The sequence below is a fragment of the Molossus molossus genome, unplaced genomic scaffold, assembly GCF_014108415.1.
Source record: "Molossus molossus isolate mMolMol1 unplaced genomic scaffold, mMolMol1.p scaffold_m16_p_16, whole genome shotgun sequence".
NCBI classification, from domain to species: domain Eukaryota; kingdom Metazoa; phylum Chordata; class Mammalia; order Chiroptera; family Molossidae; genus Molossus; species Molossus molossus.
This window is the reverse complement of record NW_023425351.1, coordinates 29,827,853-29,899,941: the sequence shown is the minus strand read 5'-3', so window position 1 is coordinate 29,899,941 and position 72,089 is coordinate 29,827,853. Positions and strand designations below refer to the sequence as shown.

At 42.1% G+C, this 72,089-nt stretch overlaps 2 protein-coding genes across 5 annotated transcripts; both read right to left on the bottom strand.

Moving 5' to 3' along the window:
* Positions 1–34,699: 34,699 nt before the first annotated feature.
* Positions 34,700–61,587, bottom strand: LY96 (lymphocyte antigen 96). 3 transcript variants are annotated; one of them, XM_036263822.1, is made up of 7 exons: positions 61,455–61,587; positions 61,115–61,352; positions 59,466–59,769; positions 45,786–45,875; positions 40,890–41,018; positions 35,654–35,706; positions 34,700–34,969 (listed from the first exon to the last, which is right to left on the bottom strand). In XM_036263822.1, the coding sequence occupies exons 3-7, from the start codon at positions 59,575–59,577 to the stop codon at positions 34,871–34,873; spliced, it is 483 nt and encodes a 160-aa protein (XP_036119715.1). In that variant the 5' UTR covers positions 59,578–59,769; positions 61,115–61,352; positions 61,455–61,587; the 3' UTR covers positions 34,700–34,870. The 3 variants fall into 3 exon arrangements, with proteins under 3 accessions (XP_036119715.1, XP_036119713.1, XP_036119716.1); XM_036263820.1 differs by having other exon boundaries at positions 61,115–61,587; XM_036263823.1 differs by lacking the exon at positions 61,115–61,352.
* Positions 61,588–64,744: 3,157 nt separating this feature from the next.
* On the bottom strand, positions 64,745–70,743 carry TMEM70 (transmembrane protein 70). 2 transcript variants are annotated; one of them, XM_036263810.1, is made up of 3 exons: positions 70,463–70,743; positions 68,204–68,309; positions 64,745–66,126 (listed from the first exon to the last, which is right to left on the bottom strand). In XM_036263810.1, exons 1-3 carry the CDS (start codon positions 70,670–70,672, stop codon positions 65,669–65,671), a joined length of 774 nt encoding a protein of 257 aa, XP_036119703.1. In that variant the 5' UTR covers positions 70,673–70,743; the 3' UTR covers positions 64,745–65,668. The 2 variants fall into 2 exon arrangements, with proteins under 2 accessions (XP_036119703.1, XP_036119704.1); XM_036263811.1 differs by lacking the exon at positions 70,463–70,743 and adding an exon at positions 69,723–70,360.
* Between the last annotated feature and the right edge of the window lie 1,346 nt (positions 70,744–72,089).

Here is a 72,089-nt window from a genome sequence, read left to right as displayed (position 1 = left end):
AAATATAAAAAACAGTTTTATAAATACAGAATGGCATTGCCTCGCTTCAAAACTTGAGGAAATACAGCGTAAAGATTTATGTTGCTAGGACAATTTATGTATTTGAATATCGGGTAGACTAACAAGGCTACACCTCCCATCAACAGTAGAAATAGACGCTAGAACCCTTGTAGAGCCTTGGAACTCCCTTTGAGCTGTAGAGATTGTATTCATCTGGGTCCATCTCAAGTCTTCTGCTGGGTTCACCCAACAATCCCATCAATTATCAATCATTTGAACTTGTCAAGTCCCCACCAGGTCCTCAGCAAAAGTAGCGGTCAGGCTCTTTGTCTTCAAACTTACACCACAGCGAGAACACGAGTACCAAACAATATGGTACAACTGCTTTCGGAATTCGTACTAAACAATATGGTACAACTGCTTTCGGAATTCGGGGAGGGAATGCCTGAGGTCGGCGGGAGGTTAGTGGACAAAGGCAGCCTTGGATTCCTTCTCGAAGGATAGAGTGGATTCAGATGAGCGTGGGGGAGTGGGAAGCAATTGGTAGTGGGGGAAAGTTTTCAGAGAAAGACCCACAGGACAAGAACAGACAACAGAGACAGATGTTTGAAGCCTACTAACACTTTGAATATTAAACACTGTTACATCAAGGTGAAGACAAACCGTGCCCTCCCTGGGGGAAAATTAAAAGCAACATCGAAGAGAGCCAACGCAGTTCTTGTGACAGGAGAGGCCTCTAGAAAGTTTGGAGCTATCTTTCGTTAGACTTGTCAGGAAGTCTTGCTTCTTCACACCCTGTGAAAGGGAAAGCAAGCCAGACTCAAAGAATCCTGAGAGAAACGGGGATACGGTTATCATCCTTTAAAACACTTGTTAACCTTGGGCACTCACGTTTGTAACTCCCTGTCCAGACCACACAGGGATCATGACATCAGACCTCTGCAGTGGGACCCAGGAGAGTCCCAAACTGAAGGCTATATTTGTGTGATTTACCTGGCAGGCCTTAGGATAAGTAGGTGTGATAAAGGACAATCTCCTGTCTTTTTTTTTTTTATCCTCACCCCAGGACATTTTTCCATTTTTGTTCAGATAGAAAGGGAGGGAGGGGGAGAGAGAGAAACATCGAGTGGCTCCCTCCCGCACAACCCTAACCTGGGCTGGGGACAAACTGCAACCAAGGTACATGCCCTTAGTAGGAACTGAACCCAGGTCTCTCTGGACCACGGGCCAATGCTCTAACCATTGAGCAAAACTGGCCAGGGCCAGTCTTCTGCCTTAATGACAGTGGTTCTCTAACTTTAGGGAGCATAAGATACACCTGGGTACTTGTCAAACTGTGGACAGGCAGGTCCCATTCCCCAGTATGTTCATTCAGCAGGTGGGACTGAGGTTTAGTAATCTGCATTTTAACAGCCCCCGCCCCCAGGAGGTTCTCCTCCGGGGAGTCCAGTCTGGGACTATCTTTTGTGCGGCCTCCCAGCCCCTGGTCAGCTCTAATGCAAGTCCGTAAACTCCAGGCCATCAGAAGCTTCTGCTGTCCAACTTTGGAAGACTGTCTGAGATGCTGCCACTTTTGCCAACATTCCCTTTCACCCAGAAGCATTCACTGTTCACGCCCAGAAGGGAGCTTAGGAGAGACCCTATTATTCACGGGATGTTTGTGCCCCCACCTCACATCCATATGGTGAAGCCCTCACCCCCAATGTGATGGTGTTTGGAGGTGATTAGGTTACAATGAGGTCAGGAGGTGGGTTCTCCATGATGGGAGTCCTTACCTTATAAAAGGAGAAAATGGTCCAGAGCTCTCTCTCTCTCTGCCACGTGAGGACACAGCAAGGTCATCCGCAAGATGACCTCACTCCAGGAACCAAATCTGCCAGCACCTTGATCTTGGCCATCTCAGCCTTCTGAGCGCCGCCCGTCTGGGGCATTCTGTGACAGCAGCCCACGCTGGCGGACACAGGTGCTGCGTTTCCAACCTGAGGCCGCTGCGAAAGCAGCCTGAACACGGGCTCCCCCCGCCGACCCTTCCTTTCCCATCACAGTACATCTTACATCACGGGAAACACACTGAGCTCGAGCAAACAGGTTTTCGTTAAAACATGACTCATCTCGGCCCTCGGCCTCATTGGTAACTGGAACTAAGTCGGACCGATTTTGTTCGGCTTTGCTTTAGTACAAACAAAACAGGCTGCAACCGTCAGCTTTAAGAGACGGAAGAGCCGATTGCATCCAGCTTGGTCGTGGGTCACTGGCACCAGCAGTGATGGATATTTGGGGTGGCAACAGGCCCCCATGAAGGGGACAGTGAGCAAAAGATGCCTGAACTGCTGCATTCATCCAACAAAGCCTCCTGCCACGTGCCGGGCCCCAGGGACCCAGCACTGGCCACGTTCTCCCCACAGTCCGGCAGGGAGAGATGGCAGGTTCTTCAGGACGGTAACAGGAGCTAGAAAAGAAAGAGAAATGGAAAAGCGTGTGACAGGAAGCTAGGGAGTGGCTGTTCGAGGTGGCTGCACAAAGCCTCTCTGGGAGGGTGACATTTGAGCAGAGACCTGCATGTCCAGAGGGAGCCAGGCATGGAAGGTCCGGGGGAAGAGCGGTAGATGCGAATCCCTGAGACGGAAGGAGCCTGGCACCTCTGAGGAACAGGAAAAGGCCGACCTGGCTGTGACTGCTGAACAAGAGGGAGGAGGAGTTGGAAAAGTAAACAGGATCCTGACCCGCAAAGGCATCACTATGGCTACAGTGGCCGAGAACAGTTCAACAATTCACGCTCCTGGTGACAGAGCGTGAATCTGTGGGCCATCACCAGGCTCTGCCTTCTACACTGATAATGAGTAAACAGCGTCTTCGGGCAGATGATTTCAAGCTTGGGAAGCCAGCCCCTCCCCAGCCTCTCCCCTCCTGCTCAGGAGGCCTGATTATAGCAGAAAGGCGGGCTCTGTGTTCTAGCTTTGCAGCCAGACAACCCAGGTTTGTATCGCCTCTGCCATTTTTTAGCTGGCTAGTTATTTATACAACCAGAACCTCATTTTCCACAGCTGTTAAGTGGGGATGATGTGAATACCTTACTCATAGGGCTGTTGTGGGCATTAGATAAGAGGGTAAACCATTTATCACAGCTGCTGGCACATTATAGTACATGCATATAAATGCTATTCTGATCCAAGAAGCTTCATTTCATTTCTCTTAAGACATTGATACAGCCCTGGCCGGTTTGGTTCAGCGGTTAGAGCATCGGCCTGCGGTCCTGAGAGACCCGGGTTCGGTTCCCGCTAAGGGCGCATACCTCGGATGCAGTTTGTCCCCGGCCCTGGTCGGTTGTGTGGGTGGCAGCCACTCAATGTGTTCCTTTCACATCAATGTTTCTCTCTCTCTATCTGTTCCTCTCTCTCCCTCCCACTCTACCTGAACAAAAAATGGAAAAATGTCCTCGGGTGAGGATTAAAAAAAAAGCCATTGATACAAGTTAAATAGGAAATCTCTCTGAAGTAGTCACACTGTAAGTTATCGGTAATTTGTACTCTAGTGTGAATGAGTCTACAACTGTGTTCTCTAAAGCCCTACAAAATTGGATGAGAGAGACGGAGAAATTCTAGATTTCAGAAAAACCAAAGGGAAGAGGAGAAAACTAGATGGAAGAAGGAGGATGTAGCCTCTCAAATCTTCACAGGGTTTCAAGTCCTTAAAAACTATTAATACAGGGGGGGAAATGCAGCCTTTATTCTGCCTTTCCTATACGAACTGCACTTCAGGGTATCCAAATGTTGATGAGAAGTGTTTCTTTTTATAAAAAGCATTCTAGCTAAGCCACAAGAAGCAATGATAGAATTGAAATATAACCACTTAGCAACCACTAAGCTAATAAAGGTCAAGGTTGCTCACTGAGAACCCAGTGTTTTGTGTCTCTTGGTAGAAGTATACACACCACCACCTAGGAGGTTATTTCCACTCTAAACTCAAACCTACATCTTTTTTTTTTTTATTACAAAAGCCTCGCCTGAGGCTATTTTTTCCACTGATTTTTAGAGAGAGTGGAGGAGGGGGAGACACACATACATCAATGGGTTGCCTCCCGTGAGGGCCCCAACTTGGGTCAGGGACATGCCCTTGACTGAGAATGGAACCCGCAACCTTTCGGTGCTCAGCCAAAACTCCAACCACTGAGCACACTGGCCAGGGCTCAAGCTTACATCTTTAAAGCTAATGATTTTATGAAAATACAGAGAACAGAGGAACATATTAAACATCACAGGGAAATGATGGGCAAAATGCAGACCGTGAGAAACTCTCTGGATAAATCACCCAGGTTCTTCCAGAAATGCTCAGGGAAAAAAAGAGCATGAGGAGAAATCTGTAGATTAAAAAAAGACTTAAGAGGCACCACGGCCCTGGCCAGTTTGGCTCAGCGGTTAGAGCGTCGGCCTGCGGTCCGGAGAGACCCGGGTTCGGTTCCCGCTAAGGGCACGTACCTCGGTTGCAGTTTGTCCCCGGCCCTGGTTGGGTCGTGTGGGTGGCAGCCACTCGATGTGTCCCTTTCACGTCGATGTTTCTCTCTCTCTCTCTCCCTCCCACTCTATCTGAACAAAATATAAAAAAAAAAAAAAAAAAATGTCCTCGGGTGAGGATTAAAAAAAAAAAAAAAAAAAAAAGAGGCACCACGACCAATTCAATAGGTGGACCTATCAAAAGATCCTGATCCAGCCCTGGCCGGTTTGGCTCAACGGTTAGAGCATCTGTCTGGGATCCAGAGAGACCTGGGTTCGGTTCCTGTTAAGGGCACATATCTCGGTTGCAGTTTGTGCCTGGCCCTGGTTGGGTCATGTGGGTGGCAGCCACTTGATGTATCCCTTTCATGTCGATGTCTGTCTGTCTCTCCCCCCCCCCCTCTATCTGAACAAAAAATGGAAAAATGTCCTCGGGTGAGGATTAAAAATAAAAGATCCTGATCCAAGCAAACCAGCGATAAAATTAAAAGCTTACAATAAAATCAGTGAAACTTGACTGGATATTTGATAATATTAAGGAAATACTGCTAAATTTTTAGGTGTGATAAAAGCATTCTTATCTTTAATAACTACATATGTAATATCTATATATATATATGTTTGTAGATATTTATAAATACATATTTACATGTACAATATACAATACCTGGAATTTGCTTCAAATTAATCCAGTAGGGAGATGGGGTGTTTGTTTTCAATATTAACACAGTAACAAAAACTAAAATGAAGTCAGAAATATTTCAGAATAACTTTATAGTTTTCTTTAAGGTTGGTCTTCCCACACATATGCCACTGATAACCAAGGGCTGTGTGAGTCGGAGGCATTTGAAAAGCCTTGGATGACCAGGTGATTTCACTCATGTGGGATATAAACCTGAAACCACAGACACAGGCAGCAGCATGGTGGTTACCAGAGGGAAGGGGGTGGTATAGGGCAAAGGGAGGTCAGATGTAGGGTGACGGAAGGAGATTTGACTTTGGGTGGTGAGCACACAATGCAATATACAGATGACGTATCAAAGAAACCTATACTTGAAACCTATATAATCTTATTAACCAATGTCACCCCCAATAAATTTATGAAGAAAATTTAATTTAAAAAGATAAAAACAAAAAGCCTTTGACATAAGGCATAATAACAATAATAATAATGACGACTAACATTGGTCGATAACTTATACATTTGACTAAAGCCAGTCCAGGAACATGCTCAGCCGGAAAACTACAGCCAATGTATTGGAAAAAGAAAAGAAACACAGAGGAGGAGGGAGTCACTCACCCCGCTCCTTGCTCTCTGCCTCCCCCATCGCCCAGCTAGCTGTTGAAGGCCAGGACATCACATTTACCCATCATCCCACTCCCAGGTCCTAGCATGGGCCCCTGTGGGCCTCCCAAATGACTCAGAGAGGAGAAGGAGAAAACATGGAAATGCAGCCATAGGAAGGGGTTCCAATACCTAAAGCAGGGAGAAGGAGCCGGGGCCCACCTGCTTGGACGTGTCAGGGAACCGTGAAGGTACATGCCAGCTGCCTGAAGCCAAAATGATACCCAACACAAGAAAACCAACCCAGTAACAAAGTCAGCAACGTGGAGTGTGCTTTGACCTTAAACTGGGGTGGTCTCTCTTCTGCTCGGGGAGTTGAGCATCCCCAGGTGAGCCTGGGAGCTGAAGGGCCTTGAGGGAAAGCAAGCCGAAGCCACAGGGGCCAGCGAAGAGCTCCTCCCAAGGGCGGCTGGAGCCACATCCACAGGAGGGAGCCTCTGCGCTTTGCTGGAGCTTTCATCCCTGCAGAGTCTACCTCTCAAGAGAAGTGTGTAAGGAGCTTTTGGGGGGAATGAAGGGAAGCAGGAATTGGTAGCTGTGTGGCAAGAATAAACATCCCTGTGAAAAAGTGATAGTGGAGAAAGTAGAATATACCACATGGAAAGTTTTTCATGTGAACATCCTGAAAACCTACCCTTAGCTAAACCTGTTACAAATCATCCTGCGAATGCTCCCTCTCCGTGCTGCACAGGCCCTGGCATTCCACTGCAAAGCCGAACTCCTTGCATGTCCATAACTCAGCCCGAAGCAAAATCCTCGGGGAGCACTGTGTCGTTATTACTGGCATTCTCCTCCCCGCGGTCCTTGGTTCTCCAACCAAGGCCGCGAGCAGCAACAAGAGCTTCTGATGAGACACTGAATGAACCAACGTCAATCAGGATAAACACGGAGCCACTTGTGCACAGACCTTGCTGCTTGCTTCCAGGCTGCTCCTGGCGCCCCGGGCAGACCCACAGCCCGCACCGGCTGGGAGGGGCTTGGCTGCCTTCCAAAGGTCTCCTGTTCACACAGGCAAAGGGGTGTTGACCCTCACATCACATCACGTTTGGTTTTGTTTTTTCTCTTTCCCAGTCTTTTATTTTTGCATTCAACATTATTTTGTATTAGTTTCAGGTGTGCAGCATAGACACTCACATACTTTACAAAGTGTTCCCCGATATTTCCAGTACCCACCTGGCACCGTACATAGTTATTACGTTGACTGTATTCCCTCTGCTGTGTTTTACTCCCTGTGACTATTTTGTAACCACCAATGAGTGCTTCTTAATCCCTTCACCTTTTCTCCCAGTCCCCAACCACACCCCCGGACCCCAATCGTCAGTCTGTCCTCTGTATCTAGGAGTTTGTTTTGGTTTTGTTTGTTTATTGAACGACACGGCTAACGTCATCTTCAGAAATGCGCTTTCCTCTCTGTTCAGTAGCACGGCCTCCACCCCGTCTCCCCCTCACTGCAGCTGGTGTCCGATGTGAACCTGAGTCTCTACTCGCCCTCCCTGCCTGTGCGATTTCCCTCTGTCCTCACAGCCTTGTCCCACAGCCCGGAAGTAGGGATCAGTCAGCTCCCCCCCTTCCCCACAACACACACAGTCTTTAGGCTTTACTGCTCTCTTGTGACAAAACTCCCCCAGGACCTCCTCCCATGTTGGTTGTCTTTATTGGAGACTCTCAGCTTCTTGGAGATCACCGTCAGCTGCTGAGAGCTGCTTCACCTGTGGTCACACACGTCCCTGAGCCGCCCACATTCAGGGACTGAGCAAGGCCGGGGGCAAAGTCCAGCTTTTTGGCCTGAGACAGGACAGACAATTCTGATGGAAAATATTTGCTCCTGGGTTGGCCAAGTCTTTGCCAGACCGGCGTCACAGTGGGTCTTTCCCTCTGCCTTCTGCTGGCCAGCACCTTCCTCTCCAGTCATTGATCCTCATTCATCACCTTGCATCCAACTGTTCTCAGCATCTGCTGCCAGAGGATGTAACTTACAAGAGCTCTTTTCCTCTCTTATCATACCGTCTACGAAATACGTGAAGAACGTAGGACTGACCGGATATTTTAAAGTACTCTTTCAGCGTCCCCACATTTATTTCTCAAGAGCAGAAATTATAAGCCAAACATCTCATATTCAGTAAAAGAAATTGCTGATAAACTGAAATAAAAAGAAATCAAAATTGAATACATCTTAACACTGCCACCTTATAGTCTAAAAAAGCTAAGCTATTTCATATACATTTCTATTAAATTGCTGACATCACCAAAAAAGGGTCTACATTTCTAAAAAGACTATAGTCATATAAATTATTATAAATCCATCTATCTCTTTCTTTACCACTAATGCAGCCAGGACCAACTTGAAAAACCACAGGTTGTAGGAAAATGAATGGATTCGAACCCAAACCCCATCCTAGAATATATGGGCATGGAAATAAAAAGTTAGCTCAACTCCATCTCCCGGAATCTCATTTCTCACCTGTAAATTAGAAATGATTACACTTCCAACAAATGAGATGTTGGAGGAGAAAGCACCTGGGTTGCTGCTCTATGCCCACAGCTGCAAATCCATGCCTGCTCTCCCCCACACCTGTCGCTCATCTGCTGACTCACCCTGTTGGTGGGAAGCAGCAGCTAGACCTGACCTGGTCCACCTTTCCCTCCTTGCTGTCCACCTCTCTGAGTCCCTAGGCAGGTTGGTGTGTTTAGGTTACACTGAGGTCAGAGGCAAGAAGAACCAACGCGGTTTCAGTCTGGCCTGTGGGGTCCAGCCAGACCTTGTTGTCCCAAGCGTCCATCCAGCTTCCATTCCTGACCACCTGCCCCGTGGACTGCAAGCTCCAGCATCAGAGAGACACTTAACCAGCTGCCTGAGGCCAAATCCCTTTGATCACATTTGCTGGTGGTTCTGCCCCTCGGCTGGACCCTGACTGATACACCCACACTCACCTCCAAACGCTCGCTCGCTCCCACCTTCCTCAGAAGCGCTGTCCGAAGCATGACCTCATCTTCCCACTTCTCCCAGCACCTCCCTGCGTCTCTGAGCGTTTCTTCTTCTACAGCAACGCTGTCAACGGCCACAAAGCTGCGTAGACGCTTCATAGGTTGAAAGGAAAGCCCCTCCGTGTATCGGCAGCGTTTCAGAAGGTCATTTGTCAGTGTGTACCAAACCCTTTCCCAAGAGAAGCGTAGGCGCCGCTTCGGCCTGCTTCACTTTTAGGATTTATTTGAAAGAAATCACCTTGGATGTCCCCAAAGGACTATCGTGGAAGCTTCATTTATAATAGCAGAGTATATGCATCACCACGGACACAGAGCAGTGAAGGCCTGGGAGGGGGCGGGTGGAGGGGGCCACTGGGGGGAAAGAGGGAGAACATCTGCAGTATTTTGAACAGTAAAGATAAATGTTGTAGCCCTGGCCGGTTTGGCTCAGCGGTTAGAGCGTCCACCTGCGGTCCGGAGAGACCCGGGTTCGGTTCCCGCTAAGGGCACGTACCTCGGTTGCAGTTTGTCCCCGGCCCTGGTTGGTCGTGCGGGTGGCAGCCACTCGATGTGTCCCTTTCACGTCGATGTTTCCCTCTCTCTCTCTTTTTCCTCTCTCTCCCTCCCACTCTGTCTGTACAAAAAATGGAAAAATGTCCTCGGATGAGGATAAAAAAAAAAAAAAAGATAAATGTTATAAAAAGAAAGTTTAGCCCAGCCGGTGTGGCTCAGTGATTGAGTGTTGACCCATGCACCAAGAGGTCACTGGTTCGATTCCTGGTCAGGGCACATGCCCAGGTTGTGGGCCAGATCCCCAACAGGGGACGTGCAGGAGGCGGCCAATCGATGATGTTTCTCTCTTTCTCCCTCTCCCTTCTCTCTCTAAAAGCAATAACAAAATAAAATAAAATAAAATAAAATAATACAAAGTTTAATTTATGATAGCAGAAGAGTGGGAAAATAGTCATCAGTGGGGGCTGATTAAATTACATCTTAACCATATGGTGGATTATTATGCATCCATTAGAAGGGGTAAAGGAGCAAATAAATTGCCAAGAGCAGACTTTTCGCAGAGGAGGAAATATCCATGGCCCATAAAAATATTAAAAAATGCTCACTGGCCAGTTTGGCTCAGCAGTTAGAGCGTCGGCCCGCAGACCAGAAAGGCCCAGGTTCAGTTCCCACTAAGGACAGTTACCTCGGTTGCAGTTTTTCCCCAGCCCCAGTTAGGGTCGTGTTGGTGGCAACCACTCGATGTATCTCTCACATCGATGTTTCTCTCTCTCTCTTCCTTCCTCTCTCCCTCCCACTCTATCTCAAGATAAATTCAAAAATGTCCTCGCGTGAGGATAAAAAATATATATATATTAAAAATATATATATATATATTTAAAAATGCTAACTTCATTAACACTTACAGAAATGCAAACTGAGACTGCAACAAGATATGACTTTATACCCACTGGTTTGGCAAAATTAAGAAGTTTGCCAAGATCACCTATTAGAGACAGTGGTAGAGAGTAAACTGGTAGAATCCTTTGGAAAATTACCCGGCATTATCTGGCAAAACTGACTTTTCACAAGCCCTCCAACCCAGCAGTCCCATTTCTGGGTAAACATCCCAAAGACACATCTGCGCTTGGCGCTTGTGTACGGGAGACATATAGAAGACCACTTAGCAATTGGTCTGCAATAGCAAAAAAGTGGCAGCAACCCAGGTGGCCACCAACAGGTAAATGGTTAAATAAACCGTGATATATCCACACAACGCAGCATGGCTGTCGCAGAGAAAATTAACTTCCTCTGCACGTAGTATGGATAATTCTTAGAAACACGATGTTGAAGAGAGAAAGGTAAGTGACAGAGATTCCATATCATTTGCATAGCGCTCAAAACAAGTAAAGATCAACAATATAGTCTTGAACAGACATACATTAGAGCTAAAACCATATTTCCACGTACAATGTAAGTGGGGTGGGAGGGTAGGAGATTAGGGTAGGGAAAGGTCGATAGAAGTTTTTGGTAACATTCTAGTTCTTGGATTGGGTTGTAGGTACACAGTATTCATTATAATACTATATTTGATAACTATTATTGATGGTTTATGTAATCTTTTGTATATAGAGAAAAAAAAATTTTTAATCCTCACCCGAGGACATTTTTGCATTTATCTTCAGATAGAGGAGGAGGGAGAGAGGGATGAAGAGAGAGAGAGAAACATCAACGTGAGAGAGACACATTGACTGGCTGCCACCCACATGACCCCAACTGGGGCCAGGGACAAACTGCAACCGAGATACATACCCTTTGCAGGAACCGAACCCAGGACTCTCTGGTCTGCGTGCCGACACTCTAACCGCTGAGCCAAACGGGCCAGGGCTGTATATAGAAAAATGTTTTAGTTACAAAAGACATTCTGGAGGCAGGTGGATCCAATTCTGGGGTATTGGTTGTAGTGTCACCTCCTCAAGGGTTAACTCTGCTTGTAGTATAAATACTGACAGGAGAAAGACTAGTTAGGGACTATTTTCTGATTCCAGGAAAACACCTTTGTGTTTCTTCTAATCCTGTTTCTGCATATTTCGTAAGCTTTACTTCTCAAAAACAGAAAAACTCCTTGCAAGGCAGATGCTGCCGCGTGAGTTACTTCCTGCCGAGCCTCCCGTGAGTAATGCTTCTGAGCAGCTGACTAGCGTCAGAGCCCACGTCCAGGGTCCCGGGCCTGGCTCCTAAGCCCACCACCAGGTGTGAGCTGCGCCACCAGAGCCAGTGTCTCCGCCTCATTTTTGTCATCTTTCTAATGGGTATGCTAAGAAGAGTCCTACCACGCTTCACTGATGTGAGAATTAAATGCTTTAATTGTGTAGAGAAATGCTTAACCCTGGATGTTCAGTGCAGACGTTTTCATCCCGGTCAGTGTGGTGCACTGGGTACCCAGAACACTCCTGCTGAAAGCAGACCCAAAAGCAGGCTGTATAAAATATTTTTATTTTTTTTTAACTGTATCTATACACCAGCCAGATAAGAAACTACTTGTATCCTGACTTTGGTCTCTACTCCCAGTTCCCACAGAAAGAAAGCAGGGCTCCTTGGAGAGAACCGGTCCGGAGCGGACAGCAAGGGCTCGAGGCGAGCCTGGGACAGTCTGTAGTGCTCAAAAATAAGGACGCTCCACGATGAACAAAATCATAACAAAAGGACGCAAGAGTGTGTGGAAGGCCATCTTAGTGGCCTAAGAGTGATAATATAAGCATCAAAAAGAATAATGATTATGGTTGAATAAATGCATTGAATTCAGGGGTGGGCATAAGTAGGTTTGTAGTTATGAATACACAAAGCAAAGTTTATTTGTGTATTATTATTTATTTATTATTTATTGTATTTATTATTATTATCGTTAACCTACTTTTGCCCACCCCTGTATATAAAAAAAACAAAATTCCACTATATTTGTTCTCCATATGATTGGCAAAAAGCATCAGCTCTTAGCTTGAGTGATGCTAACATGGGCATGCTCACTGTGTGAGAATTCACCAAGACGTGTATGTCTGATGTGAGCGTGTGTGTGTGTGTGCGTGTGTGTGTGAGTTATACTTCTATTCAAAAGTTTAAAAATAAATAAATAACATAATACACACAAAATGCCAGTCCCCTCCCTCACTGTACCCTTACCCCAGAAAATGCTCGGTCAATAGCAAATGTGAGAAGGGACAGAGAAGACACAAGCTCTCATGGCTTGCTGGTGGGTGTATAAATTGGCACAGCTATTTTGGAGAGCACTTTGACAATACGAGCAAAGTTGAAAATGCACGAGCTTTTACCTGAATAAAAAGACACAGACTTGCACTACCCATTTTTCTATACTCTCCTTAAACTCTCATTTCTGTTAAGATGTCGAGGTGGGGGAGAGCAGAAGCACTCAACAGCTGGAAAACTCTGTGACGCTGGACGCATTTATATTCTTGAAAAGTGTAACAAATGATCCTTTTGCTTCTAGCCTCAGAGACGGCATGTAAAGCATGCTGGGCATGCTGAGCACTCTGTCTGTTTCTCTGAAAAGGAGAACTAGATAAAACGGTAGTTAAGACTTGAAAAACAGCCGAAGGGCTCAAAACCTGACAAGGAATTAAGAGTGAGTTATATGAGGGGCAGCAAAAAGAATGAGAGAGGGGATTCTCTTATAATTAACCCAGTACTTTTTAAAAATATATATTTTTTATGTTTCTATTAATTTTTTTGAGAGAGAGAGAGAGAGAGAGATAGAAACATGGATGTGAGAGAGATACTGTAAAGGACAAACACATGACCTTGCCCCCTGGATTTTAAGGGAATGGCAAGAACTATCTGCTAATAGATAACCACTGCATTGTGTAGATAACCATTGCTTTGTGTACACAGAAACTGATTGTTCCCTCAGGCATAACAGCTAACTGCAAATATCTGCTTCTGTACGTGCTTGCTTGCTCACATACCCTTAACCCAAATTCCTTAACAGAGGCTAAGACAACTATATAAGCAACCCACCCCCTGAGCTCGGGGCTGCTCTCTCCTCTGTGTAGGATGGGACAGTCGCCGCAAGGCTAATAAAGCTCTCTTAATTTGAACCCAGTTCGGAGTCTGAGTCTGGTCTGTCTCGTTGGTCTACAATAATACATCAATCGGCTGCCTCCTGCATGTCCCCGTCTGAGGATCGAACCCACAACCTGGACATATGCCCTGAGTGGGAATGGAACTTGGACCTCTCAGTCCATGGGCCAACGCTCAATCCACTGAGCCACACTGGCCGGACTAAAAATATTTGTAATGTGGTAAAATATACATAACATAAAATTTGCCATTTTAACCATTTTTAAGTGTACAGTTCAGTGGTATTAATTACATTTACAGTGTTGTGCAATCAGCACCACTATCTATTTCCGAAACATTTTTATCATCCCTAACAGAAATTCTTTTTTATTTTTTAATTTTTTTTTTTTTAATTTTATTTTTGTTACAGATGTTTCTCCTTTTTTACCCCCTTGACACCCTCCTCCCTATCCCTGCCCCTCGTCCCCGGCTTTGTTGTCCATGTCCATTGGTTATGCGTACATGCATATAAGTTCTGTGGTTTATCTCTTTCCACCCCCCACCACCCCCTCTTCTGAGGGTTGTCAGTCTGTACCCTACTTCCATGTTTCTGAGTCTACCCTATTCCTCAGACTGTTATGTTCATTATATTCCACAAATAAGTGAGATCATGTGGTATTTGTCTTTTTCTGCTTGGTTTGTTTCACTTAGGATAATACTTTCCAGGACCCTCCATGTCGTCTCAAAGGATAAGAGATCTTTCTTTCTTACAGCTGCATAGTAATCCATTGTGTATATGTACCACTGCTTTTTTATCCACTCATCTATTGATGGACACTAGGGCTGTTTCTTAGCTATTGTAAATAGTGCTGCTAAAAACATGGGGGAACATATATTCTTTCTGATGGGTGTTTCAGGCTTCTTAGGGTATACTCCTAGAAGTGGGATCACTGGGTCAAATGGAAGTTCAATTTTAACACCATATTGTTCTCCATAGTGGCTGCACCAGTCTGCATTCCCACCAACAGTGTACTAGAGTCCCCTTTTCTCCACACCCTCGCCAACACTTGTTGTTTGATGATTTGTTGATAGCGGTCATTCTGACAGGTGTGAGGTGATACCTCATTGTTGTTTTAATTTGCGTCTCTGATGATTAGTGATGTTGGGCATTTCTTCATATGTCTCTTGGTTACCTAACGAAAATTCTTAAACAACAACCATTAAACAATGATTCTCCCCACTCTGCCAACCTCTAGTAACCTCTGTTTTATTTTCTGTCTGTATAAATTTGACAACTCTGGGTACCTCATGTAAGTGATATCATGTAATGTTTGTCTTTTTTGTGTCTGACTTATTTCACTTAGCACAATATTTTTAAGGTTCATTTATGCCATATCACGTATTGGAACTTAATTCCTCTTTATGGTTGGATAACATTTTACTGTATGTGTATACCACATTTGGCTTATTCACTCATCTGTTGTAATTTTTGCTATTTATCAAAAAGAACCTCATTGACCCAGGTGAGTTCCCATCTGGTAAATGGAGAAAACAAGTCAAAATCATGTCCATCTGACATCAAAGTCTATGCTCCTTCCTCTGCTTTACAATGGCCTCTCAGAATTATTGTTTTTAGTCATTTTTTTTTTATCATTCTCACCCGAGGACATTTTTTTTTTTTCATTTTTTGTTCAGATAGAGCGGGAGGGAGAGAGAGGAAGAGAGAGAGACATAAACATCGATGTGAAAGGGACACATCGAGTGGTCGCCACCCGCACAACCAACCAGGGCCGGGGACAAACTGCAACCGAGGTACATGCCCCTAGCGGGAACCGAACCCGGGTCCCTCCGGACCGCAGGTCGATGCTCTAACCGCTGAGCCAAACCGGCCAGGGCTGTTTTTAGTCATTTTTATTACTGCTATTAACTTTTATTAGCTATTATTAGTGAATATTTTAGATCACATGATTTTTCATTTTGCGCAAGCTCAATATATGAAAATCCTGGGTTTTGTTGTTGTTGTTGTTTTGTTTTGATTAATTTATTTTTGTTACAGATGTTTCTCCCTCCCCCCCCCCCCCCCCCCCCGCACAGACACCCTCTTCCCCATCCCACCCCCTGCCAAGCATTGTTGTCTATGTCCACTGGTTACTCATACATGCATATAAGTTCATCTCATCCTGCCCCCTCCTCTGAGGTTTGTCAGTCTGAACCATACTCCTTTCTATGTCTCTGGGTCTATTTTGTTCATCAGCTTTTTTTGTTCATTATATTTCACAAATACGTAAGATCATGTGATATTTGTCTTTCCCTGATTGGCTTATTTCGCTTAGCATAATACTCTCCAGGTCCCTCCATGTCATTTCAAAGGATAAGAGATCTTTCTTTCTTACAGCTGCATAATGTTCCATTGTGTAAATGTACCACAGCTTTTTTATCCACTCATCTATTGATGGTCACTTGGGCTATTTCCAGATCTTAGCAATTTTAAAGTATTGCTATGAACACAGGGATACATATATTCTTTCTGATTGGTGTTTCGGGCTTCTTAGGATATATTCCTAGAAGTGGGATCACTGGGTCAAATGGCAATTCAATTTTTAATTTTTTGAGGAAACACCATATTGTTTTCCATAGCGCCTGCACCAGTCTGCATTCCCACCAGCAGTGTACTAGAGTCCCCTTTTCTCCACACCCTCACCAGCACTTGTTTGATGATTTGTTGATGGCGGCCATTTTGGTAGGTGTGAGCTAATACCTCATAGTCATTTTAATTTGCATCTCTCTGATGGTTAGTGATGCTAAGCATTTTTTCATATGTCTCTTGGCCATTTGTATGTCCTGTTTGGAGAGGTATCTCTTTAGGTCCTCAACCCATTTTAATTGGATTATTTGTCTTCCTTCTGTTGAGTTGTGTGAGTACTCTGTATATTTTGGAAATTAACCCCTTATCTGATGTACTGTTGGCAATGATGTTCTCCCATAGAGTGGGTTCCCTTTCCATTTTGATGGTTGTTTCTTTCACTGTGCAGAAGATTTTTAATTTCATGTAGTCCTGTGTATTAATTTTTTCCTTTGTTTCTCTTGCCTTAGGTATTGTGTCAGTAAAAATTCTCCTGCATATATGTCTGAAATTTTGTTGCCTACATTTTCTTCTAGGATTTTTATGGATCCATGAGTCACATTTAAGTCTTTTATCCATTTTGAGTTTATTCTTGTGTTTGGTGTAAGTTGGTGGTCTAGCTTCATTTTTTTGCATGTAGCTGGCCAATTTTCCCAACACCATTTATTAAAGAGGCTGTCTTTACTCCATTGTATGCTCTTGCCGCCTTTGTCAAATACTAATAAAGCATAATGTCTTGGGTCGATTTCCGGGTTCTCTGTTCTGTTCCATTGATCTAAATGCCTGTTCTAGTGCCAGTACCAGGCTGTTTTGTTTTGTTTGAACTCAAAGGTCTTGAGTTCAATTCCGGTCAAGAGCATGTACCTGGGTTGTAGGTTTGATTCCCCAGCCCCATCAGGGTTGTGTGTGTTTTATAGTATACCCTGATATCTGGTATTGTGATCCCTCCTACTTTGTTCTTCTTTTTCAAGATTGCTGTGGCTACTTAGGGTCTTTTTTGGTTCTATATGAACTTTTGAAGTATTTGTTGTAGTGAAATATGTTGTTGGCATTTTAATGCGGATTGCATTGAAACTATAGATTGCTTTGAGTTGTATGGATATTTTAATGATGTTAATTCTTCAGATCCATGAACAAGATATATGCTTCCGCTCTTTTATATCTTCCTCTATTTCTTTTGAAAATCCTGTTTTTACCAAAAATAAATGATATAGTAAGATTTTGAGATTCTTCATTTTGCAAAAATTCAAACAAGATTTTATTTCTTTCAAAAGAAAGCTCTTTGTGTCTATCTAAAATGTGATTTAACTTGCCCTGGCCAGTTTGGCTCAGCATTTGGAGCATCGGCCCATAGACTGAAAGTCTTGAGTTCAATTCCAGTCAAGGGCACATACCTGGGTTGTAGGTTTGATTCCCCAGTCCCGTCAGGGTTATGTGGGAGGCAGCCAATCAATGTGTCTCTCTCACATCGATGTTTCTCTCTCTCTCTTTCCCCCTCCCTCCCTTCTACTCTCTCTAAAAATTAATGGAAAAATATTCTTGGGTGAGGATTAACAAAATAAATAAATAAATAAAATGTGATTTAATGTATGAAAAATAAATATTCAGAGCACATGAGCAAGGACAAAGAAGTGAGAAGGATAGGGTATTCAAGGAATAATGAGTAATCCGATTTGGCAGGAATGTACAGTGGATGCTGGGAAGCTGGAGATAAGCCTGGAAAGGTAATTTTATTATAATTATTTATACATAAACCTACGTGTGGCTGTGCCTATTAGGCTGCATCTGCTCAATCTCAGAAGAACCTAATCAAAAACACAGACACAAGTTCAATTAAGAATGCACTGATGAATAATGTAGTTTTTTTTATGCTTTATTGTTCTAACCTAGATGTTGCAAAGGGCTCATATCTTCATTGTACAGCTCAAAAGATTTTTAAATGTTTACCCTTTTATAGCTACTACCCAGATCAAAATATAGAACATTTCCAGCACCCAAAAAGCTTCTTCAGACACTTCAGTTAATACCCTCCCCCAAAACCCCACTATTCTGCCATCAACAAAGATTAGATTTTCCATTTGTTCTGGAACTATATAAATGGAATCACACAGTTGCACTGTTTGGTAAGTTACTTCTTTCACTCACTTTTATGCCTGTGCGATTTGTCTGTGTTGTTGCAAGTAGCGGTAGTTTGTTTTTTATTGTTGTATAGTACTCCATTGTATAGATATGTATATGGAAGAATAGAAAAATAAATTATACATATAAATATACTTCATAATTTATTCTTTTTTCAGCTGTTGATGAATATTTGGATTATTTCCAGTTTGCAAGTATTATAAAGCTGCCATGCACATGTCATTTGGTGAACCGAACATTCACTCCTGTTGGGCACACAGGATGCACAACTGATGGGTTATAAATTACACGTGGTGGTTTGACTATGTCCTGATGATCTGCACTCCCACCAGCAATGTAGGAGACTGCCAGTCACGCCAGTCCTGCCCCCAACACTGGTCATTGCCAGTCCTTTTCATTGTAACCATGGGGGATTGGTATAGTGGTATCTCATCCTGGTTTTGATTTGCATTTTCCTAAAGATACCAAGCATTCTTTCGTGTGCTTATCTGCCACAGAGTTATTCTCTTTTGTGAAGTGCCTGCTCGTGGAATGTAGATTTTACCTAAGATGTCCTAAAGAAATAATGGTGTGGCCCTGGCCGGTTTGGCTCAGCGGTTAGAGCGTCAGCCTGTGGTCCACAGAGACCCAGGTTCGGTTCCCGCTAAGGGCATGTACCTTAGCTGCAGTTTGTCCCCAGCCCTGGTTGGGTCATGCGGATGGCAACCGCTTGATGTGTCCCTTTCACATCAATGTTTCTCTCTCTTCCTCTCTCTCCTTCCCGTTCTATCTAAATAAAAAATGGAAAAAATGTCCTCAGGTGAGGATAAAAAAAAAAAGAAATAAAGGTGTGGGTTATAGTAAATAACATAAAGTCAACCCTCCCCCCAGAAAATTCCTCTAAAATATCTTAGTTCTTCGTTCTCATGGCAGTGGCTTCATTTTCTTCCTCTCTCATATCTTCTCATACAGATAAAAGAAAATATAAAATATCCCCCATTTCTCCTCCCCACACTCTCGCTGAAACCCCTCACTCCTGCTCCAAAAGGCAACAGCTCATCAAACCTTAGTAAAAGAAAAACTGGTCCGCATCTGCTGAGTCATAAGCTCGTGCCCAGAGAACCTCAGCACGTCATTCAGACCAGGTCCTAAATCTACCAGACTATAAACTCCTCCCTCCAAACTTAAATTATCTTGATTATGCGTTAATTACTTGTTTAATTTCTACGTGTCCTCAGTGGAAGGAAGTTCCTGGTCAGTTTTGTTCACTGTTGAATCTTGAAGAGCGCCTGGCACATAGTAGGTGCTCCATAACAGTTGTTGAATGAATGAAGGAAAGAGTTAAAAGAAAGTATAGCGTATACTGTAATTGCCTGCTCAACATCCAAGGCCCTCTGTTGGAAACCACCTCAGTTTCAGACCCAGGATCCACATCTATGCAGGGAGCCCATGTCCTTCCTGCCTGCCAACCCAGCTCTAACCCTGAGCTCAGGGCCAAGCAGGTGGCCATGCTACTAATCTAAACCTCATGCTCCTATTTCCTGGCCATAGTTACTGTAACCCGATGTCTGCCAAAGAGGCTGAGGGCAACACTTACTAAAGAATTCTAGAAGAGCCCTGACCGGTTTGGCTCAGTGGACAGAGCGTCAGCCTGCGGTCCAGAGAGACCCAGGTTCAGTTCCCGCTAAGGGCACGTACCTCGGTTGCAGTTTGTCTCTGGCCCTGGTTGGTCATGCAGGTGGCAGCCACTCGATGTGTCCCTTTCACGTCAATGTTTCTCTCTCTCTTCCTCTCTCTTCCTCCCACTCTGTCTGAACAAAAATTGGAAAAATGTCCTCAGGTGAGGGTAAAAAAAAAGAATTCTAGAAGAAAGGTTTCCTTACTCTTCTGAGGGAACTTCTGGAAACCATCTTCTCCTCCCCCCACGGCACACTACCCACCCCAGATGCAGACAGGGAGGCAGGGAGCCAGGGTTGTCAGCAGCTATCTTGTATGCCAGCCTTCGGATGAAGAGGACACAATAGAAGACAGAAAAGGAGGAATCTGAGTCCTTGGTGACATCACTGAGCCTCTAGATCAGACCAACCCTGAAGCCTGCCCTACTGTTTACATAAATCAATTAATGTGTTTTATTATTTAAGCCAGTGTGAGCAGGGTTTTGCATTACTTAGAACTGATACAGCAAGGCAAGTTCATTCATCCCAGGTAAGAGGAGCTGGGGGAGCAAAGCAGAGAGGACAGAAGCAGTGTGTCTCACCGGAACCCCAGGCAGGCCGGTGTCTGCGCGTGGACAAGGAGCAAGCCCCCCGGGCTGTGAGGCTGAGGATGCAGTCAGGAGGCAGAGTGCGGAGTTAAATGTGTGTGTGGTCAATAAAAAGGGAATATGACTGCATGGTGACAGATGGTCATTAGACTCAGTGTGGTGAGCATATTGTCAGGTTTATAAATGTTGAATCACTATATTGTACACCCGAAACTAGTATAATATTGCATTCCAACTATACTTAAATTTAAAAAGCATACTGATCGTGGAATTTGGGGGGCAAGGCAATATCTTGCTTCAATTTTAATTTTAGACAGGTCACTAGAGGATTAGACATGGGTGAGACTACAGACTGAGAAGTGGGTCAGGCCAGGAAAGGAACTCTGAACGCCTGAACAAAGACAGTGAGAATAGAGGTGTAATTACCTACGAAATGTAAGAGACAGAGATCTCGGAAGGCTGACCCCGTGGTTAAGTCACCTACTGGATGTGAGGAGAGGGAGGAGTCGGGGCTGATGCCCAGCTTCCTGGCTGACTTCCTGGAGGTAACTGGCATCTTTTGCTAAAATAGGGAATACAGACTGAGTCCCATTTTGACATGTTGAGTTTCAGGAGTGTGGATTGTGCAAGTGTTGTTTGGCAGGCACAATAATGTCCCGCGTGGTGCTTCTAAATTTTTTAAATCAATTGCCAACATTTTGTGATTAATTTTTTTTTTTTTTTTTTTGCATAAAATTCTGAATGTACCCTTTCTCTTGGAAAATCAGAAGATCTGACCACATTGAACCAGTATTCCCATATGGTACATTTAAATTCGCAAACGCCTTTTTATTCACCATAATCACATCCCTTCCTCTTAGTTTATACCCAGCCTGCTCTGTCTGATCCCTTAGGAATCTGACTTTGCAGCTCCTCATATTGATGCAAGTGAAGTCCTGGGAGTAAGTACCACTCCCTGAATCAAGTTCCCATGTACCTGCATTTCTGGTGGCATCTAGAGCCCCTGCCACCACCGAACTCTCTGGTCGCCATGCTCCACCGCCCACCTGGCCACCTTCCCTCTGCTCAACTCTGTCCCCGAAGGGTGCCCACTTTCCAGGTAGATACACCGTCTACACACACTGAGCTCCCATCCAGCGCTTTTCCTTCCTTTTGTCTTTTTGGCCCTTCTTCCTTCCACTACCAGAGTGGTAGGTTTCTATCAGACCAGGAAAGGGTCAGAAACAGGTCAGCCCGGTCAGGGGCAAACCAGGCTACCCTGGGTGAGGCTGAAGGTTACAGCCTTCGGTACATCTGCTCACCAGGGCTGCCACCAGCTCCTGACCTGACATTGCCGTGGAGGCAGTCATGTCATACTTCCTTCTCTTTTCCTCGCCCATTGTCTGCCACCCCACCGCCCCAACCCCAGTGTTCTCACACAAGCACACGCGCGTGCACACGCACATGCACGTGGTACCCTCCCGCTGGCCAAAATGACCCATCCACCAAAATCTCCTCCTCTTCTCCAAATTCTCCTTGTCTCTCCTTTTTCTTTTTGGCCCAGTCAGCATCTCTAAGTGGTTGTATGAGTAAGCTTTACTCACACAGCACTTGAACTTGAAAACTCGGTAATGTGAGTTGTGAAGTGAGTCAGATCACTGCTAAGGACTTTGGCATTGTGAGAGAGAGGCTTCCCACACTCGATGATTGACGGGAACCAAGTGCGCATTGGGGCATCGACAGTCAAATGCTCTTCTGAGCAGCCCCTAAACAAGTTATCAGCAGGCTACTCCCTGCCATACCCAACTTACACCGAGAGCAAGACTACCGAGTCCCAGCTGCTGCTGTGTGCTGATCCTAGGCCACCTCCGCCTGGAAGCCTGGGCACCTTTGGTCTGAAAGCATGCTGTTCTCATTAGCACTGATGTCCGCGCCAGGCTGCTCCCGAGGCTCAGGAAAGAGAAGCTCTTCACTTCCTTTGCCTTGAATTATTGCTTCCTCTCTCGGCTTTCAGAATTATAATTTGGTCTTATACAGGAAGACGTGTCTTCTGCACATTGGCTACATACTTGCTTATATTTAGAACAGCCTCCTCTTCTCTATTACCAGTAATATCTTATAGGTCTTATGTTTTAGGTGATCATGGTTTGGTGAAAGTAACAGTAATATGAGTTGGCTGCATTTGCAACAATATGACTACAATATTTTTAAAATGTTAAAGCCCTGGCCAGTTTGGCTCAGCAGTTACAGCATTGGCCCACAGACCGAAGGGTCTTGGGTTTGATTCCAGTCAAGGGCATGTATCTGGGTTGCAGGTTCGATCCCTGGCCCTGGTTGGGGTTGTGCAGGAAGCAACCAATCAATGTGTCTCTTTCACATTGATGTTTCTCTCTCTCTCCCTCCCTCACTCCCTTCCACTCTATCTAAAAATTCAGTAGAAAAGTGTCCTCAGGTAAGAATTAACAAAAAACATAATTAATTAGCCCTGGCCTGTTTAGCTCAGACTTTGGAGTGTCAACCCATGGACCAAAGAGTTGAGGGTTCGATTCTGGTCACATACCTCAGTCACAGTTCAGTACCCAGCCCCTGGCTAGGGTCATGTGGGAAGCAACCAGTTGATGTGTCTCTCTAGCATCAATCTCTCTCTCTCTGACCCTCCCACTCTGTCTGAGGGTAAGTGGAAAAGTATCCTCAGATGAGGATTTAAAAATAAAAATTATTATTATTAATTAAAAATGTTAAAAATACTATATCTAAATCCCATCACCCTAGCATGACATGTTACTTTTTCCATATAGCTTCACTCAGTGCATCCTTATTAAATATATTTTATAATTTAATGTTCTTATTTTCACTTAATATATGATAAGCAAAACATCTGTACCTGGTGGGTGCGATTGGGTGATTATGGGAGGAGGGTTGGCCATCATTAACACCATCTTAACTAATTTATTTATGAATACAACATTAATCTTTACTGACTGCTAAAACTCTTAGATATTTCTGTAAATAGAAATATAAAATACCATCTATGATATGTGTGTTCTTCCATATCACCAAGCAATTACCTCAATTGTCTGAGGACACGGACCCAGTGCCCCACATATTTAACTCAGTTGTGACACTGTCCACCTGGAAATTGCATCAGATTCCACAGATGGAGGCCTCAGTCCCCAGGCTGCCCCCACTTCAGATGCTAACTGCACGTACGGGCGCTTCTGACCCACTGCCTAAAAATCAGAAGTTCCCATGACCCTTTCCTCGGGGTTCAATGTATTTGTTAGGGTGACTCAGAACTCAGGAAACCAGTTTTCTTACTACATGACCAGTTTATTACAAAGATTATTAAAGGATATGAATCAACAGCCAGATGAAGAGATAGATCAGGCAGGGGACAAAGGAGCTTCTGTCCCAGTGGAGTTGGGTGCCTGACATGTGGACACAGGCTGGTTCACCAACCTGGAAGCTCTCCAGACTCAGTTCGGCCTCCAGCCCCTCTCGGGTCCCCAGGGGTGAGGGGGTGTGGCTCAGTTTCAATCTAATCACGTGGCTGGTTCGCTGACAACCAGCCCGCCTCCTCGGGGGCTTTTCCAAAGCCACTGCACTAACATAAACTCAAGTGTGGTTAAAAGGGGTTTGTTGTGAGAATCAAGACACCTTATAGCTCTTATCATTTAAGAAATTCCAAGGGTTTTAGGAGCTCTGTGCCAGAAAAGGGGATGAGGACCAAATGTGTATTTCTTATTATAAATCACAACGTCACACCATTCCTCCAGGTTCTACACAGAGAATGTAGTGTTTAGCACTTTATTCCAATGCCCGTGGTAAGCTCAGGTGTGAGAAACTGCACTCAGGTAGAACCCACTGACGCCTTCGTTCAAGCATTACTCTCCATTCTCCTCCTCAAGCAAGGCCCTGGGTGTGCTAACTTGGATCTTATTGCATTGACTAAAATCTACCGTGTTAAGCTGTTAGTGCACTTCTAAGGATGTTGATAGAATTGGTCAACATCAAATCTCAAAACAAGCCCAGCAGGTGTGGCTCACTGGTTGAGCGTTGACCATGCACCAAGACATCACCAGTTCGATTCCCAGTCAGGGCAAATGCCCAGGTTGTGGGCCCAATTCCCAGTGGGGGGCATGCAGGAGGCGGCCAATTGATGTTTCTATCTCTCTCTCCCCTTTCTTCTCTCTAAAATCAATTAAGAAAAAATATTTTTTTAAATCTAAAAACAAGAAATATCAATGGAAATATGTGAAAACGTGTAATCTCAAAAGTCATCAGTGTGTTTTTGCTTACTAGATGAGCAAGATTTTTTTTTAATCCTCACCTGAGGACACTTTCGCATTTATCTTCAGATAGAGCAGGAGGGAGAGAGAGAGAGAGAAAAATCAATGTGAGAGAGAAACATCGAGTGGTTGCCATACACATGACCCCAACCAGGGCCGAGGACGAACTGCAACTGAGGTACGTGCCCTTAGCGGGAACCAAACCTGGGACTCTCTGATCCGTGGGCCGACACTCTAACCACCTAGCCAAACTGGCCAGGGCAGCAAAGATTTTTTTTTGAATGGATAATGAATACATTACTAGGCAAGCACAACTGGTTTGGTGTAGTTGGAATGTCAAGTGTGAAACAGGGAAAATAGAGAGCCACTATATCTATTCATGCATTCAACAAATACATACAGGGGTTGGCATTAGTAGGTTAAGAGTTGTGAGTACATGAAACAGAGTTTATTCTTGGTTACTTATTTATTTATTTATTTATTTATTTATTTCTTATTGTATTGTTTGTTATTATTACTAAGCTAGTTTTGCCCACCCCTGTATTCAGGTCCCACTATGTACCAGGAACTGGGACAGACAATGAGGATACACTGGTGAGCAAAACCAGATACGGTAACCAATGCTCTTGCAGAGATTACAGTGTAGTGGGGTAGATATATACCAATCAAATAATCCCACCAATTAATGTATCTTTGCAGTCTGGATTAGGTGTTCTGCCACAGAGACCACTAGGGGTCCCTATATCCTCTCACTCCATCTCTATAGTAATAGATCTCCTGGTTCATTGCTAGATATATGGCAGCCAAAATAAAGGCTAATTTCCCAGCCTCCTTACATCCAGGCGTGACCATGGGAACAAGTTCTGATCAGTGAGAGGTGAATAAAAGTAGTAAGTGCACCCTGGCCAGTTTGGCTCAATGTTTGGAGCATCGGCCCTTGGACCAAAGAGTATCAGGTTCGATTCACGATCAAGGGCACATGCCTTGGTTGCAGTTCAGTCCCCAGCTCTGGTCACATCGATGTTTTTCTCTCTCTCTCTCCCTCCCACCCACTCTATCTGGAAAAAAAAAATCAATGGAAAAATATCCTCAGGTGAGGATTTTTTTTTTAAAGTAGTAAGTGCAATTCCTGCCATGCCCTTAAAAGGAGTGGGTGCACCCACCTGTCCTCTCCTACCCACTGGCTGGAATGTGAACACCCTGGGTAGTCATCGCGGCCTGCTGGTGAGAGCAACAACCCCCAGATGTGGAGGCAACAAGATAGGGGGCTTCTGGGATCCCGACATCACAGAGCCTCCTGCAAGCCCTGGGCTGCTCAGACACAACTGTACTGTGAGCAAAAAATAAACTTGTATCTTATTACAGCTAGTGGGGTCCTTGTGACAGTGGCACATCTAAGTCCTAACTAATACATGTTCTAAAAGAAGAAAGCTCTATGAGAAGACACAGTAAAGGCTCATGCTCGGGAGGACCTGGGCTTACCTGAGCAGTTGAGGCTAGAACTCAGACGGAAGGGTGGGTGAATTTAACCAGGCTAGAGGGTGGGGTTGGTAGGAGTGGCCTGGAAGAAACCTGTTTAAAGAACTGAAATATATAGGTATAACCAATGGACACAGACAACAACGTGGCGAAGGCGGGGGCGGGGGGTGGGAGTAGGAAGGGGGAGGTCAGTGGAGGGGAAAAGAAGGAGGGACATCTGTAATATTTTCAACAATAAAGATTTAAAAAGAAGAAGGAGGAGGAGGAGAAGCAGGAGAAGGAGGAGGAGGAGAGGGAGAAGAAGAAGAACTGAATTAAAGCCACAGTAGCTATAGGGCCTGGAGAAAGAACGTGTAAGAAAAGCATTTGGAGCTGATGCTGATTTTGAAGAGCTAGAAGGCTGTATCAGGGATGTAGACCTTTATGCTAAGAACAGTGGGAAATCACCAAAATGATTTGAGTGGGGAAGGAGATGATCAGATTGGTGTTTCAAATACATCTCCCTAGTTGAGGTTAAGGTTAGAGTTGGTGTTAGGATTAACTTGGAGTAGTCGCGAGAGAATGGTGCTGCCTTTGCCTGGTGCTGCAGCCCCGGTGAGCACCAGGATGTACACAAGGCTGTTCATGGCCACGTTGTTTGTAGTAGAATCCATGAACAAGCTAGAGCTGCTGGAATAAGTCTCACAAACATTGTGTTAACCAAAAAGAACAGCCCTGGCCGGGTAGCTCAGTTGGTTGGAGTGTCATCCCGATGTGCCAAGGTTGTGGTTTCGATCCCTGGTAAGGGTATGCAAGAATCAACCAATGAATGCATAAATAAGTGGAACAACAAATTGATGTGTATCTCTCTCTTCCTTTCTCTCCCATCCTCTATCTACAATCAATAAATTAAAATAAATACATATTTTTTTCAAAAAGAACAGAGCTAAAAGAATGCATTCCATATAATTCCATTTGTATGGTTAAAAAAACAAGTAAAACTCTAACTTCTGGACTCCCAAACCTGTGGACCCCTGAGGCCAGGCCAATGTTTCCGTTTCTGTCTCTGTAATGAGCACAGTGCTTGGCATGGGCCTGTGCACAGACGTTTTGAATGAATGGAGAATCACGTGAGACAGCAAACATGAGAAAAGTAACAAGGCTCAGTGATCAGGACAGGGAGGTGTGTCTAGGGAGGGGTCAAGGCAAGTGGAGAGCATGGTCAGGGCCAGAAACTAAGCTGGCTCACAGACCCACATCGTCTTGTAATTCTCTTCACCAACAAAAATTAAAGGGTGGCCAATTTTTTTTCTTTGAGAAAATTATCCCATTTAAATATTTATAATTTGGCTACATTAGCTTATTTTTAATGAAAAGAAGAAAAAATTATTTCTGTCTCCTATGCTTCTGCTGTCTTGTACTCAGTGGATTGTCAAGCTAAATGAGTCCTTCTTACATTCCTAATAATCCACTATTCTCTATGAACAAAAGTTTACTTCAAAATGGAATATGGAGGTTTAGGTTCATCTCTAATTTTTGATTCATATTACACCTCTCTGACTAAGCTGTAAGAGCATGTGACACCCAAGACAAAATTAGAAAACAGTCGAGTTCTTTGAGAGGGGAGTCCTGGCTTAGGTTTTTCTGTTTCATCGAACCGTGGCCATTAGCAGGACCCAGCCCAAAGCTGTCATGTGGCAGATGGGGACAGCAGAGCCTGAGTTGGATCCATAGTAGATCCAGGTCTGGGACCAATGTTCCCTGGCTTCTGGCAGAAAACCAACTATGGGGTGAGGGCCCTGGGCACCTGCACTGGTCCAGTGATAGAGAACCCTGCCCACCTGGGCACTGCCCACCCATGCTCTGAAGCCCACCTGTGGCTTATGGGACTGGCCAGACCCTGGAGAATGCCATGTGGAGCTGGCCCAGCAGTGGAGGCAGCAGTGACTGGTGACAGCCAAAGGCACTGACCTACACAAGAGGCCTGCAGGGCCAGGACCTGGTTTTTATTCAAGAGCACTGGAAATTGCCGTCTCTGAATCCTTGAGTATGGAAAGGAGTCCTGGAGAGGGCTGGGCGGGGGGTGCTTGCACTCACGGGGCACCTGCCACGCTCCCAGTCTCTAGTCTCTCCTACGTGCGCCCTCGTTGGAACACATTGGTGCATTTGTATAAAAGAGTTGGTTCACATCTCAGATTCTGTTAGTTTGACTGAAAGGTACAATGCCAGTGCCCCTTTCTTTGTTTAATTTTTAAATTTTTATTTATAGGTCATTTTGAATATTCACATAATTTCAGACTTAAATAGTTTCAAATTTACAGAAAAGTTGCAAGAATAATTAAACTCTCATCTACCTAGATTAACCAAGGTTTAACATTTTGCTACATTTGCTTTATAATTCTCCCTCTGTATATATGTATATATGTGAACTTATATAAAATATATTTATGTGCATATATTTTTTTTCTAAACCACTCAAGAGTAGATTTGAGACACGTGATAAACAAGGATGTTCTCTTACCTAACCACAGTACAGTTATTAAATTCCAGACATTTAATAAGAAATTTGAATTGGATCTATAGTCCACATTTTGTCTCTTTAGTTGTCCTAATAATTTCCTTGATAAGCAGTTTTTGTCTGGGCTGGAATCCAATCCAGGACCACTTTAGTATAGTGCTTAGTACTATATTCTACATCTGTACTATATCCTATACTAGAGAATCTATAGAAAAATTAGTCACTGAATTACAGTATAGCCAAACAATAGAAATGTATGCAGCCATTTATAAAATTAAATATATCTGTATGTTCTGACTTGGAAATATTTCCCAAATTCAAATTAAAAACAACATATAGCAACTCCATATTTAGAAATGTACATGTGCAGATACATGTATATAAAGATAGCATGTATAGTATGATCTACACACGGAACAGAAGTCTGAAAAATTCATATACCAAATCATTAAAATGGTTTGGAGGGAACAGTATAAAGAAACACAAAGAGGAATTTCACTTGTTACCCCATGCACTTGTGTACTTTGTAAAATTGTTACAATGAAACGCATCATTTTTTATTTAAGAGACCAGCAAAGATTTTTTTTTAATCTAAGGAAATTTTCTAATTTTAAAAAAGCAAAAAAAATTTTAAAGTACAGAACTGCTCTACAGACTTTTTCACCTGTTGTTGTTTTTTTTAACTTATCATCATCCTATAAAGAACAATTTCAGATTAAAAATAGCAAAAGCAGCCCTGGCCAGTTTTGCTCAGTGGTTAGAGCGTCGGCCCACAAACCAATGAGTCCTGGGTTCGATTCCAGCCAGGGGCACGTACCTTGGCCACAGTTCGTCCCTGACCCTGGTCAGGGTCGTGCAGGAGGCAACCAGTTGATGTGTCCCTCTCACATCAATGTCCCTCTCTCTGCCTTCCTCCCACTCTATCTGAAGATAAATAGAAAAATATCCTCGGGGGAGGATTTAAAAAAGAAAAATAGCAAAAGCAAATAGGTCATCTAAAAGCTTCCATTTGTGTTCCTCTTAAAATTATATCAGGACAGGTTTACGTTAACACAGCTCTGCAGGAGGACTCGAGAGACTGACCTGAACCTCTGGCTTGCAGGGAGCAATCTCAGGTAGAATAAGCCCTGTTCTAGGTCTCCCCCGGCTTCTGCGAATCTGGCCCTTGTGGTGCATTTGAAAACTGGCCACCACAGCTCTCTGTGCAGTACGGCAGCCCAAGTCAGTCTCAGCCTCAGCGGCCCGGGGCCACACAAGTAAACCATGACAATCATGCTCTTAATTCCTAAATGTAATCAAGGTAAGGGAAACGGCTTTTTCCACAAACCATAGGATTTTCCATCATAGGTTCATGATGGTGCTGTAAACTAATCAGAATTTTAAAAATTGCTATTTTCAGGATTTCTTTACATTATGTTTGTAGATCAAGGAGAAATTTCTAAAAACAATTATATTTGCTCACTAGAGGAGAGATGAGAATTAAAAAGGACAAAGGGTGTAATTTTAAAATAACTTCAGAGAGGTAGAATGGCTGCAAATTACTTCATACTTCACAAGTGAAATTCCCTCTTCCACAGGCAGCGTGGAAATGCCCGGGAACAATTCCTGTACAGCTCACCTGAGGAACTGACTGAAAGGTGACGCCAGTTATTTGAGGCGGGCAGGGAGAAACTGAGAGGAGAAATATGAGATCAAGAAATATTTCAGGTGTAGGGGGAAGTTTGGCTCCATAAACTTTAATTTTCTTAACAATGGAACATGTGGGATGGATTGAAATCTGAGGTGAAGAAGGCAGTTAGGATACTATAAAGTACAATAAAGACATCCAAAGAGCAATTTTGCTAAAAGCCCTAATTGACTCCAAGAGAAAGAACACAAAGCCAATAGTTAAGGAACATTTAACAAGTTATTAACTCTTTATGAGCTATGAAAGACCGGTAATCAACAAGAACTAAGAGTGATGTCTGATGTTTATAGAAAATTTTTAAGTGGGGTTGTTCATGGAAAGGTGCTATCTAGGTCTCAGATACAGTCATGGGCCATTTCGGACCAATCAGAGCAAGACCAGACAGAAGGTCCCTGGTCCTCAAGGTGCTACAGCAGTCCTAGATAGAGAGAAATGAGCTTCTATCTGATTTAAGTCACTGTTATATAAGGTCTTTGCCCCAAGAGCCAAACTTGTATCCCAAGTAATGCTGATGAAGTCTGATTGAACTGAAAAAAATTTAGGGTTTTTTTTTTTTTACCTGCAAAACCAAAGATAATGCCTGCAGAACATGGTGATCTCATCAAGACATTGCAATCCAGTTACCTGGCTTCCTATTGGACATTTCTCTGCAAAGTCATCTCCCATACTACAAGAAAGGTTTGTGAATGCACTGTCAGTAAAATCAGGGTGGTTCCTGGCACCCGTAAATCAAACTGAAACACAGCAAATGAGATATTGTGTGTGTGGGGGGGTACATTATAAAATCCCTCACTATTCCTTTAAAATTAGCTCCTCCTTGAACAAGTCTCACAAACATTGTGTTGAGCGGGAAAAAAAAGAGAGAGAGAACTCATGAACTTGGATAACGGTGTGGTGATTATGAGGGGTGGAGGTGGAAGAGGGCTTAGAGGGGATAAATGGTGATGGAAAAAATAAAAATTAAATAAACAAAATATAATTAGTTCCTCCATCCTAAGCCTTGTTCCCCCTGTGGTTATGAGATGCATGATTATGAGCAGAAATGAAGTCAACATTCCTCTTTATTTACATACAGTGAAACAGCCAAGGAATTTTAGTCCTTTGCTGCAGTCCGATTGAGCCAACTTTGATCATGTGCCCAACCTGGACCAGTAAAATCCCCTGGGGGATTCCCCACACTGGCTGATCTAGCCAATCAGGGTTGACTCCTGGAGCTGGGGATGTGTTGTATACAAGAACAAAATCAGGAGACAGGAAATGTCTGCTGACCCACTCCACAACACCTGAACCCCTCCAGGAGGTCAAGTTTTCAAGAGCTATGGAATGGGTTATGAGACATCAAGTCTATGAAAAGTATTTACATCAAGCACATAAAGTATTTGTGTCAAGTATATTAAAAGCTCAAGCTACCTTTTGATCCAAGGGAGGATCTTAAAGGAGCTTTGTGGAGTGTACTTTGAAGAAGGCTGTGCTGTGAGCCTCATCTCCGAACCCGTCCTCTTAAGGGGATAAATGGGAAGGACCTTCACACCTACCTCAACCTTAGTGAGGGGGAATTCCACGGGGTCACGCAGAGAGCTTACTATATGGCCCCCACATTTGGGTGGCGTGTAGTTGGAATTGATGCTTGGGAAATTTAGAGGGCTCTCTATTGGTGACTTCAAGTCACAGATGAGCTCCACATTGCTAAATTTAAAGGCCAACACTCAGTCTTCATCTTATTTAACTTAGCATATCAAAACAACTGGAATAGTTTCTTCGTCTGGCTTCCAGTAGACCAATATTCCAGGTTTTTCTCAAACCTCCATGGCCACACCTTCTCTTTCGCTGGTTCCTCTTAAATGCCTGACCTCTTGGTGACAAAAGTGGCCCAGGGTTTAGTTCTTAGACCTCTCATTTCCTCTGTCTACACTTCTTCTCTCTGTATTTTGACAATTTCCAAATATTTATCTCTAGCCCAGAACTCTCTCCTTAATTTCAGACTCATTTATCTGTAAAGTCTCCACCTGAATGTCTAATATATATTTCAACATGTCCAAAATCAAGTTCTTGATTCCTATCCCCCAAAACCAGTTCCTTCCTGACTTCCCATCTCAAGTAATGGCAACTCCATCTTCCATTTGCTCAAGCAAAAAAAAAAAGATGGAATCGTCCCTGACTCCTCACTTTCTTCCATATCCTATATCCAACACATAGGCAAAAGTATCTTTGCAGCTGTCTGTTCCTTCAGAATACATCCAGCACAGATCACTTCTCACCATCTCCTCCCTTATCTTTTTACCTGGATTACTTCAAACGCCACCTGAATTTCTCCTTCTTTTTCTACCTAGATTACCACAAAAAATTTCTTGTGTGTGTGTGTTTTTCCCTCCATGCCCAAGCAGATGGCTCAGAAAAAGCCTTTTTAAGATGCAAGCCGTCATTCTCCAACATGAAATCTTCCAGTGGCTTTCCATCTCATTCAGAACAACAGCTCAAGTCCTAACAATAGCCTATCAAACCTTACAGCACGTGCCACCCCACCCACCCCAACACACACACTTCTCTGACCTCATCTCCCCTCACTCCACGTGAACAGATCCTTGTTCCTCTTCAAACACACCAGACACACTCCGACCACAGGGCCTTGACACAAACTGCTCTCCCAACCTGCAATGTCTTTACTCCCAGAAAGCCACGTGGCTTTGCTCGCTCAGCTCGTTCAAACATCACCTTATCAGTAAGCTCTTTCCTGACCACCCTATTTAAAACAACCACCACTACCTCCCCTCTGCTTTTATGTTCTTCATACCACACAGTGTGTTTGCTTCTAAAGTACTCTATCATTTACTTGTTCACTTTTTTCAGTCTCTTCCCACAAAAATATAAGCTCCATAAGTGCAGGGATTTTTTTTTTAATCTTGGTTGTTAAATTCCGTATACCCAGAACAAGGACTGACATATAGCAGGTGCTCAACAAATATTAGTAGAATGATTGCATGAATATTTTGCTTTCTATAGTTATGTATTGTTTACATTTTCTTCTTTTTCAAGAAGAAAATGCTCATTTATCCATTCAACAAATAAGGATTCAGGCAAATCCAAGTCAGGTTCTATGCTAGGTGCTGGGTCAAGAGCGTTGAGCAAAACTGACTGACCACGCTGCGTCGGCTCCTGGAGCTTAGTCTAGTGAAAGATGATTGAAGTAATGACAGAATGAGTGGTGAGTGCTGTGACGAAGGAACACGGGTCTACAAAGAAAGCTGGCCCTGCCTGCGTGAGGTAGAGGTGGGTAGAGAAAAAGGATCTAGGGGACCAAGACAGCCACAGGAGCCTGGCAGCAAGGCTCTGTGCTACACGGTTTCTCTGTGATGTACTCAGGACTGCCTCTGCCCAGTATCACCGTGTATGAGGTGTACCCCACGCTACCTGCTGATGACTCCCTACAAAGACCCACACCCGTTACAGAGTGGAGGGTGCGTGCAGGGGAGAGTGGGGGAGTGGAATTGAGGCCGAGGGGTGTGGGCGAAGGGGTGTGGACGATGGCACCTTCTGGAACACAGACAGCAAGGAGAAGGTGGTGGGAGAAACAGCCAGAGAGAGGAAGGATGGGCAAGGCCGAGCAGGCCCTCCAGAGATTACAACCTCACCCCAGAAGGAATCAAAAACCCCAGGCAGGACTTTGTTTGTTTTTGTTTCATTTTGTTCCATTTGCCTGTGTTGACATGACTGGACCTGTATTTTGAAAGCAATGTTGCCACTGTCTCTGTGGAGAACACTTGACCGGAGGCACCTGGCCAGGTGCAGGAAGATCAGTCAGGAGGCAACACTGCTAACCTGCCCCAGAGCAGAGGCAGGAAGTGGAGAAAAGTTGACCAATTCAAGAGATTTCATCACCTGTGTGTTATGGGCTGAACTGTGTCCCCTCAAAATCCATGTGCTGAAGCCCTAACCCCCAGTGCCTCCAAAGGTGACTGGATCCGGAGATAGGGTTTTAGAGGTGACTAAGGTCCTATGGGTGGACCTTAATCTAATCTGACTGGTGTCCTTAAAGGACACACAGAGGGACACCATGTGAAGACAAGTGAAGAAGATTATCTACAATCTAAAGAGCGAGGCCTCGCCCAGCGGGTGTGGCTCAGTGGACTGAGCATCATCCCATGGACTGAGAGGTCCCAGTTGGATTCCGGGTCAGGGCACATGGCCATGTTGTGGGCTCGATCCCCAGTAGGGGGCGTGCAGGAGGCCACTAATTGATGTTTCTCCTTCACATGGATGTTTCTATCTCTCTCTCCCTTCCTTGCTCTCTAAAAAAATTCAATAAAAACATATTTTTAAATAAATAAATAAATAAATAAATAACTCAATAAATATATCAATAAACTAAGGAGCGAGGCCGCAGAAGGAACCAAACCCACCAACACTAATTTTGGATTTCTGGCCTCCAGAACTGGGAAAAAATTAATTTCTATTGTTTAGACCACCCACTGTGAGATATTTGTTATGGCAGCCCTAGCAAACGAATACACTGTGCAAAAAACATTAAGTGAAAAATAAAACCTTTGAAAAATAAAATTATACTAGATTTATTCTAATTGAAATTGGGGTGGTGTATGATGGTAAAATTCAAACAAAAGAGCATTTTTTCAGGATCCCCGGTGAAAGCTTCCACAACACATCTGTGTTGTCCCTAAAATGAGGAATAAGAAACACAAGTAATATAAAATGTTAGATGCTTCTATTTTGTAAGAATTTTATAGAAATTTTTTCTTACTGGGAGGAGATCATTTAAATTGGATTGGTTCTCATTTTCTCAGTTTTCTAGTGAAATGAAATTCTGTATGTCTGAATTCAGGAAACATTTCTTCCCAATTACGACAGTTTGTTTTTAAACAATCTTTCGAGACTAGCCTAGGAGATTTTCAAACATTAGATATCATCAGTAAAGAATACGCATTGTTAAACCTTATTTTTAAATAAAGTGAAACATGCAAAATTTCATTGCTAGGTATCTAATGCAAACATCTACAAATCACATGGTTGTTATTCATAGAGGCAGTTGCAAAGTTCTAGACGGTGGTCGTACAATGCTTTCACCCCAGAATCATTCAACATATTAATAATAAGCATTTGCATTACTTTTAGCTGTGGTTGTTAGAGGAAAAACATGAAGTGAAAAAGCTTTCTATTGCATCACTTTTTTATATTTCCATATTCTTCGGAAAGAAGAAATGGTAAAATACCCAAAACCAAATAAAAGTAGGGGGGAAATCTTGAATATCGATTTTTAGAAGTTGCGAATTGCTTATTCAAATTCTTCACACATCTGTGTAGCCAAAGGTTAAGAAAGTACAAAATTACTCTTAGACAATACCTTAGGGATCAGCATGCCCTTGAAGGAGAATGACACTTTTATATCCATAGTCTCTGCAAACAAAATGCAAAAACACAGTCATCACTGGGTGACTTTTGTGGGTAGTACTACATGGCTCCTGTTTACCCGTGGTTCCGCTGCCACCTAAAGCCTCTTGCAGAACCAGCATTAGGGGATACAAACATTTTTTTTTAATGTATATGTTTTTATTGATTTTTTTAGAGAGAGAGGAAGAAGCAGGAGAAAGAGAGAGAAACATTGATGGGAAAGAGAAATATTGATGGGCTGCCTCCTGCACACCCCCTGCTGGGGATCTAGCCCCAAACCAGGGCATGTGCCCTGACCAGGATCTAACCTGTGATCTCTTGGTGCATGCGACAAAGTCCAACCAACTGAGCCACACCAGCAAGGGCAGGGATGCAAACCTTTAAAGCCCACTGGTCTCAATAGTGAATGACTGATGAACAACCCAGTGCTAATATCCTTCATCCCAACTTATATACATTCATATTTCATATATAAAATAGGAAAGTTATTTTATTTTTTTGGTACGTACCCCTAGCGGGAACCAAACCTGGGACTCTCTGGTCCGCAGGCCGACGCTCCCACCGCTGAGCCAAACCGGCGAGGGCAGGAAAGTTATTTCAAAAGTAGATATGTATGGCCCTGGCTGGTTTGGCTCAGCGGTGGGAGCGTTGGCCTGTGGTCTGGAGAGACCCGGGTTCGGTTCCTGCTAAGGGCGCATACCTCGGTTGCAGTTTGCCCCTGGGCCTGGTTGGTCGTGCGGGTGGCAGCCACTTGATGTGTCCCTTTCACGTCGATGTTTCTCTCTCTCTTTCTCCCTTCCACTCTATCTGAACAAAATATCGAAAAAATGTCCTCAGGTGAGGATTAAAAAAAAAAAAAAAAAAGTAGATATGTATGGCCCTGGCCAATTTTGTTCAGTGGTGAGAGCGTCGGCCTGTGGACAAGAGAGTCCTGGGTTCAGTTCCCGCTGGGGGCATGTACCTTGGTTGCAGTTTGTCCCCAGCTCCAGTTGGGGTCGTGTGGGTGGCGACCACTCCATGTGTCTCTCTCACATCAATGTTTCTCTCTCTCTCTTCCTTCTTCTCTCTCTCTCGCTCTATCTGAAGATAAATACAAGAATATCCTCAGGGAGAATTAAAGAAAAAAAAAAAAAAGGAGATATGTATGGCCCTGGCCGGTTTGGCTCATGGTTGGAGCATCAGTCTGCAGATCAATGAGTCACAGGTTCAATTCCGGTCAAGGGCATGTGACTCGGTTGCGGTTCATCCCCAGCCCTGGTCGGGGTCATGTGGGAGGCAGCCAGTCGATGTGTCTCTCTCATGTCAGTGTTTCTCTCTCTCTCTCTCTTTCTCCCCCTCACACTCTATCTGAAGATAAATGGAAAAACATCCTCAGGTGAGGGTAAAATAAATAAATAAATAAATAAATAAATAAATAAATAAATGTAGATATGCATGATACTAATTTGAGTCCCAAACTTTCAAGGGTCTCTTGATAGCATCAGTAATTCTTGAATCAGAATGTCCTCAGCTCTAGGCCCATAGAGTCGGCTGTCAGATGGATATGTTTATTTGAATGTTTCAAAATTACCTTGAGCTCAACATTCCCAGATCAGGACTCATTATCTTTAAGAATCTGCCCCTTCTTTGGAACACATTTCAGATAATGGCACTTCCATCCACTCAGGCACTGACCCTCAAGTGGTCCTTGATCTACCTGATCTTTGCCTGCCACCTCAGCCCAGTCGGCATGTCCTGCCAGTTCTGTCTCCAGTGTGCTCTTTGTCTGCTCCCCTTTGCTCCGGGGCCGCCATCTTTGTTCCACACGCGTGGTCTCTCCCACCCTCCCGGCTGCTCTTCCTTCCACCCAAGTTTCCTGCCAGCCAACCCCTCTTCCTTCCATGTGGACACTAATTCGCTGCAGAACTGGACATGTCCACGGGGCACCCAACCCACTGATGACAGGCTGCAGGCCAATATTTTGCACATGACTTGCATGCTTGCTCCTGCCCCCTGTTCTGGGTTCATCTCCAGCAAGTCCTCACAAGCACATTCTGCTCCAGCTACGAAAGAAAGAAAAGAAAGAGAGAGAGAGAGAGAGAGAGAGAGAAAGAAAGAAAGAAAGAAAGAAAGAAAGAAAGAAAGAAAGAAAGAAAGAAAGAAAGAAAGAAAGAAAGAAAGAAAGAAAGACTACTTCCCAAATAAGCCATATTCTGTCACGGCTAGGTCTGTCTGCATATGTTGTTTCCTCTCCAGGGAACGTCTTTCCTCCATGCTCTCTGATTCAAGACTCTAAAATACTCTCTGAAGTTTTATTTGAGTTTTTCTGTCATAGTTAATTGATAAGGACATATATAGTTAAAACTAAGAGCATATAATTCTATTAGCTTTTATGAGATTTTGTTGTCATATTTGTTCCCATGACCATGACTGTCCTTCCCAGAACACAGAGACCTTCTGAGGAGGGAGACGCTGTCATGCAACTGTAGATCACAAGAGCCTAAGCCATGACCTGCTCAAATTAAGTTCAATAGATGTTTGTGGAAGGAAAGAAGGGAGGGAAGGAAGAAGCAGGAAGGCTGGGATCAATCAGACACAGCTTAGATCTCTAGAAAGTGAAACTTCGAAAATTCAGATAAAACATCAGCATAATCCCCAGAGATTATGTGAAATCATTGTAAAACACTTGTTTAAAAAAAAAAAAAACAATCTGCCAAGAGGATTTGTTTTCAAATCATAGTACAGTGGAAGAATGACACTTAAGACTCTGGGCGGTGTTCGGTTACTAGTTTTCCGAATGGCCTCAGGGACTTTTCTGAAGCACTGACGCATCAGTTTCCACACTTGTAAAAATGACAGGACTGTGAAATCAGGAACAAAAGAAGGAATCGACATGAATATTTATTATTTACTAATCATCATTTTTAAATTCTTACTCTGAGCACTGTTTTACACACATGCTCTAATTTAATCCTTGAACCTATGTAAAATAGTTTTCACTGCGCCCATTTTACAGATGAGGAAAATGAGGCTGATTGAGGTTAAATAACACGCTCAAGGTCACACTGCTAGTCATTGGGAAAACTGGACACTGACTCAGGTCTGTGAGATTCTGAGCCCAGACTCAGCAGCAATGGCAGCTCCATGACTCGTGTGTGGTTGGGGGTAGCAGATAAATTAGAGATATGGACAGATGGTGGGCTGGGAGACACACAGCAGGCACACTGATTTACTTAGATACTATTTCCTTAATGACTACTAGCCATCATACAATCATATAATCAAACTTATGTTCCTGCCAAAGCAAGTATGAGCCTTTTTGTAATAAATTTTTATATTACTCTAATTCTATTAATTCCCTATCCTTATTTTTCATTTTCAGTCCCACCTATGTCTAATTTATGCCATGTTGCTAAATGTAATGTATGCATGTAAACTACATGAAATTTTTTTTTAAATAAGAGAGGGCGCAGGTTAATGATAAATAATTATATAGGGAAAATTCACCTTCAATAGTAATAAAAATGTTAATAAAACAATTACATATACTTTTTTCCTAATAAGTTTTTTTAATAAAACTTCTTTTCTTAAGTGATAATGCCCAGTGTTAACAAGACAGAGATTAATCTACTACACTTATACCTTGTTGGTGGTACAATATATAAATTGGTACAATCCTTTAGAAAAGCAACTTGGTCTTATGTGACTAAAAGCACAAATATACCAAAACTGTTAAGCTTAGAAAGCTCCCTGGGAGTTGTTCATAACTCCTCTTACAAACATGGGAATAATCAAATCTAAAATATGAGAAATTTTATATACAGAAAGATATTAATTATGATATTACTTATAACAGTAAAAATATCAGAAGGACTCTAAATGTCCAATAGGAGAACGGTTAAGTGAATCACGGCATAACCCACTAAGGGAGCTCTTTCACTGGGAAATGTTTATTCTTTGATTTTTGAACCATATGCATATGGTTACCTAGCCAAAAAATTAAATAAAAATTTTAATTGTAGTAAAGTATACTTCCAACTACATAAAAAATGCATAGATTAAAATATGAAAAGGAGCCCTGGCCGGTTTGGCTCAGTGGTTGGAGTGTCGGCCTGTGGACCAGAGAGACCCGGGTTCGGTTCCCGCTAAGGGCGTGTACCTCGGTTGCAGTTTGTCCCCGGCCCTGGTTGGGCATGCGGGTGGCAGCCACTCGATGTGTCCCTTTCATGTCGATGTTTTTTTCTCTCTCTCTCTCTCCCTCCCACTCTATCTGAACAAAAAATGAAAAAATGTCCTCGGGTGAGGATAAAAAAATACATATATATACGAAAAGGAAATATTCCAAAATGACTTTAGAAATATTATTCTGTGACTTGTGTGTTGTGTATACTTTTCAATTTTTGGTAACGTGACAGCATGACATTTATAATCTTTCAAAATACTAGTTTAGCCCTTGCCGGTTTAGCTCAGCGGTTGGAGCATTGGCCCGCAGACCGAAGAGTTGTGGGTTCAACACTGGTCGGGGGCACGTACCTCAGTTGTAGTTAATCCCCGGTCCCAGTCGGGGTTGTGCGGGAGGCAGCCAATCCATGTGTCCCTCTCACATCGGTCTTTCTCTCTCTCTCTTTCTCTCTCTCTCTCTCTCTCTCTCTCTCTCTCTCTCTCTCCCCCCTCTCCCTCCCACTCTATCTGAAAATAAATGGAGAAGTATCCTTGAGTGAGGATTCAAATATATATATACTAGTTTAAATATTATTAAGAAAAAAAATCATGAATTTGTAATAAGTGACCTTAAGGTCTTAAACTCTGAAATTTTATGATTCTGTGAAAAATTCCAGGGTGAAAAAAAAGGGGGGGAGACATTAAAGAAACCAATGTAAATGCGCAATAAAATCTACTGAGTGTCTATGAAAAATAACAAATGTAATGTTTAGAAAAAGAAAACAATAACCAAGGGTAAATGTACAATATTAATCTGAACAAGATAAAAATTTTGATATCCCTGAAAACACACTCAAGTGTCATCTTAATAATAACTCGGTAACATAATTGTAAAATGGTTGTTTAAACTGCTAAAAATAAAAACTTTGAATGGAAATAAAGAGTTATTATCAGAAAAGGAACTTCATATTTTCAGTGTATTTAATTTTCATAACATTCTCATAAAGTAGTCTATTCTATTCTGAGAGTGATATAAATTAAATGCTTACCTCCCTTTAGAGTTCTACAAAAAGAATAATCATCATCAGATCCTCGGCAAAGAACTTCTTTGCGCATCGGAAGATTGTGGGTATTTAAAGTTATATACAGATTAAAATATAATTTTTTCATGTCTCGCCCTTAAAAAGAAAAAGAAATCCCATTAGACTCTCAAATAAGAGAGTATTTTATAAATAATAATTAACATTTAGCATATACTTATAATATGCCCTGTGCTTTTCCAACATTATTTCATTAATCACCATAACTACCTATAAGGCGGCTATTGTGATCCTTGTTCTGTAGATGAGAAAACTGGAGTCCTGAGATAGTAACTAGTGGATTATAATCAAATAGAATATTCCACAGTAAGAATTATATGCTTTGCCTAAAAATAGAGAAACTTATTTTTTTGAGAAAGCAATCAAATGAAGATACAAATTTTTCTGTTCTAGGTACAACTCTAGGAGGAAGTTCAACAAAAGGAAAGTAGGTGATGATAATCAACCTACTTTTAATGAAAGATTTCTTGGAGAGCAAAATTAAACATTTTGATTAAAAATTAGGTGTATGAGCTTTTATTATTTCCTCATGATTTCCCTATTACCAATTAACATGGAAAAATCCAATAAACATGCATTTCGCTCAGTTTTTACAAGTTATTCAGTTGGCCCAATTAGAAGAGATGTACAATCTTTTTTATAATGAAAACAGTTCATTGTAACCACCACCTCACTGAAAAAATTTTCCTAATAAGGTCACCACAACTCATTGTAGCCACAATCAAAGGAAAAGTTTTCCATCTTTAACTTGAACTTGGCTATGGTTAACAGAACTGCCAGCTTCTTCCTCAAAACTCTCCTTCGGCCCTGGCCGGTTTGGCTCAGCAGTTAGAGCATGGGCCCACAGACCGGAGAGTCCCAGGTTCGGTTCCCACTAAGGGCATGTACCTTGGTTGCAGTTTGTCCCCGACCCCTGTTGGGGTTGTGCAGGTGGCAACCAGTCGATGTGTCTCTCTCACATCGATGTTTCTCTCTCTCTCTTCCCACCTCTCTCCCTCCCACTCTATCTGAAGATAAATGCAAAAAATGTCCTCGAGTGAGGATAAAAAAACAACAACTCTCCTTTGTTTGGAGTCGGTGCTCCCACTCTCCTCTGGTTGTCCTTTGACCTCTCTGACTCCTTCTCGGTCTGGTTCATTGACTCCTCTTCCTGAGGGTTCTATCCTCAGTTTTCATCAATATTTACTCTGCACACTCTCCTGGCTTTAAGTGCCACATAGGATGCTACTTCCCAAATCGTCATCTTTAGTCTCAACCTTCCTCCTGAGCACTGTCTCATATATACATTCAATATCTCTATTCAAACGTTGCTAATCATCTCATCCTACACATCCTAAATTGATTTCCTCATCTTCATTAGCAAATCAGCACCAGAAATTCCAATCCTAATAAATTTTACTGGTCTCTATTTCGTCCCCATCACCAGTCTTAATGCAGGCCCTCATTACTCTGAGCCTAAGGCACCACCAAACTCCCTGTTTGGTCTCTACTTCTCTCCTTACGAGGTAAACTGTAAAGAACATAACAGGGTTTGCTTCAAACAGTGGTCCCACGGTCCAGTCCATGGACTTTAGCCTGAACCTTTCCAAAAGCATGGATGTGGGCAGAAGTTGAAGAGGTGTTTTCATGAGAAATTCCTGAGACACAGGAACACAGCACTACTGCTGGGGTGTCCAAGGACAAGGCAGGACAAGGGCCCTTCTTCCATTGCTGCATGGAATACAGCATGTTCCCAGAATGAAAATGACATCTCAACAGTTTATATCTTGAGAAGCGTCTTACCCTTGGACATCACTTGTGGTCATGTGAGGCACATGACAAATGGTCAAGGTGGGTACCACTTACATGGCTCAGCAGGCCAGGGATATCATTGTGGATGTTGGAGTAAAAAATAAGAAACTGGTGGCTGTCATGTGCTTACCAAGAAATCTGTTTTTGAGCCTACCTATGACAACTCCAGAACTACCAAAAATAATTTTCAGGGAGGCTTATGGTCCAACTGTATTTGTCAATCAGTTAATGGCATACAGAAAATTTACTGGGAAGGCTATAAAGTCTCAAAATAAATAATTTCTATTCCCAACTTATTTTTTATTCCCATTTGTACTTATAGCTTTTTTTAAATTGCTCAACTGAGGATACTTTTCTTCTTATCAGATAGAGTGGGAGAGAAGGAGAGAGAGGGAGAGAGAGACATCGATGTAATAGAGCCACATCGACTGGTTGCCTCCCACACAACCCAACCAGGGCCAGGAATGAACTGCACCCAAGGTACATGCCCTTGACCAGAATCAAAACTGCAACTCATCGGTCCACAGGCTGACACTCTAACCACTTAGCAACACCAGCCAGGGCTATACTTACAGCTTTTACAGAATAGAAGTAGAGATAGCACCATAAAAATAAGAGTGACTTCATCCAGCTGGTGTGGCTCAGTAGTTGAGCGTTGAGCCATGCACCAAGAGGTTGCCAGTTCAATTCCTGGTCAGGGCACCTGCCCAGGTTATAGGCCTGATCCCCAGTGGGGGCATCATGGATGTTTCTAGCTTTCTCTCTCTTTCCCTTCTTTTCTCTCTAAAAATCAATAATAATAAAAATTAATTAATTAAAAAAAGAAACACAAGGTTGACTTCTATAATGGGGCCCCACACTTTACACAAACATTCTAGTATATTCTAGGGAAACTCAGGTTACAATCGCAAAGCTCTATAAAAAAATATAACTGAATAATTATTTTGTTAGCACATTAATATAATGTGAAATAAATGTCATACTTAGTGAATGATTAAGGTATCTGTGGTGGCCAAGGGGGTACGCTACTCAAACCTACCTTCCAAAGAACCGGCTGGGAGGAAGGTAGTTGCTTCACCTTCATAACTATCTCATCCAGAGGCCAACCTCCAGCAGGTTGCTCCTCTAATGACCAAGCACTTCAAGGACACTAGGGATAGCCTACACCTGCCTGTCATGGGATACCTGTGACAGGCAATCTTTGCTCTAAGGCTCCCCATTGACATGGCTGAGAGGTTCTCAAGGATGCATTTTGGTCTGATGACCATCTTACCAAATTCTCCTTCCTGCCCTCTCTCATTCCAAAGGTATCAGATCTGTATCTCACTCTGAACCCTCTCCTTGCCTGCTTAGGCATCCTCTTCCCTTTACTGTTCACCAGCATTTCCTCCTGATAAATCTCTTCTTGGTATCTGCTTTTCAGAGAAGTCTGAGTGATACCATATTGTATTATTACTACTTGGGCCTGGAAGGAAACAACTTGCTTCCTGTGTGTAGCAAGGGGTTTGCTTGAAAAAGAGGTCATTCATTATGTCAATAATCACTTCTGTCAAACATCTAGGGGTGATGCACACCTGACCAGAAAACACAACCTAAGAAAAGAGGAAGAAATTTAGCCAGGCAAAAATTTAGGGAGAAAATGATTTCTTTTACCCTTGGCCAAGACAGTGGCATGAACAGAGTTTATTGTTCTCTACTCTGTGTTATCACCAAGCCTCACCACTGTCCCTGCACTTGTCATGCCATGTGATCTACAGGTCTGTCCCTCCTATTGCCCTGAGAGATTCTATGCATTTTTCAGGGAATAAATGAAAGCATAAACAAAGTCTGCAAATGCAGGTTGAACAATTAAATTCAGAAATATTAAAACACAAGTTTGTTGTCTATTATTTCTGGGTTCTCAGCTACCTCTTTTCTTATAAACGGGAACTAAAATCAGGGGGAAATCTTTATTTAAGCTTATGTATGTGAAGGCACTTTGTAAAGCATAAGCTCCAAATATGAGCCAGAATGCAGATGGTGATGAAAACAATAATGGTAGTGAGGATGATGAGAACTGGTTTGCTGGGATCCTAGGGCTTCACACAGCAAAGCTGATTGGTAAGAGAGGATAAAGGTTTTACATGTTTTCCCAAACACTCAGATCCAGCCCGATGCTATCACCATCCCCCAAACTGGTGTTTACTTATCAGTTGAATAGATAATGATTGACAAAGGATATACCAAGTAGACTGTTACCAAGTAGTCTCAAGTTTCCACTTTTACCCCCGTACTATAATGTAATCCCTCCCACAAGAGGGTGAGCCTAGTGACTTTTTCTAACAGATAAAGCCAAATTAATAGAGTGACACTGCAAAATGGTTACATTACACAAGATTACAACTTCTCACCCTGGCGAGTTTGGCTCAGCAGAGAGCGTCAGCCTGCGGACCAATGAGTGGAGGTTAGATTCCAGTCAAGGGCATGTACCTCGGTTGCAGTTTGTCCCCGGCCCTGGTCGGGGTCATGCAGGAGGCAACCAGTCAATATGTCCCTCTCACATAGATGTTTCTCTGTCTCTTCCTCTCTCTCCCTCCCTCCTTCCCACTCTATCTGAAGATAAATAGAAAAATATCCTCAGGTGAGGATTAAAAAAAAAAAAAGATGGCAACTCCTCTCTTATTAACTGACTGTCCCCTTTGCTGGGTTTGATGAAGCAAGAAGCCATGTTGAAAAGGCCAACAGCCAGACAGGAACTGAATACTGTTGATACTCACATGAGAACTGAAGTGGACCCTTCCCTATTTGACCCTTCAGAAGAGACACCAGGCCCGGTAGACAGCTTGCCTGCAACCTTCTGGGAGATCCTAAAGCAGGCACAGCAAAGCCATGCCCACACTACTGACACACACATACTATGAGATAATAAATGTGTACTCTTCTAAGATATTAAGATTGTGGTCATTTCTATAACAAGAGAAAACCAATACATGTACATTTGGAACACATCATTTGTCATGATATTTCTTGAACTCTTTTAACTGATCAAAAAACCCCAAAAAACTTTGGACTTACTTGGAATGTAGGAAATATACAAATATCCTTTGCTTCCCTTCGGTTGTATACAGGGTTCAGTTTTTATTGAAATAGGATATTTCATATTACCTAAGTGGAATAAGGATAATGTCAGTAAATTATTTCCAATAAGTAAAGTATTATGAAACTCAGCCCCCAAATGATACCTTTAGCATTAAAATTGTATAATGAGAATAATTGAGGGTGGTTAAAAAGATCTCCCTCTCCAGAGGAGTGATGTCAGCAAAATGGCAGAATAGGAAGTCCGAGACCCTTCTTCTCTCCACAAACATTTGAATTCAGCAGCAATTCCTGGACAAATTCCCTTTTTTTGTGTGGTACGTGCCCCTAGCGGGAACTGAACCTGGGACTCTCTGGTCCGCAGGCCAAAGCTCAACCGCTGAGCCAAACTGGTTTGGTTCCCTTTATGAGAAATCAGAAACTAATTGTAAGTTTCCTGTGTCCCAGGAGAACTCAAATCCAGACTCACTGAAATGTATGCAAGAGAGAGATTCAGGACACTCTCTCTACAATGACTCTGTGCCTGACACAGCAAAGTCAGGAAATAAATCCCCTAGCCTCCAGCTTCACTCAAGAGAGAAGAGAGTGGTTCATTCACCCAGACCCCAAACTTTCCAAGGGGGATCCCCAAAGTACTGAAGAAATAGAAAGTCGGAACAGACCTTAAACTAGTATGGACATGGAATACTAGTTTTCCCACCAAAGAAAAGGCCAGGACCAGATGATTTCACAGGTGAAGTATACTAAACATTTAATTAAGAATTTTCACCAATCCTTCTCAAACTCTTCAAAAAATTGAAAAGGAGGAAACACTTCCAAACTCATTTTATGAGCCCAGAATTACTCTGATCCCAAAGCCAGACAAAGACACATCAAGAAAATAAAACTGCAAGCCAATATCCCTGATAAATACAAATGCGAAAATCATCAACAAAATACTAGTAAGCTAAATTTAACAACACATTAAAAGGATCATGACCAGCCCTGGCCGGTTTGGCTCAGCGGTTAGAGCGTCCGCCTGCGGTCCGGAGAGACCCGGGTTCGGTTCCCGCTAAGGGCATGTACCTCGGTTGCGGTTTGTCCCCGGCCCTGGTTGGTCGTGCGGGTGGCAGCCACTCGATGTGTCCCTTTCACATCGATGCTTCCCTCTCTCTCTCTTCCTCTCTCTCCCTCCCACTCTATCTGTACAAAAAATGGAAAAATGTCCTCGGGTGAGGATAAAAAAAAAAAAAAAAAAAAAAATTAAAAGGATCATGACCAGGTGGGATTTATTCCTCTGATGCAAGAATGTTTCAACAAATGAAAATCAATCAATGTGATACACCACATTAACAGAATAAAGGATCAAAATTACATGATCAGCCCTGGCTGGTTTGGCTCAGCAGTTAGAGCGTCGACCCGCAGACCAGAGAGTCCTGGGTTCAGTTCCCGCTAAGGACACATACCTCGGTTGCAGTTTGTCCCCAGCCCCAGTTGAGATCGTGTGGGTGACAACCACTCGATGTGTCTCTCTCACATCAATGTTTCTCTTTCTCTCTTCCTCCCTCTCTCCCTCCTGCTCTATCTGAAGATAAATTCAGGAATGTCCTTAGGTGAGGACAAAAACAAAAATTACATGATCATCTCAATAGATGCAGAAAAAGCATTTGACAAAATTCAACACCATGTTATGATCAAAAACAAAAACAAAGAAACCTTTCAACAAACTAGAATTAAAATAAATAGCCTCACCATAAAAAATAAAAAAAAAGTCCATAGCTAAACATCATACTCAGGGGCAAAAACTAAAAGTTGTTCCTCTAAGATCAGCAACAAGGCAAGGATACCCATTCTCAACATAGTATTAAAAGTCCTAGCTAGATCAATTAGGCAAGAAAGATAAATAAAAGGCATCTAAATTGAAAAACAATAAGTAAAATTTCCCTGTTTACAGATGACATGATTTTATAGATAGAAAACCTAAAGACTCCACTCTAAAATTCATATGGAACCACAAAAGACCACTAATAGCCAAATCAATCCTGAGAAAGAGGGGGGAAAATTGAGAGGCCTTACACTTCCTGACTTCAAATTATATTACAAAGCTACAGTAATCAAAACAACATGGTACAGTACAGACAGACATATAAACCAATGGAACTGAACAGACATCCCAGAAATAAATTCATGCATATATTTTGACAATATAGTGCAACCACTTATGGAAAACAGTATAGAGATTCAAATTAAGAATACAGCCCAGCTGGCCCTGGCCGGTTTTGCTCAGCGGTTAGAGCGTCGGCCTGCGGTCCTGAGAGACCTGGGTTCGGTTCCCGCTAAGGGCACGTACCTCGGTTGCAGTTTGTCCCCGGCCCTGGTCGGTTGTGCGGGTGGTAGCCACTCGATGTGTTTCTTTCACATCGATGTTTCTCTCTCTCTCTCTGTTCCTCTCTCTTCCTCCCACTCTACCTGAACAAAAAAAAAAAATAGAGCCCAGCTGGAGTGGTTCAGTGGTTGAGCATCAACCCATGCACCAAGAGGTCACCAGTTCAATTCCTGGTCAGGGCACATGCCCAGGTTGTGGGCCAAATCCTCAGCAGGGGGCATACAAGAGGTGGCTAATCAATGTTCTCTTTCATCAGTGTTTCTATTTCTCTCTCCCTCTCCCTTCCTCTCTCTCTAAAAAATCAATACAGAAGAAAAAAAATTATTTTTGCAATAGAAACTGACATATGATCCAGCCAACCCACTTCTGGGTAATTATACAAAAGAATTGAAATCAGGATCTCGAGATTCTAACTCTCCTATGTTCATTGCAACATTATTCATAATAGCCAAGGTGTAGAAACAACCTAAACGCCCATTGATAGATGAATGAATAAAGAAATCGGATGCATACATATAATGAAATACTATTCAGCCTTTAAAAAGGAAGAAAATTTTTCAATTTGCTACCACATGAATGAATCTTGAGGACATTATGCTAAGGAAAATAAACCAGTCATATAAGGACACATTTGGCATGATTCCACTTATAGGCAGTATCTATAATGGTCAAATTCATACTCAAAGAATAGAATGGTGGCTGCCAGGGGCTGGGAGGAGGGAAAATGAAGAGTCTCTCATCAAAGGCATAAAGTGTCAGTCAAGCAAGATGAATAAGCTCTAACGATCTGCTGTGTGACATGGTGCCTATCATCAGGAATGATGTATTGTACACTTAAAAATTTAAGAGGGTACCCTAGCCGGTTTGGCTCAGCAGTTAGAGCTTTGGCCTGCGGTCTGGAGAGACCCAGGTTCAGTTCCCACTAAGGACATGTACCTCGGTTGCAGTTTGTCCCCAGCCCTGGTTGGGTCATGTGGGTGGCAACCACTCAATGTGTCCCTTTCACGTCGATGTTTCTCTCTCTCTCTCTCTCTCTCTCTCTCTCTCTCTCTCTCCCCCTCTCTCTCCCTCCCACTCTATCTGAGCAAAAAATGGAAAAATGTCCTCAGGTGAGGATAAAAAAAAAAGGGTAGCTCTGGCTGGATAGTTCAGATACTCCAAGGTTGTGAGTTCAATCTCCATCAGGGCACATACAAGAATCAACCAATGAATGCATAAATAAGTGGAACAACAAATCAATGTTTCTCGCTCTCTCTAAAAAATGAAAATATTAGGAGGGTAGATGTCATATAAAATGTTCTTGAAACAGTAAAGTAAAATTTAAATGCTGGACAAATATAATCCTGGACAGCGTGGCTCAGCTTATTGGGCATCATCCTATGCACCAAAGGGTTGCTGGTTCAATGCCCACTCAGGGTACATGCTGGGGTTGCAGGCTCAATTCCCAGTGTGAGGCATGCAGGAGGCAGCTGGTCGATGTTGCACTCTCACATCGATGCTTCTCTTTTCTCTCTCCCTTCCTTTCTCTTTCTCTAAAAATAAAAAAATACATATATATTATTTTTTAAATGCTAGACAAATATTAAAATTAAATCTGCCCATGATGTAAATAGGTTCGTGTTTTAATGTCCACATTGTTAAGGTGGAGGTTGAAGGTACTGAATTACTTTAAACTATGTGTGAGGGAAAAATACTCCCCAAAACATATTTTATAAAATCACTTGTTCCATTTTGGGACTTTTTAACTTGTTGTTTTCTCTATAGAAAAGGTTTTATTGAGAAATAATTGGCATGCATCACTGTAAGTTTAGGGTATACAACATGATGGTTTGATTACATATGTTGTAAAATGATTACCACAACTGGTTCAACTAACATCCATCTTCTCATATAAATCCAATGAAAGGAAGAAAAACCTTTTTCTCCTTCTGATGATAAAACTCTTATGATCTACTTTCTTCACACCCTTCCTATGTACCATATAGCAGTGTGAACTACAGTCATCATGTTGTACTTGACATCCCTAGTACTCAGTTATAACTGGAAATTTGTACCTTTTGACCACCTTCCCTCAAGTCCCCCTTCCCCAACCTGAGGCTCCGCTATCTTTTTCTGTGAGTTTTGTTTTTAAGATTCCACATACAAGATCGTACAGTTTTTGTCTTTTTCTATCTTATTTATTTCATTTAGCATAATGCCTTCAGGTCTATCCACGTTGTCATAAACAGTTGAATTTCCTCTTTTTTATGGAAGAAAAATATATATGTGTATATATATACCCATTCATTCATCAATGGACACTTAGGTTGTTTAGGGGTGACACTGAGAAAAGGCCATATGAAGACACGGCAATAAGATGGCCATCTGCAAAGCGAGGAGAGAGGCTTCAGAAGGAAACCAAACCTGCTGACCCTTGATCTTAGACTTTCAGCCTACAGAACGGTGAGAAGTAAATTCTGTTGTCTGAGCTACCCATCTGTGCTGTTTTGTTATGGTAACCTGAGTTAACTGATACACTGTTTATGCCCAGTAGCTTGGCCAAATGGAAGTCATCTATATGCAAAGGACTGAAGCAGGGTCACAGTAATACCTAGAGGAATCAGTGCTTCCCACCCAGGATGCACTTTGGCTCAGCCAGCCTAGGTTCTCCAAGGTGGAGGAGTGGTGTGGAGGTGGGGATGGCAGCCAGCAAACTTGCTGTAGTTATGTACCCCACTTGCCCCCCTCAGTACTGATATCCATGGGGGAGCAGGGAGGTAGCACTGGATTTTTCAGCATTAGAGAGAAAGAGGTAAGATCCTCCCGAAAGAAAGAAAGAAAGAAAGAAAGAAAGAAAGAAAGAAAGAAAGAAAGAAAGAGAGAGAGAGAAGAGAGAGAGAGAGAGAAAGGGAGAAAGGGAGGAAGGGAGGAAGGGAGGAAGGGAGGAAGGAGGAAGGGAGGAAGGGAGGAAGGGAGGAAGGAAGGAAGGAAGGAAGAAGGAAGGAAGGAAGGAAGAAGAAGGGAAGGAAGGGAGAAAGAGAGAAAGAGAGAAAGAGAGAAAGAGAGAGAAAGAGAGAAAGAGAGAAAGAGAGAAAGAGAGAAAGAGAAAAGAGAGAAGAGAAAAGAAAAAGAAAGAAGAAAGAAAGAAAGAAAGAAAGATAAGAAAGAAAGAAAGAAAGAAAGAAAGAAAGAAAGAAAGAAAGAATTGTTACTAGGAGCTTAAAGTCTAATTATAAGATGAAGTATTGTATAAAAAGGCCCTGTGCTTCCCAGGGCTCTGGGGAGAGGCGACGGCGTCTACCTCAAAGATTCAACCCCACCCTGTGGGACACTAAAATGCAAATTGAGGCTCATTAACACCCAGCATCTGCCCACCCTCAAAAATCCCTTATGCTGAGCACCTGAGGAAGTTTTACATTCAACTGAAAAGCCAAGGCTCTTCAAGTAACCGCTACTGCTAGCCTCTAGGCAAAAAGCTAGAGGATAACTGAACCATTCCTAGGCTAGCAACTCTAACCAAGAAATTAAGACTTGACAGTGGTGTTTAACGTGGGTCCTCCCTGGCTCATCCAAACCTAAGAGAGAGAGCCACAAACAGCAGAACACCAACACCCACAGGGAAAACTTGGCAGGCTCCAAAGCCCACTGTGATAGGCAAAATGGTGAAACAAAGAAACAAATGCCAAATGAAAGAACAAAAGACCTCTACTGAAGATGAGATAAATGAGGAGCAGCTAAGTAGTTAACAGAGCTAGAATTCAGAGCCATGATCTTGAGGAAGCTCAACAGCATGAGTAAGGACATCAAGACCATACGTAAAGACATAGAAATGTTGAAAATCAACCAATTGGAAATTAAAAACCACCAAGAAGAAAAGAAGAATGACATATCAAAAATAAAGAACACACTGGAAGGTCTAAACAGCAGAGTAGAGGAAGCTGAGGACCGGATCAGTGAATTAGAAGACAGGGTAGAAAAAATCAACCAATCAGAAAACCAAAAGGAAAAAACAATTAAAAAACAGGAAGACAGCTTAAGAGAACTGTGGAACAACGGGAAATGTAATAATATTCACATCATAGGAGTCCCTGAAGAAGAAGAAAATGAACAATGGCTAGAGAATATATTTGAAGAAATAGTGACAGAAAACTTCCCTAATTCGGTGAAGTTCAAGAAGTACAGAGAGCCCCAAGTAAGAAGAACCCAAACAGGCCCACACCAAGACACATAGTAATTAAAATGCCAATAATTAAAGACAAAGAGAAAATCCTAAAAGCAACAAGAGATAGGCAACAGGTTACCTACAAAGGAACCCCCATAAGACTCTCAGCTGACTTCTCACAAGAAACACTACAGGCCAGAAGGGAATGGCATGAAGTAATCAAGATCATGAAAAACAAGGATCTGAATCCAAGACTACTCTACCCAGCAAGACTGTCATTCAAAATAGAAGGTCAAATAAAGAACTTCCCAGCCAAAAATAAAAAAGGCTATGGGAATACAATAGCACCAAACCAGCACTGCAAGAAATGTTAAAAGGACTGCTGTAATTAGTAGAAGAAACAGGAAGAAAAATATAATCAAACTAAACAAAAATGGCAATAAATAGGTACATATCAATAATCACATTAAATGTAAATGGATTGAATGTTCCCATAAAAAGACACAGAGTAGCTGATTGGATAAGAAAGCATGAGTAAGGACAACAAAACCATGAGTAAAGAAAACATCTATATGTTGTTTACAAGAGATCCATGTCACAACAAAAGACTCACATAGGTTGAAAGTGAAGGGATGGAAAAAAATCTTTCAAACGAACAGAAAGCAAAAAAAAAGCTGGAGTAGCAATACTCATATCTGATAAAACAGATTTCAAAATGAAGGCCATAACTAGAGACAAAGAAGGCCACTACATAATATTGAAAGGATCTATCCAACAGGAAGATATAACCTTGATAAACATATATGCACCCAATATAGAAACACCAAAATATATTAAAAATCTTCTGAAGGAATTCAAAGGAGAAATTGACATCAATACAATCATAGCAGGGGACTTCAACATCTTGCTGACATCACTGGATAGATCCTCTAGACCAAAAATTGGCAAGGAAACAGAGACTCTAAATGAAGCACTAGACCAAATAAATTTAATAGATATCTAAAGAGAATTACACCCCAAAACTACAGAATTCACATTCTTCTCAAGTGCATATGGGACATTCTCAAAGATAGACCACATGTTGGGACACAAACAAAATCTATACAAGCTCAAGAAGATTAAAATCATATCAAGCATCTTCTCAGATCACAATGGCATGAAACTAGAAATCAATTGCAACAATAACATACAAAGACATTTGAACACATAGAGGCTAAATAGCATGTTATTAAACAATGAATGGGTTACTGAGAAGATCAAGGAAAAAATTAAAAACTTCCTGGAAACCAATGAAAATGAACACACAACAACACAAAATCTATGGGATGCAGTGAAAGCAGTTCTGAGAGGGAAGTTCATAGCTCTGCAGGCCTACCTCAAGAAACAAGAAAATTTTCTAATAGACTATCTAACCTCACAACTTAAAGAACTAGAAAGCAAACAAAAAAGAAAACCCCAGAGCAAGTAGAAGAAGGAAATAGTAAAGATCAGAGCAGAAATAAATGACATAGAGACATATGAAACCAAAAAAAACATTCAAAGAATCAATAAAAGAAAGAGCTGCTTTTTTGAAAAGATAAACAAGATTGATGGAACCTTAGCTAGACTCACCAGGAAACAGAGAGAGAGAGAACCCAAATACACAATATCAGAAATAAAAGAGGAGAAGTACCAATTGACACCACAGAAATACAAAAGATCATTAACAACTACTATGAACAATTATATGGCAACAAATTTGACAATCTAAGCAAAATGGACAAATTTCTACAAACACACAGTCTCCCAAAACTGGACCCGGAAGAGATAGAAAACTTGAACAGACCAATAACAACTAAGGAAATTGAAGAGGTAAACAAGACTCTCCCAGCAAACAAACACCCAGGCCCGGATGGCTTCACGGAAAAGTTTTACCGAACATTCAAAGAAGAACTAAAACCCACTCTCCTCAAACTATTTCAAAAAATTTAAGAAGAAACACTTCCAAACTCATTTTATGAGGCCAGCTTAATTATAATTCCAAAACCAGAAAAAGACATGACAAAGAAAGAAAACAATAGGCCAATATCCCTGATGAAAATAGACACCAAAATCCTGAACAAAATACTAGCAAATCAGATCCAGCAATACATCAAAAAAATTATTCACCATGACCAAGTGGGATTCATCCCAGGGATACGAGGCTGGTACAATATTAGCAAATCAATAAATGTGATACACCACAAAAACAAAATGAAGAATAAAAACCACATGACCATATCAACAGATGCTGAAAAAGCATTCGACAAAATCCAGCATCCATTTCTGATAAAAACGCTCAGCAATGTGGGAATAGAGGGATCATATCGCGACATAATAAAGACCATATATGAAAGACCTACAGCTAACATCATACTCAATGGGCAGAAACTAAAAACATTTCCCTTAAGAACAGGAACAAGACAGGGATGTCCACTTTCACCACTCTTATTTAACATAGCACTGAAAGTCTTAGCTTCAGCAATCAGACATGAAGAAAAAATCAAAGGGATCCAAATTGGAAAGGAGGAAGTAAAACTGTCATTATTTGCAGATGACATGATATTAAACATAGAAAACCCTAAAGACTCCATCAAAAATCTACTAGACTTAATAAATGAATTTGGCAAAGCAGCAGGATACAAAATTAACGTCAAGAAATCGACGGCATTCTTTTTTATTTATTTATTTATTTATTTTATTTATTTTTTATCCTCACCCAAGGACATTTATCCATTTTTTGTTCAGATAGAGTTGGGGGGGGGGGGGAGAGAGAGAGAAACATCGATGTGAAAGGGACACATCAAGTGGCTGCCACCCACACGACCAACCAGGCCAGGGACAAACTGCAACCAAGGTATGTGCCCTTAGCGGGAACCGAACCTAGGATTCTCTGGACCGCAGGCTGACGCTCCAACCACTGAGCCAAACCGGCCAGGGCGCAACAGCATTCTTATACACCAATGATGAACTCACAGAAAGAGAAACTGAAAAAACAATCCCCTTTACCATCGCAACAAAAAAATTAATATACCTAGGAATAAACTTAACCAAAGGAGTAAAGGACCTATTCGCAGAAAACTACAGGACATTAAAAAAAGAAATACAGAATATATAAAAAAGTAGAAGCACATACCTTGTTCATAGATTGGAAGAATTAACATCATTAAAATGTCCATATTACCCAAAGCAATCTATAGATTCAATGCATTCCCCATCAAAATACCAATGACATATTTCACAGAACTAGAACAAATACTCCAAAAGTTCATATGCAACCAAAAAAGACCCTGATTAGCCACAGCAATCTTGAAAAAGAAGGACAAAGTAGGTGGGATCACAATACCAGATATCAGGTTATACTACAAAGCCACTGTAATCAAAACAGCCTGGTACTGGTACAAGAACAGGCATATAGACCAGTGGAACAGAACAGCGAACCCAGAAATGGACCCAAGACATTATGCTCAATTAATATTTGACAAAGGAGGCAAGAGCATACAATGGAGTAAAGACAGCCTCTTTAATAAATGGTGTTGAGCCCTGGCCAGTTTGGCTCAGCAGTTAGAGCGTCCGCCTGCAGTCCGGAGAGACCCGGGTTCAGTTTCCGCTGAGGGCACGTACTTCGGTTGCAGTTTGTCCCCGGCCCTGGTTGGTCGTGCGGGTGGAAGCCACTCGATGTGTCCCTTCACGTCGATGTTTCTCTCTCTCTCTCCTTCCTCTCTCTCCCTCCCACTCTAGCTGTACAAAAAATGGAAAAATATCCTCGGGTGAGGATTAAAAAAAAAAAAATGGTGTTGACAATGGAGTACTATGCAGCTGTAAGAAAGAAAGATCTCTTATCCTTTGAGACGACATCAAAGGACCTGGAGAGTATTATCCTAAGCGAAACAAGCCAAGCAGAGAAAGACAAATATCACATGATCTCACTTATTTGTGGAATATAATGAACATAACAGTCTGAAGAACGGGGTAGTCCCAGAGACGTGGGTACAGAGAAGTGGGGTACAGACTGACATTCCCCAGAAGAGGGGGTGGTGAGGGAGAGATAAACCACAGAACTTATATGCATGTATGTATGAACAATGGACATGAACAACAAAGGTGGGGACAGGGTGGGGAGGGGGGAATCAGTGGGGGGATAAGGAGAAACATTTGTAACAAAAATAAATTAATTAATTTTAAAAAATAAATGGTGTTGGGAAAATTGGACAGCTACATGCAAACAAATGAAACTAGACCATCAACTTACACCATACACAAAAATAAACTCAAAATGGATAAAAGACTTAAATATGACCCATGAATCCATAAAAATCCTAGCAGAAAATGTAGGCAACAAAATTCTGGACATCATACAGAGCAGAATTTTCACTGATACATCACCCAAGGCAACAGAAACAAAGAAAAAAATGCACACCTGGGACTACATCAAACTGAAAAGCTTCTGCACAGCAAAAGAAACAACCGTCAAAATGGAAAGGCAACCCACTGTATGGGAGAACATCATTGCCAATTATACATCAGATAAGGGGTTAATTTCCAAAATATATAGAGTACTCATACAACTCAACAAAAGGAAGACAAAGAACCCAATTAAAAAATGGGCAGAGGAGCTGAATAGACACCTCTCCAAACAGGACATACAAATGGCCAAGAGACATATGAAGAAATCCTCAACATCACTAACCATCAGAGAGATGCAAATTAAAACAACTATGAGGTATCACCTTACACCTGTCAGAATGGCCGCCATCAACAAATCATCAAACAAGTGTGGCGACGGTATAGAGAAAAGGGGACTCTAGTACACTGTTGGTGGGAATGCAGACTGGTGCAGCCACTACGGAAAACAATATGGTGTTACCTCAAAAAATTAAAAATTGAACTTCCATTTGACTCAGTGATCCCACTTCTAGGAATATACCCTAAGAAGCCTGAAACACTCATCAGAAAGAATATATGTACCCCCATGTTCATAGCAGCACTATTTACAATAGCTAAGATCTGGAAACAACCCAAGTGTCCATCAGTAGATGAATGGATAAAAAAGCAGTGGTACATATACACAGTGGATTACTATGCAGCTGTAAGAAAGAAAGATCTCTTATCCTTTGAGACGACATGGAGGGACCTGGAAAATATTATCCTAAGCAAAACAAGATAAGCAGAAACAGACAAATACCACATGATCTCACTTATATATGGAATATAATGAACATAACAGTCTGAGGAATCGGGTAGACCCAGAGATGTGGAAGTAGAGTACAGAATGACAACCTTCAGAAGACAGGGTTGTAGGGGGAGGAAAAGAGATAAACCACAGAACTTATATGCATGTACGCATAACGGATGGACATGGACATCAAAGCCGGGATGGAGTGGGGGGGGATGGAGAGGAAGGTGTCAATGGGGTAAAATAGGAGAAACATCTGTAACAAAAATAAAATTAAATAAATAAAAATAAAATAAAAAGAGAAATGATAACCTTTGGCATAAGATGGTAATAAAAGTACTGATTGAAAATGAAAAAAATAAATAAATAGATAAAAATAAAAAAATTTCTTTAGCACAGAGCAGGTGGCATCATCAACACGTGGGGCCGAGTGGACTGAGGAGCCTTCCTGGAAGTGGGGCATGGACCCTGACCTTGCAGGACAGAGAAATCCCAGAGCCAGGTTGAGAGGGAATCAGCACAGCCCCTGAATGTGAGATTGGTCTTGCTCTCGCACCTGTCACTGGTGCTAATTCCTCAGAAGTAATGTTATACTGTCATTAGCCAGAGTGTGTTTTTCAGGATAGTCAATGCATACTCAAAAAATAAAATAAAATAAAATTGAAAACCTGGAGATGAAATTGTTTTCTTCCTTGCAGAACTTCTCAGAATTCAACATACATTTGTAATTCTCCCTCAAATGATTAAATCATAAATTCCCTTTCCCAAAAGAATCTCAAAGAATTAATATTTTGGCAAGTGTCTCTTTCAGCCTTTCTGATATACATCCAACCCATGGTGAGCAACGAAGTGGAAAGTACCAAAGAAAAACAGTGGTCAATTGTCCTTTCAGAGAAAGAGGGCAGGGCGGAGCATTGACGTGACCAGTTACTAGCATTAGAGTATGGCTGACTTAAAGAAAGCAATCCAGTCCTGGCTGGTTTGGCTCAGCAGTTGGAGCATCGGCCTGCGGGTCAGAGAGTCCTGCGTTCAGTTCCCGCTAGGGGCACATACCAAAAAAAAAAAGCAATCAAGATTCTATGGGCTAAAAGTTTTATCTCACACCTTTTCTTGTAAAATAGGTTCTAAAATCACTTTCATTTTACAGATTAAAAAGCTGGGGCACAGAAAGGCTAAGTATTTTGGTCAAGGTCACACAACTAGTAAGTGACAGAACCAGGCTCACATCCAATCCGGAGTCCTCAAAAATCATAGCCTGAAACACTTACATAGCACCCATGACATGACAACATTGTGCTAAAAAACAATACAGCTTAGAGCAGCGATTTTCAACCTTTTTCATCTCATGGCACACAGAAACTAATTACTAAAATTCTGTGGCCCACCAAAAAATGTATTACATTTTTTGCCCATCTGACCAAAAAAAAATAGGTATGATTTTGATTTATTCACACAGGAAAGCTACTGTTGTGTTGGCTATTGTTATTTTTTATTTGACAGTCTAAAGGAAAAGAGGTCAGTGGCCCTGACTAAATAGTCAGGTACTGTGTGTTTTAAAAATCCTTGTGGCACACTGGTGGAAAATCACAGCCTTAGAGCAATAATCAGTTCCAGGAGGCAGCAGGACTGTTCTTCCTTGTCGAGAAGAACCAGCTTGGGGCTGGAGGCAAACGCTCAGAAGCAGACAGTTCTGCCAAAACTAGGAGGAATCTGAAACTGGGCTCAAGGTAGGGAAAGCTGACCACAGGGAACAACAGAAGCGCTTGAGGTCAAGTACAGCAGGTTAGAGACTGGCGAGGTCTGCGAAGGATGGAGACTACCCACGCAGAGAAGCCACCGGCCATTACTCTGGCTGCCGGCAGCAGCTGGAACACACGATCGTTTCCTGTGTCCCAGCCACAGCAGAGTGCGGTTCTTTGAAACAGTTGGCACTACAACTACTTGTTGCTATGCACTTACCGCAATAGGTAAACGAAATGCTGACATCGGAGGAGTTGCAGACCAAGTGCTGCTCCCTGGGTTCAGTAAATGTGGAAGAAAACAAGGTGGAAAATAACATAAGTGGGAACATGATTTAGTAGCTCCGAAACTTCACAAATGCAGGGAGAAGTAGTAACTCATCCCCAGGCTCTTCCCTTTCAGTAAGTAGAAAAGATTCAACTTAGTCATCAGTCACGTGATTTCTAAGTTCCAATCCAACTGTTTCCTCTTATTTCTGTGTGTGTGTGTGTGTGTGTGTGTGTGTAAAATATTTGAGCACTTCCTGCAAGGGGAGAAAAGAAAAGGATTTAGAATATATTCTTTTTCAACACTTGATGCAAATGAGAGCACAGAGATTTAAAAACAAACCAATGTATTTCCCAGTCAACAGTAACAAAGCCAGCCTGTAGGTCTCCTCTAGGATCCCAAGAGATGACACCCCTTTTCCACCCGCATTGCTATTCTCCCACACAGGCTCTTTAGACAATTTCTCATGGCTCAGAACGCTAGGCATATAGATCTGAATAATCACATGCAAACTATATTTCTGCTCAGCAAGAGCTGAGCCATGGGGCAGAGCTGGGCTGCAGGAGACCCCTGTGCAGACAGGACACTAGCTGTAGTTCTGCGCTGTGGTCTGGGGCCCTGCCAGGCTTAAGAAAGCTCTTCCTTAAGAGAACAGCCCCTCTAGGAAGTATTTCATGTGTGGCATGTACTGTATTTCATTTCCAAATTCTTATTCCATTCCTGAAAAACAATTGACCCTTTAGACTCTTCGCTACTTGAAATCATTTATGGATATAGTTTGAGATTACAATGGCATGGAGGTGGGGGCCTAAAAATCTACAAATTTAGAGGAAAATAAGTACATGTTGGTAAAAGGTTTCACTAAAGAGCGGTGCAATTTTCCCATTTTAAAAAAGGCCAAAAAATCCACAGGAGGATAAGAATGGGGAGTTGTTCAATGGGTATTAAGTTTCAGGTTTGCAAGATAAAAACGCCCTAGAGATCTGCTGCACAGCAATATAAATATAGGTAATAAACACTAAACTGAACTGTACGAAACTGCACACTTAAAATTGGTGAAGATGGTAAATTTTTGTTATACTTTTTTTTTAACCATGATTTAAAAATGTGTTTGGCTCTAGCCAGTGTGTCTCAGTTGATAGAGCATTGTCCCATGCACCAAAAGGTCTCTGGTTCAATTCTGGGTCAGGGCACATGCCTCGGTTGCAGGCTCTGACCCCCAGTAGGAAGTGTGTAGGAGGCAGCCAATCAATGTTTCGCTTTCACATAGATGTTTCTCTTTCTCTCCCTCTCCCTTCCCCTCTCTAAAATTAATAAAAAAACTTTATTTTGTTGAAAAAGGGTTGGAGGTGGAGAGGAAAAGCCCCATGAATGCCCCTAGTGGTCTTGAAATACCATTTCCCACTAAAAGGAACAAAGACTGGAGAAATTGCTGATTCCAGGTCTGGGGCAGAAAACATAAAAGATGAGCCTAAAATTCCTTATCACCTTAGATAACCAACTTGAAGACAGTCCCACTGACCAAAGATGGGCTTCCTATTGCCTCTGTAACAAATACCACAAACTTAGTGGCTTAAAACAATACACATGCATTCTCTTACAGTTCTGGAGGTCAGAAGTCTGAGTCAGCTTCCCTGAGCTCAAGTCAGGGTGTCTGGAGAGCTGGTTCCTTCTGGAGACAAGGGGAGGAATCCGTTCTCCTGCCCTTTTCAGCTTTGAGAGCTACAATCCTTGAACTCTTCCATCCTCAAAGCTCAGCTCTCCCATTTCTACTTCCATCATCATATCGCCTTCTCCTCTGATCTCTGTGATCCTCTTAGAAGATTTCCTATGATTACACTGGAACCATTTGGATAATGCAGGATAATCTTCCCAATTCAAGATCCAGCTATAAAATCCCCTTTTCCATGTAACATCTTGGGGGACCATTATTCAGCCTACCTGTAGGCTACACAGACATGAAGATAGTAACTGCAGCCTGGTGTGGCTCAGTGAATTGAGCACCGTCCCATAGACTGAGGTCCCAGTTCAATTTCCAGTCAGGGCCATGCCCAGGTTTCAGGCTCCATCCCCAGTGTGGGGCATGCAGAAGGCAGCTGATCAATATTCCTCTCTCATCGCTGTTTCTATCCCTCTCTCTAAAAAAATCAATAAAAACATATTTTTAAAAAATGATAGTAACTGCAATGCATTGAAATACATCAGATATATTTAGATCAATGAGCTCAAATAATTTCTTAAAGTCTAATTAATCATCAGATGATACAAAGAAAGCAACTCTACTTTGAAAACTGGTAAGTAAAAGGAAAGAATAAAGCACTTATCCTGACTTTTCTGCAGGAAATGAACTACTGGTAACCAGGTCATAGTGGCAAGTTTTCCTTGCCTTCTCATCCTCTTTTCTCTACTTTTAGAACTATTTCAGCTGTTTATCACAAAGAAATAATAAATAGAATATAAATAACCATTTTGCAACACCTAATGAATTAGTGAACTTAAGCATCAAACATCACAGACAGAAAGGCATTGTGCACCGCTTTTTTTTTTTTTTTTAATCCTCACCCAAGGATATTTTTTCCATTTATCTTTAGATAGAGTGTGGGGGTGGGAGAAAAGAGAGACAGAGAAACATTGATGTGAGAGAGACACATCGATTGGTTGCCTCCCATATGAGCCTGACCAGGGCCAGCAATGAACCGCAACTGAGGTACATGCCCTTGGCCAGAATTGAACCCACAACACTTTGGTCCACGAGCCGACACTCTAACTACTGAGCCAAACAGGCCAGGGCTATTGTGCACCTCTTGATGGATGACCACTGTGGTAGCCTGCCTCCAAGATGACTCTCAATGACCCTTACATAAGCAAATCTTGTGTAGTCCTCCCCAACAATAAGGCTGACCATGTGACTAACAAAATATTGCACAATGACAATGTGCGACTTCCAAGGTACATTATAAAATCTTGTGGCTTCCACTTCGCTCTCCTGGACCAACTGCTTTGTGGGAAGCAAACAGTCCTAAACAGAGTTCCATGAGGTGAGAAACTGAGGCCCCCTGCCAAAAAGCCAGCGCCGATGTATCAGCCACATGAGTGGGCCATCTTGGAAGTGCGTCCTGCGCCCCAGTCAGCCTTCAGATGACAGCAGCACCTGCTATCTTGATTAAAACCTCAAGAGCGAACCATTTAGCTGTCACTCCTGAATACCTGACCAGCAGACGTTGTGCAATATTATATGTTTCTTATTTTAAGCCTCTAAGTTTAAGGGGCAATTTTTTATGTAACAATATAACCTATGAATCAGTCTTGTCCAAAATAATCAAAACTCAATCTGATAAAGCCTCAAATCCAACTACCAATTTATAGGAATACAGAAGTCAGAGAAATATGTTAAATTACACCTTGGCAAAACAATCAGAAAATCTAGACCATGAAAACATGTAAAGAACAAACAATTCCGTTTCAGTCAACAGATAATTTGCAAAGAGGAAAATAAAAGTGAAAAAAAATGGAAGGGTCCACAATTTGAAGTCTTAAAAAACATGTCACAAATTGATGACTAAAGTGTGAACTTTACTTAGATTTTCATCCAAACAAAAAGGACTGGAGGGGAGGGTGGATTATAAAACAGTTGGATATTTGAACAGACTATTTTATAACATTGTGCAAAGTGCTTTAGGTATTATAATGGTCTAGTTGTTATATTTTTAAAGTCCTTATCTTATAGAGTTACAAAATTAAATATTTAAGGTTATGATGTCTGAGATGCTTCCCAATAAAAGTAGAGGGCAAGTAGTTGGTGTCTAGATGAAATAATATTGTCCACAAGTTGGTCATATTGGCTTCTTGTCCTCTTATACTTCTGAATGTTTGACATTACCAATGAAAAGCAACAACAAAAGTAGTGATCTGAAAAAATCAGAATACAATTTTAACAATTGTTTCCAAGCTAAGAATATTATTCATGGCCATTTTGTTACCTTTGTTCCCCAAAGCTGCAGTCTTTCAGTATAATGAACTCTACATTAAGGAAAATATTACATGTTATTGTCCAAGGGTATATTACCTAAGGTAATCCAGATGTCAGCTGGGATCACCCTGCCTTCTGAGACTCAAATAAACTGACTCAGTGCCCTTCATATACACAGACGGGGACTCATCACCTTTCCAATGTTTTCAAGATCACTCTTCCAGAGTTAAGGGGAGTGAAGTGGCATGGAGAGATGTGATACCTTTCTCCTCCCTACCTTAGCCCAAGTTGTTTCTACTGACAGACCTCAGGTGAAGAATCATGTCATCTTCTGCATGCTGATTCTTTTGAGAAGTCATCTTTCTCACTCAGTCTTTTAAGTTTTTCTTTTCCCTAACCTACCAAGCTGTCTTTGAAGAATTATTCCGATACCAACAAAAATAGGTTTTTCACTCCATTACAAAAGTGACAAAATGTTTACATGAATAGAGGACATTTGAAGAAAGGTATAATTGCCCTGGTCACCATGGCTCAGTGGTTAGAGTGTCAGCCCTAGGACCAAAAGGTCGAGGGTTTGATTCCTGGTCAAGGGCACATACCTGGGTTGCAGATTCGATCCAGGCCCTAGTCAGTGTGCATGCACAAGGCAACCAATTAATGTGTCTCTCACCTTGATGATCTCTCTCTCTCTCTCTCTCTCTCTCTCTCTCCCCCCCCTCCCCCCTCCCTCCCTTCCACTCTCTTAAAAATATATAGAAAAAATATCCTCAGGTGAGAATTAACAAACAACAAAAAAAGATACCATGTACTCAAAAAACAAATTATGATGAACGTGACCCTTAGAAAACTTTAAAATGTTAACAATGCTGTTTGTTTTATGAGAACTAGGAATTTTTTCTTGCTTCTACTTCCCAATATTTTATGAGCAATTTGATATGATTTTTTAAAAGAAAAATATAAATCACATTAGCTTCTGACAGCTTCAGACTTCAGTGATTGTCCCTATGAACTAGTGATGGCTCTGCTGCTTCCCCACCAACCTTCCTCATACAGAGGCAAGCCACGAAAATTAGCTTTACCACCTCGGCAGGCGATAAGACATTAAGCAGCTCCATACAGTCTGAGTGTTTGGTTCTTTCTTTTAATGTTTTTATTGATTTTTTAGAGAGGAAGGGAGAGATAGAAACATCAACTGACTGCCTCCTGCACATCCCCCACTGGGGATCAAGCCCACAACCTGGGCATGTGTTCTGACCAGGAATCGAACCAGGACCTCTCAGTCCATGGGACAATGCTCAATCCACTGAGCCACACCAGCCAGGCTGAGTGTTTGGTTCTTAACTGTGACTCTAGCAATGAACACAGACCTGGCATACTCTAGGCGCTTAATAAGTATCTACAGATCTAAAGAGCATGGTTTGAAGTCTTTGCTCTTGGCTGAAAATCCTTCATGGAAACCAAGTTTTATAAATAGAGGTAAAAATCTTAAAACACCAATACTTAGTATCGAGATTGCTATTTTATAAAACGTACTGTCCACCTACTTAGTATATGTGCTTTTCCTACTTATAGGGTGCACCAAGGAAGGAGTGCACACGAGGGACAAATGGAACCACAGAACACAACACTGCTTAGGTCCCCCTTTCCCCCACAGCTGACCACATGGAGAACCTTATTATGGGTAGCCCTGCCAGAGATTGCAGGCAACAAGCTCGCACTAAACCAAAAGAAAGCAGATTACCACTGCTTTCCAGAGCTTAAAAATAGTTTTTAATGTGAGAAATGACAGTATCAATGCTCTTAGAAAAATCTAAACACAAGGAAAAATAACTTCCCTCATTTGTTTGACATCTTACCCCCAACAAAGGAAAAATAACTCTCCCTTTTGTGTCTGACATCTGATCCCCAGCTGAGAGGCAACCATACTTATTCCATTACTCATGCATATGCCAGCATGTACATGTATTTTCACACTCTTTAAAAACACAAATGGTGGAATATTAAGTTTTGTTTTGCAAACATAGCTTGTTATTATAAAGGAACATAATTCTCTGAAAAGTAATCAAGTTGTTTGCTACAGTTTCAAATTATTTTTATCAGTCACTAACAAAAAACAAAAGGCAATTTTATTATTTTACATGGGAAAAATAAATCACATTGAAGCACAAACATAAAAACGACAGACTTATTTCTCATCTTCAAGCTGTTTCTTTTCACTGGCTTCCTCCATATCAAAAGTGAATGGTTTGTCATAACCCATTAGATGGTCATAGTCTCTGGGGTCTGGAAAGAGACCTGGATTAACTAACAGTGATTTTGTTTTAGCATAAAATGTGGTAAACACGTGTGTGCTGTTTGGAATCTTTACGTCATTCTGGTGAAACACGGTACTCATTTCTGAAAGCAAAACACTGTAAGTAATGGCTTTGTAAGTGTCTGTCGTGGCCTCATGGTACAACCGAATGACATAACCTTTTGTAATAAAGTGAAGCAGGACTGGAGTGATCACTGTAAAACTTCCTATGATGCCATAAAATAAGATTTGCAAAGGCAGACTTCCAAATATAACATTATTTTGTGCAAAAATGTATGGTAGAAATGCAAGGCTGATCACACTTGTAGAATAAGAGAAACATTTCACACCTAAATAGGAAAAAAAAAAAGGGAGAGGATTAATACTTTTAAATTTTATAAAAGAATCAACCTATCCAATTACTTTCCACCTTTCTTCTTACTATGTCTTCATTAAAACTACAAGATCAAAATACATGTGTTATAACATTCCAGGTTCTGTCTTAAGCACTTTACATATTTTATTCATGAAAACTATAGATAGTCCTATAACATATGCATAATTATTATCATGAAGTATTTTTTAAGAGATGAGGAAAATGAGGAACTTGCCTGATCAAGGTCACATAGCTACCAAGTGGCAGAGCTAGGATTCAAATCTAGGCCATGTGACTCAAGTCCAGGCCATTGGCCATTCCAATGTACTGCCTCTCCAAATGGGAAATCTGCTTTAGGGTTAACTGGCCTCTACCTCAGTTCCCCCAAAAAGATTTACTATTACTCAAAGATCCTTATGAATACTATAAAAATAAATTCAGTCAGCACATTATCAAATAAAATTATTAACAAGCACTTGCACATATCTAATATGAAATCTTCAAATGCACCCGCCTGGTATGGCTCAGTGGACTGAGCTTCGTCCCATGGACTGAGAGGTTCCGGTTCAATCCCCATCAGGGCACATGTCCGGGTTGCGGGTTCAATCTCCAGTAGGGGGCATGCAGGAGGCAGCCAATCGATGTTTTCTCTCTCACATTAATGTTTCTCTCTCTCTCTCTCCTTTCACCCATCTCTAAAAAATCAATAAAAACATTTTTTTTTTAAATCTTCAAACGTGGAGCTAACTTTATCAAACTAAGTGCCCAGGTTTAAAACAACAAATTACCAAAAGTAAAAAATGAAAAAGAACACCAGTGGATAAGAAATACATGGGAAATGTATTCAACTTATATTAGAAAGATTTAATATCAATGACTTCTGAACTGTATATTTAAAAATGGCTGGTGTGGCTCAGTTGGTTGGGCATTGTCTCATACCCCAAAAGGTTGCTGGTTCGATTACTGGTCAGGGCACACACAAGAAATAATCAATAAATGTATAAATAAGTGGAACAACAAATGGATGTTTCTCTCTCCCTCCCTTCCTCTCACTCTAAAATCAATCAATCAATAATTACTTTAAAAAACACAAATGCAGATGTGGGTGCTGAAATCTTATGGTGGACTTGGTTACAAAAATAATCCTCAGCCCTGGCCGGTTTGGCTCAGCGGTTAGAGGGACGGCCTGCGGTCCAGAGAGACCCGGGTTCAGTTCCCGCTAAGGGCACATACCTTGGTTGCAGTTTGTCCCGGCCCTGGATGGGTTGTGCAGGTGGCAACCACTCAGTGTGTCCCTTCCATGTCCATGTTTCTCTCTCTCTTTCTCTCCCTCTCTCTCCCTCCCACTGTATCTGAACAAAAAATGGAAGTGTCCTCGGGCAAGGATAAAAAAAATAATAATAATAATCCTCAGATTATAATGAGAAGCTAATTTCTCCTGACTTTCCCTACTAAATTGTTCTACACTAAATCCTAAATTATGATCTAAGGAAAGAGCTTTAAACTTGCAGCAATTTAGCACATTGTCTTTTCCTTCTCCATAACTCTCTACCACCTGGAAAAGCCACAATAAACATGTTTGTTGAAAGTTCTGAAATGACCTGAAAAAATGTATTAAAAAAGTATTACATGCTCATTTTAACTGCCAAATTTTAAAATATATGAAATAAATGTCTATTCCCTGAAAACAACTACTCTTCAGAGGTATTCTTCCATTCTTTTTTCTCTGTATATTCAAACATTACACAAATACACACTTTTTGTTTTTTTATTTTGTTGTTAAACATCCCAAGAGGTAAACAAAGGAAGGAAGCTTTAATACTCAGCCATAAGATCACAAAGTAATAATAGACTTCAAAAATCTATTTTAAATCTGAAATTGCAAAGGTCTCAACCTCTAAATGTTGTATCAACAGGCCACAAGAAAAAAACTGTAATCTAATTTTTCCTTGTCTTGCAATTAAGAGGTGCTAAAGTAACACATGCTAAGAGCTTTTTTTAACAATTAAAAGGGAAAAAAAAAGAAAATACCCTCATTTCTGATTACCCACCAAATACTGTTCGGGCCAGATTCCCAGTATATATCAGTCTTCCATCTTCTGATTTTTCAACTTGCGTATGTAAGCATTGAACACATCTTTCCCAACAAACAGGTATCTATTGAAACAGAGAGCTTTATAAGTATGTACATAGTAAATTGCATTTAGACTAACTTTTAAATTTAAAACAAATTTTTCTAAGATAATAAGAGCCCTGGCTGTCTTGCTCAGTGGTTAGAGTGTCAGCCCATGGACTGAAGAGCCTCTGGTTCAATTCTGGTCAAGGGCACGTAACTTGCTTTCAGTTTGGTCCCCAATCCAACTAGTCAGGTCGTGCAGGAGGGAATCAATCATGAGTCAGGATTAAAAATATATATATATTATGGCACTGGCCGGTTTGGTTCAGCAGTTAGAGCGTCGCCCCATGGACGAGAGAGGCCCGGGTTCAGTTCCCGCTAAGGACATGTACCTCGGTTGCAGTTTGTCCCTGGCCCTGGTTGGGGTCGTGTGGGGGCAGCCAGTCGGTGTGTCTCTCACACATGGATGTTTCTCTCTCTCTTCCTCCTTCTCTCCCTCCCACTCTGTATCTCAAGATAAAATACAAAAATGTCCTCGGGTGAGGATAAAAAAAAAAGGATTATGAAGAGAGAACTTGTCACATAAGATGATTTAAGGAATTCTCCCAAATAATCTATAGAGCTAAAGAAATCAAACTGGTTGCCTGGCCCATGTGGTTCACAGGTTGAACATGCACCAAGAGGTTGCTGGTTCAATTCCTGGTCAGGGCACATGCCCAGATTGTGGGCCCAATCCCCAGTGGGGGGCATGTCGGAGGTGGCCAATCGATGTTCTCTCTCATTGATGTTTCTATCTCTCTCTCCCTCTCCCTTCCTCTCTCTCTAAAATCAATAAAGAAAAAAAATAAAAACAACAAGAAATCAAACTGGCTAACAGAATGACTTTCCTTAATTTTAGTTATAACTAGACACATGTTGAGTTTCAGTTTGAAGACCTAGGTTTGCATCCCAGCTCCAAGCTTTTGAAATAGTGTGACCTTAAAAAAGTTTACTGGAATTGCTTCTTCTATTCCACTGTTAATGAGAACATCACACTTGTTTGATTATCAAAGATTTACATGCATTTGCTCTTCAAAAACTAAAATTAATTGTAATAATGTAAATTATTTTTTTATTTTTTTAATTCTCACCTGAGAATATTTTTACATTTACCTTCAGATAGAGTGGGAGGGAGGGAGAGAGAGAAACACAGATGTGAGAGACACATCACTGGTTGCCAACCACAGGACCCATCCGAGGTATGTGCCTTTGGCAGGAATGGAACCTGGGACTCTGGTCGCAAGCCCACGCGCTAACCGCTGAGCTGAACCGGCCAGGGCAGTAATGTAAATTATTAAGTTAATGTGATTATTAAAAATTATTTTAAATAAACTAATTTTAATAATGTAAGTAAAACACTGAAAAATCAGATTGTGTAAAGTTCAGACTGTTTTTAATACTTCTAAAATACTTACACTATAGCTAGTACCACACACACACACACAAAAGTCTTCCTTCGGGCCTGTATCCATCCCCTTGCATCCCTACTTGAAACCTCCCATCAAATTTCACAGGAACAAAAGTCCCCCGAGCATCTGAAAATGAATTTCACAAGACACACACTTTAAAAGGCATGCTCTGCTTTACTATAGATTCCAATTCCCATGTTAGACATTTCCTCCAAGTTTCAACCATGTCTGCTAATCCTGATATTTCATAGGTCAGGATTAGAAGACAATTAACTCAGATTAAAATGAGAGGATTAATTTCTCCGTCCTTTTTCCAGGGAGCAAACGAACTCCTAAAAAACAGAACCATCTAATAAAAAATAGAACTCAAAGTCAGGTTATCCAAATTCGTAATTCGGAATCCAGGTGGTACATGTACTTTTTGTTGCAAATTAACCTTTCCGAGCTTCTGCAAAAGGGCAGGAGAGAAAATAAATCTCCACAAACCCGTTGGATTTGCAACCGCCTGTAAAGTGCTTGGAACTACCCAGGGAATAACCAATTTACACCGAATGCTCCTATACTCGCTCCTAGACCACGGGCTGTTCCCGAGGCGACACCTGCTACTCCCACGGACCCCGCAGAAGGCTCCTTCTGCACTGGAGCCAAGGGCGTCCCTAAACTGCCGGAGAGCCGAGGCTCCCCGGATAGGGCGCTACGCTCACTTCCCACCCTTACACCGGCCCTCCAGCCCTCCGACGGCCGACCTGCGCTGGCACGGGACGCCGGGAAGGCGGCGCGACTCCCCGCAGCACCGAGCTCCCGCCGCCGCCCGGCCTCGAAGAGCTGCTGCCGGAGGCCGCCCGCGAGACGGCCGCCCCGGGGCCTCGGAGCGCGGTGGCCGCCCACAGCGCCGCCCTCTTTCCGCAGAGCCGCGGTCCGGCCGCCCACCGGCCGCCCACCGCCAGCAGCAGCATTCCGCACGTGAGAAGACGCAGGGGACAGCGCTGCGGCCGCCGCCGAGAGCCCTGAACGCCGGCTCCTAACCCGATCGCAGCCCCACTGGTCGCGCACGCCCCGTGCCCTAGAGCCTCACCCGGCTGGATTGGCCGCCGAACGTGCGCGGAATATGCGGCCCGCCGGCAACCTTTACCCGGTCTCGCGCGTTCCCGTCCGCGGAGCTCTGAAACCGCGACACCGGCCCCCCGCTGCCGCAGCCCGCAGACGCCCAGCCTGCACCCCGGGCTTCCCTTCCCGGAGTGTGGCGCCCCGCGTGCCTGTGTGGAAGGACTGAGGGGAGAGCCGTGAACGAAGGACAAAGCCTGGAAGCCGGGGTTAAATCTTTCATTCTTGTGGGCGTCATTTTCTAGGCCCCCCAAAAAACGATCTTCTTTGCGGAAAATGATTTTAGCCTGTTGACACTGAAGAATAATACTTTATATGATTTGAACGAAAATGAATGGTACTTTAATGCAGCCAGTGGGCTGATAGAAAATAAATGGAACTAGTTCATAGAATGCTGATACTTGTTAAATTTGTCTTGGGGAATCATTCACATTCATTTAAACACTCCTTCACTACTTGTTAAAGTGGTTAAGCATCTATTGTCAGAACTAAGTTCAAAGCAGAGGATACAAAGATACTGGATATAATGGGGAATCCACAATGCTCACATAGTGGAGGAAACACCTATACATAAGCTAAAATATCATGCTGTAATATAATTAAAATAGACTAATTCACAAGAAGCTACAGAACCCGTAAAACATCATGATTAATTTGGCCTCAGACTAAAGGCTTCAAGTTCAGCTTAGTCTTGAAGGATGAGCATCCAACTAGTAAAAGCACACTTTTGTTTACTATTTGAGAACTGTTTTTGACTCAACATGTTATTTGCATAAGAGCAAAACAAACTAATAGTCCAAAATAATATCACCTTGGAAACTCCAAATCCTGTCTACTTTTTTCTGGGTACCCAGAAGGATAAAGTTATACTACTTCTTCATGAATAACTTCATTCTGAAAGTTCCACTTACATTTTAAAAACACTTCTAAAAACATGAATTATCTCCAGCTGGTGTGGCCCAGTCAGGCTACATGCCCAGGTTGTGGGCCAAATGGGGGGGCGGTGCATGCAGAAGGTGGCCAATCGATGTTCTCTCTCATGGATGTTTCTATCTTTCACTCCCTCTCCCTTCTTCTCTCTCTAAAATCAATAAAAAAAAATTTTTTTAAGTAAAATGCCAAATTTATTTTTTAAATCAATTATCCATTATTTTACTGATACATATTTAACTTTTTCTGTTCATATAGTTATTTTTAATATTGTTAAAAAGATAAACAGGCATATTAAGAATTTTTAGTTTATTTAAGCAAAATGTATACAAATCAGGC

Excerpts from the sequence above, each read along its gene's own strand:
- LY96 (XM_036263820.1), bottom strand. The coding sequence starts at position 59,577 with ATGTTCCCACTTATGTTATTTTCCACCTTGTTTTCTTCCACATTTACT. Across the intron at positions 41,019-45,785 it reads GTATATTTCCTACATTCCAA|GGCGAGACATGAAAAAATTA; the intron begins GTAAGTCCAAAG and ends TTTCTTTTTAAG. Across the intron at positions 35,707-40,889 it reads TTGTAGAACTCTAAAGGGAG|AGACTATGGATATAAAAGTG; the intron begins GTAAGCATTTAA and ends TTTTGTTTGCAG.
- TMEM70 (XM_036263810.1), bottom strand. The coding sequence starts at position 70,672 with ATGCTGCTGCTGGCGGTGGGCGGCCGGTGGGCGGCCGGACCGCGGCTC. Across the intron at positions 68,310-70,462 it reads GGCGTCCCGTGCCAGCGCAG|ATACCTGTTTGTTGGGAAAG; the intron begins GTCGGCCGTCGG and ends CTGTTTCAATAG. Across the intron at positions 66,127-68,203 it reads TCTGGCCCGAACAGTATTTG|GTGTGAAATGTTTCTCTTAT; the intron begins GTGGGTAATCAG and ends TTTCCTATTTAG.